Source organism: Manihot esculenta, chromosome 1, assembly GCF_001659605.2.
Source record: "Manihot esculenta cultivar AM560-2 chromosome 1, M.esculenta_v8, whole genome shotgun sequence".
NCBI lineage: Eukaryota > Viridiplantae > Streptophyta > Magnoliopsida > Malpighiales > Euphorbiaceae > Manihot > Manihot esculenta.
In genome coordinates this window covers 6,370,861-6,442,949 of record NC_035161.2, presented here as the reverse complement: position 1 = coordinate 6,442,949, position 72,089 = coordinate 6,370,861, and the positions used below count along the sequence as shown (strand labels likewise).

General features: G+C 41.2%; 1 protein-coding gene across 10 annotated transcripts; it reads right to left on the bottom strand.

The window, feature by feature from the left end:
- Positions 1-40,270: 40,270 nt before the first annotated feature.
- Positions 40,271-49,044, bottom strand: LOC110625243 (ARF guanine-nucleotide exchange factor GNOM). Of its 10 annotated transcripts, none has more exons than XR_006350083.1 (7): positions 48,935-49,044; positions 47,242-48,085; positions 43,090-46,931; positions 42,428-42,541; positions 42,274-42,329; positions 42,131-42,186; positions 40,271-40,844 (listed from the first exon to the last, which is right to left on the bottom strand). XR_006350083.1 is itself a non-coding variant. In XM_021770869.2 (3 exons), exons 2-3 carry the CDS (start codon positions 47,974-47,976, stop codon positions 43,257-43,259), a joined length of 4,410 nt encoding a protein of 1,469 aa, XP_021626561.1. In that variant the 5' UTR covers positions 47,977-48,085; positions 48,935-49,044; the 3' UTR covers positions 42,857-43,256. The 10 variants fall into 10 exon arrangements, 1 of the variants encoding a protein (XP_021626561.1); XR_002489555.2 differs by having other exon boundaries at positions 42,274-42,326; XR_002489557.2 differs by having other exon boundaries at positions 42,428-42,538.
- Between the last annotated feature and the right edge of the window lie 23,045 nt (positions 49,045-72,089).

The window sequence follows — 72,089 nt, the reverse complement described above, 5'->3', positions numbered from 1 at the left end:
TTAATAAAATATACAATTTAGTCCTTATGGTTAATTACAAGTTACTCTCTACTTATAACATCACGGTTAAGTATCTGTTAAATTTATTTATATTTTTAATATGCAATAATCAAATCTTTAAAATTTAATAAAATTTACAGTTTAATATTTAAATTTAAGTTTTATATTTTATTTGAAACAATAAATTTTATATTATTTTTGCTTCTCATTCAATATAAGTTTTTATAAATTTAATAGTTAAAATTTCATTTTTTTTTAGAAAATAGCTTGAATTTAAAAAATATTTTTTGTGAAAAATATTTTTTGTAAATAAAATAATATATTTTTATTATTTAATTTTAATTTAAAAAATAAAATTTGTTAATAAATTTTTATATAAAGTCTTAATAAAGATGTTTTTTTCTTTTCAACCGATAAAATGGTTTTTTTTTTAAATGATCTATTTTTTTATTAAAAAATATTTTTTATTACCTAAATTTTTGAATTTTTAAATAATAAAAATATGAAAAATATTTTTTTAAAAAATATATTTTATAAAATAATTTAAAATAATTATTAAACAACCATCTATAACTTTATAATTGTATTTAAATGTTATATTTAATTTGAGATTTTTATAATTATCCATCAATATTATAATCATTTAAGAATATATCCCTAAAATTTAGGGATTGTTTCCTAAAGTTCTCGACAAATATTATAATTAAATTTTTTATAATAAATTTGTAAATTGTTATATTTTTATAAATTAATCATTAAATATTAAGATTATTCAAAAGTAAGATTTTATATATTTAAAAATTGATCTTTAAATTTATAATTGTATATTGATATCTGAGATCTAAAAAGAGATGTGGTTTTTATGTGTACGAAAAAACTCCGTCTGAATGGTTCATACTTTTCTCTTTTATTCTTTTTTCTTTATTCTTTAATGACGCATAACCGCCACCTTACTACAGTGCACTTGTCACTATCTCATAGAGCCGTACGTACGAACGTACCTATCTTCTCACCACTGTCAGACAACCATTTAATTTCCTTCCGGCGCTCACACTGCTAGGGTCGTGACATAGCTGGGCCTGTTTTCCTACTCGCCTATCGCGTTAGAAAAGCTGGGTCCCCTTTTGAGTAGCCTTAGGTCCCGGTCAGCCCAGCCTGCTTAATTGGAGACGGAGTTGCGTGCTAATGGATCATATTACATAGTGGGCTTTAATGGGTGTTGGGCCTGGCTCTCATACAAGGGTTCGACTACGGCCCGGATGCTAGTGGCCCGGCGGTCATCAAGTGCCCCTTTATCTACTCATTAGTTATTCCATAATTAATGAGGGGGTAAATCCTGAAACCTCAATTATGACCGCACGGCCTTAGGGAGGATCCTATCAAAACGTCTTTTCTTTGCCTTTACCCATTTCAAATTCGTCTTCTCGACTTTGCTCTCGACTCTTCTTATTGCTTTGCTTTCGACATTTCGTTCTCTCTTGCGTTCGCAATCTCTGCTCCGAGATACGTCTCACTCTTCCCATGGCTTCCATTAGGATTCCCGAAGTTATGGATTTGATATCCTCCATTACTCCCTCTTCCCTTCTCAATTTCTTCTCCAGCGAGTATCTCGATACCTCCATCTATAGGGTTAGGGCTCCTCTTTGTAACGTGAGGGTTGTTCTTCCAAACCCATATCCGGTGGGCTTGATAGACCCTCAGTAAGGCCGTAGCTTGATTTTCTTTGTTAAATAACGAGATTTTGGACTGACTTTCTCTTTTACCCTATTTTTTATTGAAGCCTTTACCCATTTCGGGGTGACACCCCACATGCTATCCTCAAACTCCATTCTTTTTATGTGTTCTTTCAAATCCGTCTGCCTGTGCTGGGATTTTGCCCCCTCTATTGCTCTGTTTTGTACTTTTTTTTTTGCCTTGTTCAGGCTAATCATGGGTTCTATTACTTTATTCCCCGGGGAGGGTTGTCTATCTTTGCCGAGTACAAAGATTCAATAAAAGGTTGGGCTGAAGCCTTTGTGGTGGTCGAGTTAAAGGAGAGCTCAAGGATCAGTTGGGATGTCGATCTCTCTTGGAGAGAAGTCCCACAAGGCTGCAATGACCTTCCTCGGCTATCCCTGGTGGACCAGATCTACCTTCTTCGACTGACCTTCGTACGGAAGAAGTATGACGTCGAGAAGTTCATGTTCATGTCCAACCTCTGGGACTGTCGGGAAGCTAGTATTGTCAATGATTGCTTTCTTACTCTTTCCTTTTTAATTGTGTTTTTCTCTATTACTCTGAGTTCTGACTTGTTTTGTTTTTCTCTTTTCAGCTTCTTCTTCACCCATGGACAGCCTTAAGCTACCGAAGAATTTCAACTTGTCCAGGAAGAATATGAAGGCTACGCTGGAAGCCTTCAAAGCCAGCAAATCTGTGGCAGACGTGACCCGGGAGTTCTTTCATGCTGTCGCCCCTGCTTTTGTGAGCCAGACTCTTACCCCTACTTCTGCCCAAGCCCTGACGCTTGCTACTGGGGGTTATCGTTCTGCTGCCTCAAAGGCTTTCGCTCTCGGTAAGACGCCGACCTTGGCCAAGTCTTCGGCAACCCCCGAGTGGACCTCTTAAGAGCCCATTATCATCAGCGAGTCTGTCGAGGGCGGTCCCTAGGGAGATACTGAGATTGCTCCTCTGGACATCCAACCCCTTCAAATTGTGGCCACCGTCGTGATTGGAGGGGCCACCGGTAAGCAAGCACGGACCTCCGAGCCATCTTCCGAAGTCAGAGTGCTCGGGTCCTGTTAAGATCGTGCTGTTGGAAAATCCCGAGATTATTGCAACCCAAATTGCGCAGCGAAAAAATAAAATCTCGGATTTTCTTTTCCAGAATCCGAGTGCTTCGTTTATTTCATAAGAAGGATATGAGACTAACGTGTTAATCTCGTCCAAAAGATACAATGGCGAACTGATGGTGCTGCTTTTTCAAACGAACACCCTCTATGGTATCCACATGAACGACTTCTATCCTTCTAGAGTGTTAGCTCTCTCAAAGATGGATAGATTATGTGCTCCACAATCTGCAATAGTTAGACTGAATTTTTTTTTCAAAAATTAACATCATCTCTATAATTCGTAGAAGGGGTATTTATATGTTTCAGTCTTTTGTTTTCCCACAACTCTTTTCTCAAAAGAGTTGTGTTCATAACTCACTATCACAATCTCACAGATACTCAAATATCTTATGTGATAGAGTCCTTTATCTGTAACAGTTACAGATAGACTGTAGATCTTTTAAATATTATTATTAATTGTATTAATGATTAATAATAATAACACTTTATTATTATTAATTATATAAATGATTAATAAAAATAATACTTTATTATTATTAATTATATTAATGGGCTTTGGGCTTTTAGCCCATTAATATGTCATAGCACATCAACAACGTCCTTTTGTGTGTGACCCAATAGGCTCACATTAATTGGCAATAGGTCCAGTCCCACAAGGCCCATAAGTCATAAGTGGCCTCTAGCAAGACATTATGACTACCCAACTAATATGAGGATCAATAGTCTGATAAATCCTAATAAATAGAACATGTATTAATCCCTTTGTCACACGATATCTAGTTTGAACATAAGTTATGGTCAATGTCAAACTTATAATGTTCAAACTTATGATTTCTTGATCTCTAAGTAGACTGATAAATTCAAATGATATTGATCATACTATCAATTCATTTGAGCACGGCCATACATTTCTCATTCTCACTTATCGAGGGGCCCAGAAGATATCTCTCTCAAAGAGAGGGACAAATCCTATCTTGATTGTTCAATATCCTCTACATAATTTCTATTATGCTCAATCATAACCTTTATAATTATCCGATTAAAGACAACGTTTGGTTATGTCAAAACATAACAGTCATTATGTTGGAAACTATGACAATTTCAAGTCAAAGGATTAAGACATAACTATTTTGAGATTCACTTATGACAATAACCCATGTAGTGATCTCAGTGCGGGTCCATCCAATACTTTGTTCTCTAACAAGTATCTATGATTATTGAGTTATATTAACATATACATAATCATCTCATGATTATCAATCAATAATCATACTAGCTATGTTTTATTATTATCAACATAATAATAAGTAACCAGGGATGATAATCATTATTATGTAACATGCAAACAAATAATAATGATAAATACCTCTTTTATTAATAACCAAAACGACATACAAAAAGGCCCAAGATAATGGCCTAGGGCATATACACTAATAATCTCCCACTTGCACTAGGCCTAATCATACAAGTATCTAATACCCATAGACCTAGTGTGCTGACCATGCTTGACCTGTGAAAGAGGATTGGTCAGTGGATCTGCAATGTTGTCATTTGTATCTACTTTGCATATTTTGATATCTCCTCTATCAATGATCTCTCGAATAAGGTGATATCGCCTGAGTATGTATTTAGATCTCTGATGAGATCTGGGCTCCTTTGCCTGTGCTATGGCACCATTGTTATCACAATAAAGGTCCATAGGATTTGCAATGCTGGGAACCACTCCCAACTCTAAGATGAATTTCTTCAACCAGATTGCCTCTTTAGCTGCATCTGATGCTGCTATATACTCAGTTTCTGTTGTAGAATTTGCTACAGTGCTCTGCTTGGAACTTTTCCAGCTAACAGCTCCACCATTTAAAGTGAATACAAATCTTGACTGCGATCTGAAGTCATCTATGTCGGTTTGGAAACTAGCATCTGTATAACCATTTACAACTAGCTCGTCTTCCAAACCTCCATAAACTAGGAATGCATTCTTAGTCCTTCTAAGGTATTTTAGGATATTCTTAACAGTTGTCCAGTGACTTTCACCGGGATCTGCCTGATATCTGCTTGTTGTGCTCAAGGCATATGAGACGTCTGGTCTAGTACATAACATGGCATACATGATAGATTCAATAGCAGAAGCATAAGGAATCTTATTTATCCGTTCTCGCTCATCAAATGTCATAGGATATTGATTCTTGCTAAGATGAATACCATGATACATGGGCAAGAATCCTCTTTTGGAATCTTGCATGCTGAACCTTTTCAGCACCTTGTCAATATAAGTACTTTGACTCAGACCGATTATCCTCTTGGATCTATCCCTATAGATCTTAACACCAAGGATATAAGCAGCCTCACCTAAGTCCTTCATTGAAAAAGAATTCCCTAACCAAGTCTTAACCTTTTGCAAGGTAGGGATGTCATTTCCAATGAATAATATGTCATCCACATATAGGACTAGAAACACAACTGCATTCCCACTAACCATCTTGTAAACACAAGGTTCATCTTCATTCTTGATGAATCCAAAGTTCCTGACTGTTTCATCAAAATGAAGATTCCAGCTCTGAGAAGCTTGCTTCAATCCATAAATGGATCTTTGAAGCTTGTAAATCTTTCCAGAATTCTCATGGATTACAAAACCCTCAGGTTGTGTCATGTACACATCCTCGAGCAAGTTTCCATTAAGGAAAGCTATTTTGACGTCCATTTGCCATATCTCGTAATCATAGTACACAGCAATGGCAATGAGAATTCTAACCGACTTAAGCATTGCAACTGGTGAAAAGGTCTCATCATAGTCTATACCATGAGTTTGCTTGAAACCTTTTGCGATAAGCCTTGCTTTGTAGGTATGCACATTTTCATCCATGTCGGTTTTCTTCTTGAAAACCCATTTGAAACCAATGGTCTTAACACCCTCAGGGGGATCAATTAATGACCAAACTCAATTGTCATACATGGATTGCATTTCAGATTTCATGGCAGAAAGCCATTTCTTGGAATCTGGACCTGACACAGCCTCTTGATAGGTAGTAGGCTCATCTTGATCAATGAGCAAAAGTTCACGACTATCAGTCATGAGAAATCCATATCTCTCAGGCTGATGACGTGTCCTATCAGATCTGCGTGGGACTTGTGTCACCCTTTCAGTTTCTACAACTGTTTGTGGTTCTGAAAGTGATTCTATCGGCGGTTCAATGCTCTCTTGTGGTGCTTGAGTTTTCTCAAGTTGCACTGTACTCCCACTGAATCTCTGAGAGATAAATTCCTTTTCTAAAAAGGTACCATTTCGAGCAACAAACACTTTGTTCTCGGAGGGAATATAGAAATAGTATCCTTTGATTTCCTTAGGATACCCCACAAAATTGCACTTGATAGATTTTGGAGCTAGCTTATCTGAAATTGGGCGTTTCACATAAGCCTCACAACCCCAAATCTTAAGTATAAGGCCTCTGCGGAGATGAAGAAAACTATACATAAGGAGGCCTTCCAAATGTTCGCCTCCGGCTACAATCATGGCTTGAAGTTGGCTAAGGATGCTCCCTCCACTCCGTTGGTGAACCTACGAGCTCCAGAAGTTGATTCTGATGGCGAGGAGGTGCGTTATGGAGAGAATGACAACCCTTTACCCAAAAGTGCTCCTCATTTGCCTCCTGGACCTGAGGGGGGGACACAGTAAGATAAACCCCTCAACGACTTAGTTAATTCTGGTTTCCCCTCTCCTGTAGCTTTTGTAACACATTTTAATAATCAATAAAGTTGTTTTCTTTTGTGCACTTTGTCTCTGTTTCTATTTATTGTGTTTTCTCTCTTGTTTTCTAACTTGGAACTTTGTGTATGACGACCTGTGGATATTTAATAGCTTCACATATTCTATCTCAATGTATTTTCACTTGTATACTTAAACTATTTTTGAATATGTGACTTTCTTTACTCTTCCGAGTTGTTTAGTCCTTTTGCGACTTGGTTTGACCACGCTTATGTATGGAACTGCTATCGTATTCGGGCTTACCAGCTTGTTTTAGTTTATCTTGGCATGAAGTGCTTTGGGCTTTATGTTCAGCTTTTAAACTTAACTTGCTTGGCTCACTTATTCTATATTAACGAATTTAAGCTGTCCTTAGTGCAATCTACCAAATGGATGTATCCAGGCTGTCAGCTCAGTTATGTATTGAAATTTCTATTATGTATTCGACTTGTAAGTCTTTCTTCATTTTTTGCGGGAGTACTTAGGGTGTTTTTCTGTGACCTCTTTTGGGCCACGAGCTCGGCTATATCATATTTGGTTTATTTTCATATATTTGCCTCGTGAGCTCGTCCATGCTTACGGGAATGGTTGTCTTATATTTAAGCTTTTTTCGCGTGTTGTGGACCCTTGATCCCATCCGTGCTGTGAGCTTGGCTATTTTATACTTAGGATTTGTCTGCGCGTTTATGGCCAGTGAGCCCGTCAGTATTGCGAGCTCAGTCATTTTATGCTTATCCTTATTTTATCATGTGTTTGTAGGCTGCGAGCTCGTCCGAACTGTGAGCTCAGTCGTTTTGTATTTAGCCTATTTTTTTATTATGTATTTAGAGGCCGTGAGTTCATCCGAATTGCGAGCTTGGTTATTTTTATGCTTAGACTATTTTCGCGTGCTTATAGCCTGTGAGCCCTCCGTGCTGCGAGCTCGGGGATTTGGATCTTTGCTTCCCGTACGTTGGTACCTCGAGTTCTTTTGTGAGGTCAGGCTTAATTTTTTATTTACTCGCTGAGTCTTATGTGGGCTATATTTTAGGTCGGCAGTTTATTTGCTTAACTTAGCTTTTCTTTTGAGAGGTGGCTCAAGGCCTTTATTTTTTTTTTCTTCGTTGATCTTCTCCCTCTCTGTAATATCCGGCTAGACTCCGGTATCGGAATTCCTACCGTCCGGTGGAATCTCGGATGTCGGAAGCCTCTAGTAGGGTAAAACCATGTTTTTATGAAATGTTTTAATGTGTTTTATGTTTTAAACATGAAAGAAAATGAGTTTTTGCATGAAAATAGCATTGGAGGAAAACTCAGGTTCGGCCGCCGAACCTCAAGTTCGGCCGCCGAACATGCATGCGTTTCGGGTGTGCTTTAGGCCCCCGAAAGTATAAGTGAGGGAAGTCCAGGTTCGGCCGCCGAACCTCAAGTTCGGCCGCCGAACATAGCATGCATGCGGAGGCACATTCGGCCCCCGAACGTGGTCTGGTCAGCCACTATAAAAGGGTCCCTTAGCCGAAAACGGGCGAGCTTTTTCCCCATTTTCGGCCAAGGTGAGCTATCCGCCGTCCCTCACCAATCTTTGATGTTTTTCCTCTAGATCTTTCAAGATTTTCATTGTTTTAACCTTGTTTTGAAGATTTGAGCTTTTGAGCAAAGTTTTGGAGCTTGGAGGTTCAAGAACCCAATCTCTCCCACCTCCGAGTTTTTGGTCGTCTCTCTCGATCTTCAAGAGGTAAGAGTCGATCTTAAGCTCATTGCATGTTTTAAGTAAGTTTTAAGTAGATCTATGGGATAGAATGCATGTTTAGGTTATGGTTATGTTTTTGGAGTTTATGGGTATAAATGTATGTTCATGAACAATGTGAGTTTCTTGATGTGTTGTAGATGGGGTTTATGTTGGTTTGAGACCCCTAAGAACATGTATGCTTGTGTTTGTGTGTTGTAGAATAGGTTTAATGCATATTTGGAAGGTTTGGAGGCGAAAATGCACAAAGGAGCCAAGTTTCTGCCCTTTGGCAGAAACCAGGTTCGGCAGCCGAAGGCACTTTCGGCCGCCGAACATGGCTGGGGAGGCAGGCCTTTCGGCTGCCGAAGTTGCCCCTGAAAAGAGACTTTCGTCTCTGTCTGGGACTTTCGGCCGCCGAAGGTGCCGCCGAACCTACCTGAGTTTCGTCTCTGTCCAGGACTTTCGGCCGCCGAAGGTGCCGCCGAAAGTGCCCTGTTCAGCCACTTCATGCATATCTCTATGTGATAATTTCAGGATGTTTTAGGGGGTTTTTGGGGAATATATTAGAGTTATGTTTATGTATGTTTGGTCCCTCATTGGAGTCCACCTGTGTAGGTTCGGACCCGAGGAACCAAGGACCCCAGCAGTGAGCCAGCTGCTACAGAGTTTGTCAGAGTCAGCCAGAGGTGAGTGGAACTAAGCTTAACCTTTTAAATTAAGAAATGAAATGCTTTTATCATGCTTCATGCATCATGATCATATTATAGGTTGTTTGCATTAGAATTCACGACTATGCCGCATTGTATTGTTGTGATAGATGATAGTGGATGGACATTAGGATGATTCATTAGCCTTCTATATACGAAGTCCTGTGGTGCCCATAATAGGGCCGGGCAATACGAAGACCTGTGGTGCCCATAACAGGGCCGGGCAATAACTCCGAGTACGAAGTCCTGTGGTGCCCATAATAGGGCCGGGCAATACGAAGTCCTGTGGTGCCCATAATAGGGCCGGGCATGGAGTTGAGGGATTTTTGAATCAGTCCATCCGTGGTGTGATTTATTTGTGCAGTGACGCATCTCATGATAGCATGTTTTAAATATTCTTTTTATAGTTCTACTCACTGGGCATCTAGCTCACCCCTCTCCCCTAACCCCCAGGTTTGCAGGTACGGGATAGATAGAGAAGGCAAGACGAGAAAAAGCCATATGTATGTTATAGTTAGTGTGTGGACATGACAATTGTATTATGATGAAATGTAAAAATATTCAGGATGTTATGTAATGAGGTCATTGAGGATAGAGTTGTGCTTGACCATAATGTATTGTTAATCCCTTTTGTATATACATGATCTTATGTTATGATGTTTATGTAAACTAACTCAATACAGGTTGTTTTGCCTTTAAGGCTTGATGAGATCCCACAGAGGGACTATGTTATGTATATGATCAGAGTATGCACAGGTTGAGTTAGTTGATGACAGTATGTATGAAGAAAAGTTTTAATTTTTATGCATGTTGTTGATCATGTATGGGATTATACAGGTTTACAGGTTATATGTCAGGCTTGCTACGGGTCCCGGCGGCCTTAAGTCGACCCGGATCCTAGCGCCGGTAGCGGTCCGGATTTCCGGGGCGTTACACTCTCAGCTGCTTTTGTAGTGTTGATGGTCATTCTCCGAGACTGATCACCTACCTCACTGAGGGCTTCTTCCTCTCTGCTGGTTTTATGGTGCCAGCGGTCATTTTCCGAGATCGATCACCTACCTCAATGAGGTTTTCTTCCTCTCAGCCGGTTTTGTAGTGTCGGAGGTCATGAGTAGTTCTTCCTCTCAACCGGTTTTATGGTGCCGGCAATTATTTTTCGGCGCCAAGTGGATGACTCACCATGAGAAGCATCTCTCTTAGTCTATCACCCAGGTCCTCCCGAGACCGCGAGCGGAAGGCCACCTGCTATTTGGTGGAGTAGGCCAGATGGCTGACAAGAGAAAGGAAACGGGGATCAAAAACGTCGGAGACCCTCCCCCCTGAACATCTTCTTGCGCAACATCTGAACCACAGAAGCCGTTGGGGACTTGGGAGTCACCTCGGCAGTGTTGAGGGACTCATTATCAGGGGCAGAGGATAGCAGCTCTGCAACCCCTTTTCTTTTATCAACAGGGGGGAGACACGGTCTTAGCAGGACTCGCTACTCAAGTCCTTTTGGCTACTCTAACTTCGGAAGATGGCTCGGAGATCCGCGCCCGCTTACCAGTGGTCTCTCCAATCACGACGATGACCGTGGTCTGAAGGGGCTGTAGGGCTAGAGAATGAGAACTGCTGACCTTCATGAGCAGAATTCAGGTCGTTTGGAGTATTGGTGGTATGGTTTTCGTTATGGTTAGCCATGTAGATCTTAGTGGATGTTATGAGAATGGAAACTCTGGTGATGGAAAGATCTCCTTCGTTTCCCACAGACGACACCAATTGATGATCTGAGATCCAGAAAGAGATGAGATTTTTGTGTGTATGAGAAAACTTGGCCTGAATAGTTCACACCTTCCTCTTTTATTCCTTTTTTCCTTGTCCTCTAATGACGTATAATCGCCACCCTGCTACAATGCCACTTGTCACTGTCACACAGAGCCGTACATACGGACATACCTGCCTTCTCACTACTGTTAGGCGGCCATTTAATTCTCTTCCGGCGGCCATTTAATTCTCTTCCAGCATTCACGCTGCTAGGGCCGTGGCATAGCTGGGCCTGTTCCCTTACTCCCCTATCGCGTCAGAGGAGTTGGATCCCCTTTTAAGAAGGCCTGGACCTAGGTTAGCCCGGCCTACTCGATTGGGGACGGAGTTGCGTACTAATGAATCATCTTACATAATGGGCTTTAATGGGTTTTGGACCTGGTTCTCATATAAGGACTCAATTACGGTTCGAGTGCAAGTGGCCCAACGGTCATCATATATAATTAATTTCTATATTTATAAATAATTCCTAAATATTATAATTACTTATGAATAACCACTTATATTTTTAAATAATTATTTATGAATAAATATTTATATTTCTACATATTGATGTTTAAATTTATAATTAGTTAGGGTCAACGTTTGATCGGTTCAATTTAAAATCGAACCAAATCAAATAAACTGAAAATTAAAATTTTGATATTTATAAAAATCAAACCGAACTGATTTTGATTAGAAATCAAATCGATCTAATTTGATTCAATTCAATTTAATTTGATCAGTTTGAATTTTTACTAAACTTTTTATTTTTTACACTTATAATAAATATTTTAAAATTTAATTGAAATATTTTACATTAATTGTGATGTAATCTCTTTATATTATTAAAAATAATATATGATTATCACTAATTGGTTCGATTCAATTTTTATTATTTTTTTGACCAAATCAAACTGAACCAAAATAACTGAAATTTTTGAAATTAAAAATCGAACCAAATTGAAATGAATAAAAAATCAAACTGAATTTTCAAATTAATTTGATTCTTTTTTCAGTTTAAACCAAATACTGCTTAGTTCTAATTTAACTATGATACCTATATTTATAAACTAATTTCTAAATTTATTTATAAATAAGTCTTATATTTTATAAATTAATTTTTCAGTATTATGATTATTTATAAATAAAGCTTTATATTAATTCTTAAATATTATAATTATGAAAAAAATTATTAATTAGTATTTACGAAAAAATTCACTATTTTGGTTTTTTAATTTTAAAAAATATTTTAAAAAATCTACTAATTAATTTTTCAATTAATTTTATCCATTAAATATTTTATTATTTAATCTTCATAATATTAAAAAATTTATTATTTCATCTCTTATATTTTTAAAAAATCTACTAATTAGTCTCTTCATATCAAAAGTATTTTAGATCTTTTTGCAATATTTAACCGTTAAAATTAAAAAATAAACTAACTAGTAAATTTTTTAAAATATTAAAATATTTTAATGTATTATGTCAGAATATTTTAATGTATTTTTTTAAAATTGAAAAATCAACTAGTAAATTTCATTATAGAGATTAAATAATAATTTATTCTATAATTATTTATAATTATGCTTCTATAATTTATCGTAATATATGCATCCCTAAATATTATGATTATTTGGGATCAATTTATTGACAAATGATTATAATATTTAAAAATCAGTTAATAAAAATGTAATTGCTTAGTTTATAAATAAATATAATATTTATTAATAAAATACAAAGATTTAATTGTAAACGTGTTGTAATACTTAAAAATCAATCTATTGAAATATAAAGCTTATTTGTAAATATTTATAATAGTTAATGAGTTTTTAGCTCAAATAAGATCATAACCCTTCATTAATGGTCAAATAAATCCAACTTATGCCATAAATGGGGAAGTGAGAGAAGTAATTAATAGGAAAAAAAATTGAAAAATATAGTAATGAAAAAAAAGTAATATTACATAAATTTATTTAATGGAAATTGCGAAGGAAAGTTTGGATTTTTTTTTTTTTTTTTTTGAATTGCCAGAATAGAAATCCCTACAAAGATGGCAGGGTTTGAAAAGATATGGAAGAAGAATAGCTACTTCAATTTTCAAGGTGGAAATCTCCACAGCCTGTCAAAGCAAAATCATTCAATGAAGGGATTCAATAGTAAATTTTAAGAATAAGTACTTGCTCTGGACATCGCTTTCACTTAATGAATTCGATATAACACATCGGTGTACGCAGCATCAATCCATGCTCCTCTCCACCAAGCTCCACTCAACTACGCACATAGCCACTCTATTAGGTCTCACACCAGGAAAGACAACTCCTCTCCTCCTCTATTCTTCCAGGATCGTCAGGTAGGATGACAGTGCGTGCCATCTGGAAGCCCACCTTCGCTCTGATATCATGTGTCATAGACACTCTTAAGCATTGCACCTATACTGCACTTGGACAAGCCCCAATAAAATTACAGCCTACTCAGGCAATCATAAAAACAATTAGAGATACGGCTCAGGAAGGCCACCATGCCAAGTCCTACTCGTGCCCGGTTGATAGGATTGCAAGTTTACCTTCTCCATGTTTGTGTGCTTATTTCCATGCCAAGCTGTCATTATATAAATACAACCAAATACATTATTAGGGACGTCACATGAGATATGTTTTATATTTTTTATATGTAATATATATCTATATATTCGTATATATATACGAATAAGATGAAATGTAACGACTTTTCGTGATTATTTAATGTATCTGATAATGAACATTTTTTTTTAATTTAAATATTTTATTACCCGCAGCAATGTGTGGGTTGTCAGCTACCCACTTATACAACAACCTGCTAATTCTAGCGTTCACTTTTGTTATTTCATAACTTAATTAACAAATATACTAACTGGCCAATTTAGAAATTGTGGAAGCTGTCAAAGGACATGACAATTGATAATAGACATAATAGAAACCAACGGAACTCAAGATATGGAAACAAGAAGATTAAGTGGGAAAAAAAATGAACGTCAACTGGACGACAACACCACCATAAATCCCCTAACATAGGGCGAGAAACTTCTAAAAGAAGAAATAGCCCTAAAAGTGGCAAAGCAAATAAAACTATAGTATACTACAAATGTGGCAAGGTATGACACTACGCTAATAAGTGTAGAATGAAGCAACAAATTCAGGCTTTAACTGTGGAAGAAGATCTGAAAAATTACGCTAGCAAAACTATTTTTAAATAACACTGATTCAGAGCAAGAAGATCTAGAGCTCAATGTTATAGACTACACCTCTAAAGAAGGAATTTCAGATGAAGGAGAAAAGCATGAAGAAAATTCAGATTGTGATGAAAACTGCGATTATTACAAATCGCTATGCGCCTTAAATAGTTTGCTAGTCCTCACAAAAGAAAGAAAACTTAATCTTTGATTTAATCGATAATATCGATGACCCAGAAAAGAAGAGAGAAAAACTGGAAACCTATATTAAAATATATAGGGAGAAAACAGAAGCATCCAGTTCTAAGAACCTCTTAGAAAGAAAAATAGAAGATAAACAAACTCCTTACGATCTGAAGGAGATATTAGATAGGGTTAAAAACTCAAAAAAGATGAGAGAACTCACTCTAAAAGAGTTGAGGTCAAAATTAAATTCAGTAAAAACTGAAGTACAAGAGTTAAGAGAAAGAGTAACCATTCTAGAGCTACTAAATGAAGAACAAAATCAACCTGACCTAAAAGGGTTAGAAGAAGAAGATTGAAGCTAAAAGCATCAATAATTTTCACTATGTTAATTTGGTTGACCGGTTAATAACCCACAAATGGCATACCAAAATAACTATAGTTGTCCATAAAGAGTATGTGTTTCAGACAATCGCCTTAATTAACTCAGGCGCAGATCTGAACTGTATAAACGAAGGACTAGTTCCTTCGAGATACTTCTCCAAAACCATGGAAGGATTAAACACTGCAGATGGAAGCAAGATGGCGGTAAGATACAAGCTAAACAACACAGCCATCTGCAACAAAAGTATCTGTTTCGATATCCCATTCTTAATGGTAAAAGGATTATCTCATCCTGTCATATTAGGTAATTAATTCTTACACATGATCTATCCGATTAAAAGGGTATCGGAAGAAGGGATCAGCACCAAGATAGAAGGAAAGGTAATTACTTTTCACTTCGTGTCCCAACCAAAAATAAAAGCAAAAGATGTGCTTAAAAGCCACATCAAAAGCAAAATCAAGTTTATTAATTCTTTAAAACAGAAAGTCTCTTTCAAATGATAGAAGAAAGAATAAATGATCCAAAGGTTCAGCAAATGATTAAAATAATCCAAGACGAAATGCTTTTCCTTTCCCAAAAGGCATTAGGACTCTCAGCACAAATGCTATTAAGCATTTGCGCTGAGAGTGCTAATGCCTTTTGGGAAAGGAAAAGGCATGTGGTAAATTTACCATATGAGCCTGAATTCAATGAAAAATTAATTCCCACAAAAGGTAGATCCATAGCAATGGGCCCAAGGCATTTAGAGATATGTAAAAAGGAAGTTGCTGAACTAGAGAAAAAAAAAGCTTATTAGAAAAAGCAAAAGCCTATGGAGCTGCCCCGCATTTTATGTAGAAAATGCAGTTGAACTGGAACGGAGAGTTCCCAGATTAGTAATAAATTACAAGCCTTTAAATAAGGCTTTGAGATGGATAAGATATCCCTTGCCTAATAAAAGAGGTCTGTTAAACAGACTCTATGAGGCAACTTTCTTCTCTAAATTTGACATGAAATCTGGATACTGGCAGATCCAGATAGCTGAAGAAGACAAGTATAAAACGGCATTCACAGTTCCATTCAGAAAATATGAATAGAATGTTATGCCGTTTGGGCTTAAAAATGCCTTGTCAGAATTCCAAAAAATAATGAATGACATTTTTAATGCTTATTCAGTATTCTCTATAGTCTACATAGACGATGTCCTAATATTTTCCAGGACCATAGACCAACACTTCGAACATTTAAATATGTTTGTTAAAATTGTAAGGAGTAATGGACTTGTGGTCTCGGCTAGGAAGATAAAACTCTTCCAAACCAAAGTAAGATTTTTGGGGCATAATATAGAAAAGGGAACAATTATCCCCATAGATCGAGCAATTGAGTTTGCCGATAAGTTTCCTGACGAAATTAAAGACAAAACCCAGCTACGAAGGTTCTTAGAAAGCCTAAATTATGTATCAGACTTCTATAAAGACCTAGCTCAGGATGCAAAACCTTTGTTTCAAAGGTTAAAGAAGAATGCGCCAGAATAGTTAAACGATCACATGCTGGTAGTAAGAAAAATTAAAGGAAGAGTAAAATCTCTCCATTGCCTGGCCTTATCACACCCCGAGTCTTTTAAAATTAGAGAAACAGATGCATCAAAAAAGGGATATGGAGGAATCCTCAAACAAATTATCGATGAAAAAGAGTCTTTAGTAAAAATTCACGAGTGGAATCTGAGTCAGACCGAGAGTTAATTACTCTACGGTAAAAAAGAAAATACTTTCAATAATATTGTTGAGATTATTTCTGTATATTGAGATTATTTCTGTAAATAGCCTAGATTTGTAGTGATAATTTGGGATATGATTGTGTGATATGATTGGGATATGATTAGGCTATAATTAGGGAATTAATTTATTTTCTTGCCTAGTATGTACTCTTGTAAGTAGTATATATACCCCAATTGGCTTGATGGGAATTATCAAGCATTTTCTCTCAAATCTTCTACTCTCTTTTTCTTCTTTTCATCAAAGTTTCATGGTATCAGAGCCAAGAAATTTGGTTCACCTTTGAGTGGCTGACTTGCCATCTTACTTTGGTGACTTTCTGGAAATCAGTTAGTCTCACCACCTAGCCCATTCCCCACGCCGGCCTCCGATCTATTTTCCAGCGAAGCACCGCCTCCGGACGCGCCACCCTGCACAGATTGCTTCCGGCCATGCGCTGGCGCGTGCACCACTTTCCGGCGACCGTTTCATGCCGGCAATCCTTCTCCCAGCTTCACCCGGCTCCGGCGACCACAGCCCAGTAGGTCCGGTTGTCAGATCAGCCCGCCTTTACACGTCCGTCATCCACGCGCGGACGCGTGCACATCCTCTGGCGACCGTTTCACGCCGGTGACTCTTCCTCCAGCCTCGCCCGATGCCGGCAACCCCAGCCCAGTAAGTCCGGTCGTCAGATTTACTGTTCACAGGCGCTCTTTTTGGCAGATTCGGCTCCTTTTTGCAGATTCGGGTCTCTACTTGGTCCCTTGTTGTTTCAGAATCTCTCGACATGTCTGAGAAGCAAAACACCCTTAATACAGGTTATGAGTCTCTTAAACCTGTCTTTTCAATTGCTACGGTTAAGTTGCAAGGGAATAATAATTATGTGTCTTGGGCTGCATCCGTAGAATTATGGTTTGTGGGACAGGGATATAATGATCATTTAACAAAAAATGCCACTGATATCACTGTCACTGATAGACCCAACTAGGTTAAGATTGATGCTCAACTATGTAGTCTTTTGTGGCATTCATTGGATGTAGTCTTTTGTGGCATTCGTTGGATCCAAAATTGCTTGCTTTGTTTCAATCTTGTAAAACTTATTGTAAGATTTGGACTAAGGCCAAAACATTGTATACTAATGATATACAACGCATCTATAAGCTTGTGTCAGATTTGGTTCACTTACAACAAAATCATCAGGATATGGGTAGTTACTTGGGTTAAGTAGACACTCTGAAAGATGAATTTAATTCTCTTATGCCCCTTACTAATGATGTTGATGCGCAAGAAGGATAACGTGATAAAATTTTTATGGTTTTGGCATTAATTGGATTGCAATCTGACCTTTGTTCTGTAAAAGATCAAATTTTGACTGGTTCAGTTATTCCAACTGTAGAAGATGTGTCAGCTAGGCTCTTACGTATTTCTCTGAGTAAGAGTGATGCTACAGATATGGAATCCTCAGTTTTGGCTGTACAAGGAAATCAAGGACAATGAGGCAATCGCAAAGGTAAAGGAAAGAAATTTCATTGCACTTATTGTGATAAAAAAGGTCACACACGGGATGCATGTTGGGCACTACATGGCCGACCACCACGGTCCAATCAATCTGATAATACTGGCAAGCCGGCAGCCCATCTTGCCCAATCTAATGAAGAAGGTATGCTTCCACAACCTACCAATAAATCTCAGGACCTAGATTCATTTACTTTAATTGGAGAATACTATAAAGAATACTTGCAGTTCCAAGCAGCTAAGCAACATCCTCCATCTACCAGCATTGCTCACTCCGGTAATTCCTTTGCTTGTCTAACTAAATCTTCACCTGTTGGTCCATGGATCCTAGACTCTGGTGCTTCTGATCACATCTCTGGTAACCACAATCTTTTCTCTACTCTTGTTTCACCTTCTACACCATCTAAAGTCACCTTAACTAATGGTTCACAAACTCAAGTTAAAAGAATAGGAGATGTACAACTTCTTCCTTCTATTTCCTTAACTACCGTCTTGTTCACTCCTGAATGTCCATATAATTTAATCTCCATTAGCAAATTGACCAAAAATCTTAATTGTCCAGTAACCTTTACTGCTGATTCTGTTGTTGTGCAGGACCGGAGTACTGGAAAAATGATTGGAACAGGATCTGAGTCATAAGGATTGTACCATCTTTACACCTCTTCAATTGCTTTTGTTTCTACTACGTCCGCTGAGCTTATTCATAACCATTTGGGACATCCTAGTCTTCTCAAATTGCAGAAAATCGTCCCCAGTCTTTCTTCTTTATCTTCTTTATCATGTGAGTCATGTCAACTTGGAAAACAAACTCGGACTTCATTTCCCAAGCGAGTCAATAACAGGGCCACTTCGATGTTTGATATTGCTCATTCAAATATTTGGGGTCCAAGTCGTGTCAGTACAACTTTGGGATTTCAGTATTTTGTTACTTTTATTGATGATTATTCTCGTTGCACTTGGTTGTTTTTAATGAAGAATCGATCTGAGTTATTCTCCATTTTTCAAAAATTTTGTACTGAGATATATAATCAATTTGGTGTTCGCATTAAGGTTTTGCGTAGTGATAATGCACGAGAATATCTTTCCTCCTCTTTTTCTCATTTCTTGTCTACTCAAGATATTACTCACCAGACTTCTTGTGCCCATACTCCTCAACAAAATGGTGTTGCCGAACGCAAAAATCGGCATTTGATTGAAATCGCCCGCACCTTATTTATACATCATAATGTTCCGCTGCGTTTTTGGGGCGAGGCGGTCCTTACTGCCTGCTATTTGATCAACCGTATGCCTTTCTCTGTTTTGCAGCATCAGAGTCCTCATTCGGTTCTCTTTCCTAACCAGACCTCCAACCAGTTGTCACCGCGAGTTTTTGGATGTATATGTTTTGTTCATGATCATACCCCTGGTAAAGACAAACTCCAGCCCAAATCAGTTAAATGCGTCTTTCTTGGCTATTTTCAGCTTCAAAAAGGTTACAAATGCTATGATCCCACTACTAACAGATATTGTCTCTGCAGATGTCACCTTTTTTGAAACCTCCCCTTACTTTTCTTTTAGTCCAACGCATAAAACCTTTGTTCCTAGCGCTTTGCCTGTACCTACACCTCTTATATCTCCTTGGCCTCATGTCAGTCCACCCCTTCAGGTCTACACCTGTCGGCCCCACCCATCTGCTACTAACACTGATACTTCTCTCCCTGATGCAGGTACTTCTAGTGACTCACCTCTAGTTCCATCTTCACCTCCTTCGGTCATGCCTTCAGTAGCAACAGCTACTCCTCTTGCTCTCCGAAAAGGTATTCGCTCTTCTCGCAATCCTCATCCCATTTATAATTTTGTGAGTTATCATCGTTTGTCTCCTTCTTATTATACTTTTGTTTCCACCATGTCTGCTGTTTCTATACCCAAGACAGTTAGAGAAGCATTGGATCATCCTAGTTGGTGTAATGCAATGGTTGAGGAGATGACTGCTATTCATAATAATGGAATTTGGGAACTGGTCTCTTTACCACCTGACAAGTCTACTGTTGGTTGTCGATGGGTTTACACAGTTAAGGTGAGACCTGATGGCAAAATTGATCGCCTTAAAGCTCGCCTTGTAGCTAAAGGTTACACTCAGATTTATGGGCTTGATTACAGTGATACTTTCTCTCCAGTAGCCAAAATAGCTTCTGTTCGTCTCCTTATCTCACTGGCTGCAATTAATCACTAAGTCCTTCATCAACTGAACATTAAAAATGTCTTTCTTTATGGAGAACTTGCTGAAGAAGTCTATATGGAGCAACCTCCAGGGTTTGTTGCTCAAGGGGAGTCAGGCTTAGTATGTCGTCTTCGACGCTCATTGTATGGTCTAAAACAGTCTCCAAGAGCATGGCTCGGGCGATTCAGCAATGTAGTTTAACAGTTTGGAATGTCTCGAAGTGATTCTGATCATTTCGTATTTTTTCGACATAATGGCAATAGATGCATCTACTTGGTGGTCTATGTTGATGATATTATCATTACAGAAAATGATCATGATGGAATCTCTCAGCTTAAGCAACATTTGTTCAGTCATTTCCAAACTAAAGACCTTGGAAAATTGAAGTACTTCTTAGGGATTGAAGTGGTACAGTCTAAAACAGGTATCGCAATTTCTCAACGAAAATATGCTTTGGACATATTGGAAGAAACAGTCATATTAGACTGTAGACATGTGGATACTCCCATAGATCCAAATGTCAAACTGGTTCCTAAACAGGGGGAACCACTTAAAGACCCTTCTAGATACAGAAAATTGGTCGGCAAGCTCAATTATCTCACTATTACTCGACCAGATATTTCCTTTGCTGTAAGTGTAGTTAGTCAATTTCTTCAAAATCCATACAGTAGTCACTGAGACGCAGTCATTCGCATTCTCAGATATATCAAAGGAGCTCCAGGACAAGGACTACTCTATGAGGACAAAGGTCACTCACAAATTGTTGGCTATTCTGATGCAGACTGGGCAGGTTCTTCTTCAGATAGACGATCTACTTCAGAATATTGTATTATGATTGGAGGGAATCTTATATCCTGGAAAAATAAAAAACAGAGTGTGGTAGCAAGATCAAGTGCAGAAGCAGAATATCGAGCTATGGCTTTAGCGACATGTGAACTCATTTGGTTGAAGCAACTCCTTCAGGAATTGAAATATAGCGATACTGGTCAAATGAAGTTGATATGTGATAATCAAGCTGCCCTCCATATTGCATCAAATCCAGTTTTTCATGAGAGGACGAAGCATATAAAAGTGGATTGCCACTTTATTAGGCAAAACATTGAGTCCGGATGCATTTCTACTAGCTTTGTCAACTCAAATGATCAACTAGCTGATGTGTTCACAAAATCACTTCGACGATCACGAATAGAGTATATTTGTAACAAGCTTGGAGCATATGATATGTACGCTCCAGCTTGAGGGGGAGTGTTGAGATTATTTCTATATATTGATATTATTTCTGTAAATAGCCTAGATTTGTAGTGATAATTAGGGATATGATTGTGTGATATGATTGGGATATGATTAGGCTATAATTAGGGAATTAATTTATTTTCTTACCTAGTATGTACTCTTGTAAGTAGTATATATACCCCAATTGGCTTGATGGGAATTATCAAGCATTTTCTCTCAAATCTTCTACTCTCTTTTTCTTCTTTTCATCAAAGTTTCAAATATTATGTGTTTAAAAATTTGAATCGGATTTATTAAATAAAAAATTCCTAATAAGGATAGACTGTAAAAGTGCAAAAGAAATATTCTTAACAGATGTTAAAAATATCGCTTCTAAATAGATTTTCGCCAAGTGGCAAGCCATTTTGTCTGTATTTGATTTTGATATTGAATTCATCAAAGGAGAAACTAATTCATTGCCTGACTTTTTAACTCGAGAGTTTCTTATAGAAAATGAGTTCAAGGACTCCAGCAAAACAGCCGCATGATGAATCGCCACCTCCACTTAAAAGTCTGAATCGGGTAAGAGACGATACTTATAAAATAAGCATCAAACCTTTTAATGACAAGGAGGTAAATTACCCCTATGTGTCAATCAGTTTTTTCTTCTTAAACCCTATCGAGAAGAAATATGAGGGCTTAAAGCCGTATGAGGTTGCTAAATTTTATACTGAGCACCATTCATCAACTCCTTATCTACCCAAGGTATTTGATTACTACTAGGCTATTTTAGCTGAAACTGGATCTGTAGAATTCACTCCCACAGAAATAACAGGACATGAATGGGCCTTCAGCAAATTTATAATTAAAAGGGTGGTGACCAGTAAAGAATGGGGGGACTCTCTCTTTAAACAAAGAGAATTAAGCTATGGTAAGTCCAAATATTCCAGTTATTTCGACTATATTCATGCCTGGACAGGAGCACTGCTATATGAAAACCGACAAAGAAAATTTAGTTGGTTTATTCAATTTCAACTGGAAAAGGAAAGCTGGGATTTTCTTCCCTAGTTCCATGATTGGTTCTTTAATTGGGGAATATTTCTTATTATCTTGCCTAATAAGGTAAGAATTATTTATGAGCAGTTTGTTGAGGCTAACCAGGCCATAAGCAACCCACGATTGTTATTTACAATCCTTTGCAAACTACCCTGGATAGTCAGATGGGACTACATAATCGCCACCAAAAAACCTAAAAAGTTCAATGAATTCTCCATTGAAAAAATACAATGGCTAACAAAGAGAATTATGATTAAATGGTGGGATAAATTTGAATTCTCCATCTTCTAACATGTTAGAATTCTTTAAAGACTTATTCCAGTCTGTATCAAAAGAAGATTTGAAGAGACAATTGTTTCTGGCATTAGGAGAATTGGATGATTCTGCCACCTCAAAAGGAAAAGAAAAAGCCTTCAGTTCAAAAGCAAGAGGCGAATGCTCCAGATCTAGATTTAATAGAATGAGGGAAAGTGACTCAGACAATGACGATGACATATCAGAACAATTATTCATAGACAGCCAGAACTCTGGTGAATTATAAAGAATTCACTCAGCACTACCACTGACAAGTCGCTAAAAGGTAATAAAAGAAAAAGATTCCCTGAAGCACTACCACTGACAAATCGCTAAAAGGTGACAAAAGAAAAGATTTCCTGAAGCACTACCACTGACAGGTCACTAAAAGGTGACAGCAAGAAAAATCCTCTGAAGCACTAAAAGAAGTGACAAAAGGAATTATGAACGCAGTGACGACAAGAGATTCCATCAATGACTATAAAATAGCTGCTTGTTGTAAATAAGGAACAAGTTCAATTTTCTGCAAGTTTTCTTTTACAAGATTTTCTGCAACTCGTTTCCTTCCTTGTAAGCTTTTGAGTGATTTTAGCTTTGTAATTTCAAAAGAGTGTATCCACTATTATTATGAATGAAAAATTCTGAGTTCATGAAAAATCATTTCTCTAAATTTGAAACTAGTCTGAATCAGTGGACAAAAGAAGTCGACCAACTTATAGAAGATACTGTGAAAATTGCTAGAAGAGAAAATCTTCCTGTAAACGAATTAATCGGAAAGAAAGATTTGCTAAGGGAACCCTCTGGAAAGTACGATTACTGGGTTTGGTACACTAGACCAGCATCTGCCGAAATTCTATTCTCCGAGAGTAAACCAAACGGCTAGGGAGACGAAGACACTGTAAGTATTCCTTTTTATGTCTAATCTAATTCAGTCAATTGTGCAAAAATTACTTTTGATAGATTTAACAAATAAACAAGAAGTAGTGGTTTTCAAGCAAGAGCTAGTAAATGAAGTGTCTGAGTTGTTTGAAAGTCATTTAGTAAATCATAATCAATATTGTGATTGTAGAGAATAACTAAGAACCTTAGCACTGTTTAATCATCCAATTCAGTCAATTGTGCAAAAATTACTTTTGATAGATTTAACAAATAAACAAGAAGTAGTGGTTTTCAAACAAGAGCTAGTAAGTGAAGGGTCTGAGTTGTTTGAAAGTCATTTAGTAAATCATAATCAATATTGTGATTGTAGAGAATACCTAAGAACCTTAGCACTGTTTAATCATATAATAGAGTTTTTAGATAATTTAATCAAAGATAATAACTTCTAGTCTAGTGCACTAGCTTCCCGTATTGGTATCAGAGCCTGGTTAGAGAAGGTCGATCCATTTAAGTATAGTGAAACCCAAGTCGCGTATTCGTAGTCATGTTATCAAATTGAAGGCGTGAGAAGTAAATAATTGTAACAGCCCGGAAACCGAACTGCCACCGGCACTAGGATCCAGATCGACTTAAGGTCGCCGGGACCCGTAGTAAGCCTGCTATCCTGTCTGTATACCTGTGAAATCCCATACATGATCATACATTTGCTGTAAAAACATAAAACTTTTCTTCATTCCAAGGCTTAACCTGTGCATGCACTCTTCCTGTTCTCTACTAATCCCTACTAGAGCTCCTCATGGCTCTAGGCGGATCAATCTCATAATGTGAAGCCTGGTTTTTCTCATAAACATACAACAATAAAAAAACATACATAAACTGATCATGTGACTCCACAAAGGGATTACAATTCTTATAGTCAAGCACCATGCTATACACTATACATAAACCTTATCTCTTTACATTTACATGTCCACACTAGCTATTACACCACTCTGTACTCTTCCTGTACCCTGCTGAGTTCTCTCTGATCTCTGAACCTGCACAACTGAAGTTAGGGGAGAGGGATGAGCTACGATAGCCCAGTGAGTAGAATAGGCAAATACAGGTGATAAAACATGCTCTCATGGAATGCAACACATAAGCACATCACCTCGGCCGGACGGATCAAAACTCCCTCTATATCATCTGGGGTACCTGAGTACCATGTGCCTGGTCCCCGTAGGGCTGTTCCAGGTCTTTGTGTGCCTGGTCCCCGTAGGGCTGTTCCAGGTCTTTCCTCTGAGGGCTAATGAATCCTCACGAAGTCCGTGCCGCCTCACATAAGCAATGTACAAGGAGCAGTGCCAAGTACAAGGATAAATGCAATGCATCATCTTTGTGTACACTAATGCACTCACCCTAAAGCATATTCATGATGCATGAAGCATGATAAAATATCAGTTCTCATATTAAAACATTAAGTTAATTTCCACTCACCTGGTTATCTCTGAACTGACTCTGCAGGTTCTGACACTAGACTCACTGCTGACTTCCCTGATTCCTCTGGTCCGTTCCTACACAGGTGGACTCAAATGAGGGACTAAACTCACTCAAGAACATCTCTACGAAACTCCCCAAAACCCCTCTAAACAAACCTCAAATCATCACATAAAACATGCAAAAGAAAGCTGGACAGGGCACTTTCGGCGGCAGGTTCGGCGGCCGAAACCCCACTCCAGAGACGAAACTCATGCATGTTCGGCGGCACCTTCGGCGGCCGAAGGTCTCGTCCAGAGACGAAACTCACACACTTTCGGCGGCCGAACGCCCTCTTTCGGCGGCCGAAAGTCCCTTTCTAAACCGAAAGCCTAGCTTTCGGGGGCAACCTTTGGCAGCCGAACTGCCTCCACAAAGGGTTCGGCGGCCGAACCTTCCTTCGGCGGCCGAACCTGGTTTTGCCCGAAGGGCAGAACCCTGCTCTGTTTCATGCAAACTTTGCCCAAAAACCTACCAACATGCATAGCAACTACTCCCAACTAGCATATACACATATATATGCACAAAGGGGTCTAAAACTATCCTAAAACCCCAAACAAACATAGCACATAACACTTAATCATGCTAGAACACCACAAATCACCAAAACCTCACCTAAACCTAAACATGCATACTACCCATACAAACTTCATAAAACCTTTCAAAATCATCAAAGAAGCTCAGGATCTTCACTTACCTCTTACACAACTTGAGGATGAAGGATCCTAACGTGGAGATATGAAGAAAAGCTCTTCCAAAGCTCCAAGCTTCAAAACTTGGTTCTTTTGCTCAAAACCTTCATAAATCACCAAAACTCTTAAAACTCTTGAAAGATTTGATGAAAATCATGGAAAACAGGAAAGTCAACGTAGGAGAGGCTGGAACTCACCTCTGGCTGCAAGTGGAGGAGAAATAACCTCCTTCCACCGACCCTTGGCCCTTTTATAGGTGGCTGGCCAGACCACCTTCGGCAGCCGAACGTGAAGCCGCAACCATGCAATGTTCGGCGGCCGAAAGTGCCCTTCGGCGGCCGAACCTTTGCATTTCTCCCTTGTTGCTTTTCTTTCAAAACTCAAGTCTTTTAACCCTTCAAACCATGAAAACAAATGAAAAGACTTTAGAAAACATATGCATTACCCTTCTCGAGGGTTCCGACACCCGAGATTCCACCGGACTACAGGAATTCCGATGCCGGACTCGAGCCGGGTATTACATTCTCCCCCCCTTAAGAACATTCGTCCCCGAATGTCCCTAACACAACATAAACACATAGAAAAAGGGAAAACTAACCTCAAAACAGATATGGGTATTGCTGGAGCATGGACTCCCGAGTCTCCCACGTGCACTCTTCTAGGTTGTGGTGGTTCCACAAAACTTTCACCATTGGTATCTCCTTGTTTCTCAACTTTCTGATCTGGGTGTCAAGGATCCGCACTGGCTGCTCTACATAAGTGAGATCACTTAAGATTTCCGCCTCAGGTTCACTCAGAACCTTCTCTGGATCTGACACAAATTTTCTCAACATAGAAACATGGAATACCGGGTGAATTCGTTCCATAGAAGCCGGTAAATCTAGCTTATACGATACAGGCCCGATCTTCTGCAAGATCTCAAAGGGACCAATGTACCGTGGGGCCAGTTTACCCTTCTTTCCAAACCGAACCACTCCCTTCATTGGAGACACCTTAAGCAATACCATATCCCCCTCCTGGAACTCTATCTGCTTCCTACGGATGTCTGCATAGCTTTTCTGTCTGCTTACAGCTGTTCTGATCCGCTCTCTGATGATAGGCACTAACTTGCTGGTTATCTCAACTAACTCTGGCCCTGCAAGAGTTTTCTCTCCTACTTCTTCCCAGCAAACAGGTGTTCGGCACTTCCTCCCATACAAAGCTTCATAAGGGGCCATCCCTATGCTAGCATGATGGCTGTTGTTGTAGGCAAACTCCACCAAAGGTAGATGCTGCCTCCAAGAACCGCCAAAGTCTAACACACACATTCTCAACATATCTTCAATGGTCTGGATGGTTCTCTCAGACTGACCGTCTGTCTGTGGATGGAAAGCAGTGCTGAAATCCAACCTTGTGCCCATTTCATTTTGCAGACTCCGCCAAAACCTGGAGGTGAACTGAGGTCCTCGATCTGATACTATCGACACTGGAACTCCATGCAACCTTACTATCTCGTCTACATACACCTGCGCCAACTTGTCCACAGAGTAGTTACTCCTGACTGGAATGAAGTGAGCAGATTTAGTGAGTCTATCCACAATCACCCATATGGAGTCTAGTCTGTTAGACGTCGCCGGTAACCCCACTACAAAATCCATAGCTATGTTCTCCCATTTCCATTCTGGGATCGGCAGTGGGTTAAGCATTCCAGCCGGCTTCTGGTGCTCTAGCTTCACCCTTTGACATGTCTCGCAGGCTGACACGAACTGTGCCACTTCTCTCTTCATTGCTGGCCACCAATACACCTTTCTCAGATCTTGATACATCTTGGTGGCTCCCGGGTGAATGCTATACCGCGCATTATGAGCTTCCCTCATAATGTCTGCCTTCAAACTGCTATCATCTGGTACACATAACCTCTTACCGTGCCGAAGAATCCCCTCACTATCAAATCTGAACTCTGTACTGTTGCCCGACTGAACAGTCCTGGCAATCTTCACTAACTCGGGGTCTTCGTGCTGTTTCAGAGCCACTTGCTCTAGAAACACTGGTGTCACTCTCATCTGTGCGATCAAAGCACCCGTACCAGATAACTGCAATTGTAACCCTTCTTCTACGAGCTTGTAGAAATCCTTCACCACCGGTCTTCTCTCTACTGCAATGTGGGATAAACTGCCAAGTGACTTTCGACTTAAGGCATCAGCTACAACATTAGCCTTACCCGGATGATACTGGATCTTACAATCATAATCACTGAGCAATTCTACCCACCGTCTCTGCCTCAAGTTTAACTCTCTCTGACTTAAGATGTGCTGCAGGCTCTTATGATCCGTATAGATCTCACACTTTACCCCATAGAGGTAATGCCTCCACATCTTAAGTGCAAAGATAACAGCTGCCATCTCCAGATCGTGTGTCGGGTAATTCAGCTCGTGCTTCTTCAGCTGTCTAGAAGCATAAGCTATCACTCTATCATTCTGCATCAACACACAACCTAATCCCACTCGGGATGCATCACAGAACACTGTGAAATCTTCATCACTGATCGGCAGCGCTAACACCGGTGCTGAAGTTAACCGTCTCTTCACCTCTGCAAAACTTTCCTCACATTCCTCTGACCACACAAACTTCTGATTCTTTCTGGTCAGTCTGGTCATAGGAGCAGCTATCTTCGAAAAGTCCTGAACGAACCTCCGATAGTAGCCTGCCAAACCCAGAAAACTCTTGATCTCGGTCACCGTAGTGGGTGTAGGCCAGTTGGCTACTGCCTCTACCTTTTTGGGATCTACGGATATACCGTCCTCTGATACAACATGTCCCAAAAAGGAAATGCTCCTTAACCAGAACTCACACTTGGAGAACTTGGCATACAAGCCATGCTCTCTCAAGGTTTGCAGCACTATCCTCAGATGCTGGGCATGGTCCTCTGCATTCCTGGAGTACACCAAGATATCATCAATAAAGACGATCACAAAACGATCCAAGTACTCCCTGAAAACCCTGTTCATGAGATCCATGAATGCTGCAGGGGCGTTAGTCAACCCGAACGGCATCACAAGGAACTCATAATGCCCATATCTGGTTCGGAAAGCAGTCTTGGATACATCTCCTTCCCTGATCTTCAACTGGTGGTATCCGGATCTCAGATCTATTTTAGAAAAACAACCTGCTCCTGCCAGCTGGTCGAATAGATCATCGATCCTGGGTAAAGGATACTTGTTTTTGATAGTGACTTTGTTCAACTGTCTGTAGTCGACACAAAGTCTCAGAGGTCCATCCTTCTTTCTGACAAATCATACTGGAGCACCCCAGGGTGAGGTACTCGGGCGGATGAAACCCTTAGCTACCAAATCCTGTAACTGCTCTTTCAACTCTCGCAACTCTGCTGGTGCCATCCTGTAGGGAGGAATAGAGATCGGTCTAGCATTGGGCATCAACTCAATCTCGAACTCTATTTCCCTATCCGGTGGTAGTCCTGGAAGCTCTTCAGGAAACAAATCTGGGAAGTCGCTAACAACTGGTACTGAGGATGGTTCCCTAATCTGACTGTCTAGCTCTCTCACATAAGCTAGGAACCCCTGACACCCCTTCCTTAACATTCTACGAGCCTGGAGGGCTGATATCAAACCCCTAGGTGTCCCTCTCCTGTCTCCTCTGAAGACACACTCTGACCCATCCTGGTCTCTGACACTGACTACCTTGTCTCTACAGTTCAGGGTAGCATCATACGTAGATAACCAGTCCATCCCTAGAATGACATCAAAATCTGTCAACTCTAGAACCACCAGGTCAGCTGGAAGGTATCTACTCTCTATGCACACTGGACTGAACCGACAGACTGACTCTGCCAAAGATGGATCACATTTGGGTCCACTGACCCATAGAGGACACTCTAACTCAGACACCATCAGACCCAACCTCTCTGCAGCTCTAGAAGAAATGAAAGAGTGAGAAGCACCGGGGTCCATTAAAGCATACACCTCTGAACACCCAATGATGAGATTACCTGACACCACCGTGTTCGACGTGTCTGCCTCCTGCTGAGTCAGGGTGAAAATCCGTGCTGGGGCTGACGGATCTGCACCTCGGGAACCCATCCCTGATGAAGAGGCTGCCCCTCTTCCTCTTCCTCTGCCACTGCTTGGTGGTATGGCTGAAGCTACTGGCTGTACCACACTGCCCGTACTCATCTGCTGGGATGGTGCAACTAAAGTCGCCTGAGGACATTCCCGTGCATAATGTCCCTCCTGCCCACATCTATAGCAGGCTGTGGATCCCAACTGACAAGCTCCTCTATGCTGTTTACCACACCTCTTGCACACTGGAAAATCTGCGCCAGAACTGGAGCCACTACTCATTCCTAGACCCGACTTAAGCCTGTTCCAGAACTTGCCTCTCTTTCCTCTGAATTTCTCCCATCTTCTCTTACTTGCACTTACTGTACCCTGTGAGGAGGAACCTGGTTTACCACCAGAAGACTGTGCCTTGACTACACCTTGACTTATGGCACTGGCCTCCATCTTTCTAGCAGCATCCACAATAGAGTGGAAACTTTCCTTCTCCGCATGAAGAATCAAAGAGAAATACCTGGGATGAAGCCTTGTGGCATATCTCTTTGCCTTCTTCTGATCTGTATCATATGCCTGACCAACATATGGCAACAATTCCAGGAACTTATCTGTATATTCATCAACGCTCATCTCCTCCGTCTGTCTCAACTGCTCAAACTCCACAACCTTGAGTTCCCTGGAACTGTCAGGAAAAGCCCATCCTGCAAATTCGTTGGCGAACTCTTCCCATGGCATACTCTCAAGTCTCGGGTCCACATAGTTCTTGAACCATTCTCTAGCTTTCTTGCACTTTAACGTGAACCCTGCCATCTCAATGGCTCTACCATCATCTGCTCCCAACTCACTTGTTATCATTCTGACTGCACTGAGATACTCAAAGGGATCATCTCCTGTATTGAATTTCGGAGCATCCAACTTTAAGTACTCGGTCATCTTCACCTTACTTCCCCCTGAAGAACTGGGTTGCTGTGCTTCCACAACAGGGGCTACTGGTTCAGGAGGTGGTGGTGGAGGAACTGGTTCCCTTACTTCAGGTTGTACTGGACTTGGATGAACAGGTGGGGGTGGATACATGTGATAGGGTGGATATGGGGCAAAACTGGAGTAATCCGACGTGCCTCCCATCGGATACTCTGGGCCCTGTGGAAAGGGTGGATAGCCAAATCCCGAGGCCTGCATGCCTCCCTGGGACTCCCCCATACCTTCTTCTGACCTTCCTATACCCATGCTTGCATCTCTACTCTGATCCTCTTCCCTCACACCTCTTTCTTCTACTGACCTTCCCCCTCTACTTACTCCTCTCCTGCTCTCGTCAGAAGACCTTCTAGGGTCTCGTGACGTTCCTTCCCTGCTTGACCTGTGAGATCTTGCCCTTGGCAAGGCAGGTGGACGAGCAGCTGTACCCTCACTTACGGGTGGGACTCCTGTCAATCTCGCGGATCGACGAGTTCCTCGCATCTTCACTCTCTGGAACACAACATCACATAACACATCAGCAACACATCAAAAACATGCACATGCATAACTCAGGGCATTGCACATCAGCATATAGACAGGACTGACATCCTATCCTAGTGGACATGTTTTCCTATGGTGCTTGCCTACTAAACTTCTCTATGAGCCCAACTCTCTCTATAGGTCCGACCATGTGAACCTAGGGCTCTGATACCAATCTGTAACAGCCCGGAAACCGAACTGCCACCGGCACTAGGATCCAGATCGACTTAAGGTCGCCGGGACCCGTAGTAAGCCTGCTATCCTGTCTGTATACCTGTGAAATCCCATACATGATCATACATTTGCTGTAAAAACATAAAACTTTTCTTCATTCCAAGGCTTAACCTGTGCATGCACTCTTCCTGTTCTCTACTAATCCCTACTAGAGCTCCTCATGGCTCTAGGCGGATCAATCTCATAATGTGAAGCCTGGTTTTTCTCATAAACATACAACAATAAAAAAACATACATAAACTGATCATGTGACTCCACAAAGGGATTACAATTCTTATAGTCAAGCACCATGCTATACACTATACATAAACCTTATCTCTTTACATTTACATGTCCACACTAGCTATTACACCACTCTGTACTCTTCCTGTACCCTGCTGAGTTCTCTCTGATCTCTGAACCTGCACAACTGAAGTTAGGGGAGAGGGATGAGCTACGATAGCCCAGTGAGTAGAATAGGCAAATACAGGTGATAAAACATGCTCTCATGGAATGCAACACATAAGCACATCACCTCGGCCGGACGGATCAAAACTCCCTCTATATCATCTGGGGTACCTGAGTACCATGTGCCTGGTCCCCGTAGGGCTGTTCCAGGTCTTTGTGTGCCTGGTCCCCGTAGGGCTGTTCCAGGTCTTTCCTCTGAGGGCTAATGAATCCTCACGAAGTCCGTGCCGCCTCACATAAGCAATGTACAAGGAGCAGTGCCAAGTACAAGGATAAATGCAATGCATCATCTTTGTGTACACTAATGCACTCACCCTAAAGCATATTCATGATGCATGAAGCATGATAAAATATCAGTTCTCATATTAAAACATTAAGTTAATTTCCACTCACCTGGTTATCTCTGAACTGACTCTGCAGGTTCTGACACTAGACTCACTGCTGACTTCCCTGATTCCTCTGGTCCGTTCCTACACAGGTGGACTCAAATGAGGGACTAAACTCACTCAAGAACATCTCTACGAAACTCCCCAAAACCCCTCTAAACAAACCTCAAATCATCACATAAAACATGCAAAAGAAAGCTGGACAGGGCACTTTCGGCGGCAGGTTCGGCGGCCGAAACCCCACTCCAGAGACGAAACTCATGCATGTTCGGCGGCACCTTCGGCGGCCGAAGGTCTCGTCCAGAGACGAAACTCACACACTTTCGGCGGCCGAACGCCCTCTTTCGGCGGCCGAAAGTCCCTTTCTAAACCGAAAGCCTAGCTTTCGGGGGCAACCTTTGGCAGCCGAACTGCCTCCACAAAGGGTTCGGCGGCCGAACCTTCCTTCGGCGGCCGAACCTGGTTTTGCCCGAAGGGCAGAACCCTGCTCTGTTTCATGCAAACTTTGCCCAAAAACCTACCAACATGCATAGCAACTACTCCCAACTAGCATATACACATATATATGCACAAAGGGGTCTAAAACTATCCTAAAACCCCAAACAAACATAGCACATAACACTTAATCATGCTAGAACACCACAAATCACCAAAACCTCACCTAAACCTAAACATGCATACTACCCATACAAACTTCATAAAACCTTTCAAAATCATCAAAGAAGCTCAGGATCTTCACTTACCTCTTACACAACTTGAGGATGAAGGATCCTAACGTGGAGATATGAAGAAAAGCTCTTCCAAAGCTCCAAGCTTCAAAACTTGGTTCTTTTGCTCAAAACCTTCATAAATCACCAAAACTCTTAAAACTCTTGAAAGATTTGATGAAAATCATGGAAAACAGGAAAGTCAACGTAGGAGAGGCTGGAACTCACCTCTGGCTGCAAGTGGAGGAGAAATAACCTCCTTCCACCGACCCTTGGCCCTTTTATAGGTGGCTGGCCAGACCACCTTCGGCAGCCGAACGTGAAGCCGCAACCATGCAATGTTCGGCGGCCGAAAGTGCCCTTCGGCGGCCGAACCTTTGCATTTCTCCCTTGTTGCTTTTCTTTCAAAACTCAAGTCTTTTAACCCTTCAAACCATGAAAACAAATGAAAAGACTTTAGAAAACATATGCATTACCCTTCTCGAGGGTTCCGACACCCGAGATTCCACCGGACTACAGGAATTCCGATGCCGGACTCGAGCCGGGTATTACAATAATTGACAGTGATCTAGATCAATGGATAGATTGTTTGAAAACCTTTCTGGTCTCTCTAGGAGTTCTAGTTCTAGAAGTAATGAAAAAAAAAAAAGAACAAAAAATAAAGAAATTTTATTAGCTTAAGATATAAATAGTAATTTGAACAACTGGAAGTTAACCACCTGTCTCATCTAATCTCATATATAAGTCAAATTCGAACTTTGTCTTGAGATCTGATTATGTGCTGAAAACTGTGGGACAAGCAACTCTTGTGCATGAAGGGTTACAGTCATTAAGTTTATTCTCTGAAGAGCTCATTCAAGAACACCAAGAAAAATACATGTTCCTTCACATAGAAATGGTACAGATTGCAGTAAAACCTGCAATAAGGCTAGGTTTAAATACCTCAGGTATCCTTTGTGTCAGAGATAAGAGACACAATAGATTTAATGACTCCTTATTAGGAGTAGTAGAATCCTCACTGTGTGATGGGCCGATTTATTTCTCATGCTACCCAAATCTCACTTTATCTCTAACAGATCCTCATATGATGAAAACTTTGATATTGGATATCAAAACCTCTGGTTATGATATGATGCCAGGATCTGAGAACTTAATCCTAATTTACAGGATTCATTACAAGGCCATGAACACAGTAGTCCCTAATTTAAGGGAAGAAGCTACCAAACTAATTTCTCCTAAAGGAACCACTACCCTATTTGTGTAATGACCCGAAATCGGACCGCTACCGACGCTAGAATCCAGATCGACTTAAGGTCGCCGGGACCCGTAACAAGCCTAACATACAACCTGCTATACCTGATAAATCTCATACATGATCATACATTTACATAAAAATTTTAAACTTTTTCATTCACCAAGCTTGATCTGTGCATGCATCATAATCAAAACATAAACTCCACACAAGAGCCCTCATCAAATGCTCTAGTGGGACATCATATCATACATCAAGCTTGGTCTAGCATTTCTTAACATTAAAACATTTTATAACGATCATGTACAAAAGGGGATTAACCACAAACTCTAGAGTCAAGCACAATACTAATCCTCGATATAAATTTATACAATATCTTACAATACATTACATTACATTACATTATCTTTCATGTCCACCACTAACTATTACATACACAATACTTTTACTCTTGATGACTTCCTTGCCTATCCCGGACCTGCAAACCTAGGGGTTAAGGGAAAGGGATGAGCTACTAGAGCCCAGTGAGCATAATAGTAAAACAGTATATTAAATCATATGCTTTCATGGAATGCATCACATCACAAACAATTCACATCAAGGATGAACTTGTCATCAATAGTCCTCTACACATTCCAATGGTGCCAGGGGCGTAGAGTGAGCCTCACTGGTCTTTCTCTTAACATAACATCACATAACATTCCAATATGCCAGGGACGTAGAATGGGTCTCACTGGTCTTTCTCTTACTCTGTGCCAGGGGCGTAGAATAGGCCTCACTGAACTTTTATACCGTATCATCATCATACCATATCGAGGACTAATAGGTCATCTAACATCCATCCACATCAACATCAAAATATGCAATGCAACATATTCGTGAATTCTAATGCAAACAACCTAGTATATATCATAGCATTTGTGATGCATGAACATGCTTGAAATTTATTTGCTTTGAAACATAAAGATCCATTCTACTCACCTCAGGCTGACTCTGACAAACTCTGAAGTACCTACCTCACTGCTGGGGTCCTCGGGTCCGAACCTACACAGGTGGACTCAAATGAGGGACCAAATATACGCAACCATGACTCTAAACATCTCCCCAAAAACCCTCTAAAACACCACAAAATATTCATAGGAAGCATGCAAGGGAAGGCTGGACAGGGCACTTTCGGCGGCAGGTTCGGCAGCCAAAAGTCCCTCCAGAGCCGAAACTCAGCCACTTTCGGCGGCAGGTTCGGCGGCCGAAAGTGGTTCCAGAGCCGAAACTCACCAACCTTCGGGGGCAGGTTCGACGGCCGAAACTCCCTTCTAGAGCCGAAAGTCCAAACTTTTGGGGGCAGGGTTCGGCAGCCAGAACTGCCTCCCCAGGCAGGTTCGGCGGCCGAACATGGTTTCGGCTACTGAACCTGAGTTCTTCCAGAATGGCAGAACTCAGCTTCTCATGCACAAACAGCTTCCCAAATCCTCCAAACTCAAACCAAACCATACAAAAACATGCAAAAACACATCCTCAAGCATTTAGGGGTCTAAAACTAACCTATACCCCAACAACATTACATTATAACAAACAATAAACATACATTACATCATTTAACTCACAAAAACCCTAATATTCACAACTAACCTAATCATGCATTAAAACTCTTTAAAACCCCTCAAAACTTACTTAAAGCATCAAAAAATGGTAGGATCTACTCTTACCTCTTGAAAATCGAGAAGAGAGGCGATCCAAACTTGGAGATGGAAGAAATCAAGCTCCGGGGTCTCCAAGCTTCCAACTTCGATCTTTAGCTCAAGAATCTTCAAAACCAAGTTAAAACTCATTAAAACTTGAAGAATTTGAGGAGAAAACACAAGATCGACAAAAAGGGTGGCGGAGACTTACCTTGCCCGAAAATAGAGAGAAGAACTCGCCCATTTTCGGACAGGGGGCCTTTTATAGGTGGCTGGCCAGACCACCTTCGGAAGCCAAAAGTGCCTCCGCAACTCCACCATGTTTGGCGGCCGAACCTGGGTTTCTCCTCCAAAACATTTTCTTTCAAAACTCAATTTCTTCTTCATTAAAACCATAAAAACATGTTAAAACATTTTAGAAAAACATTTTAGAAAAACATATTTTACCCTTCTAGAGGTTTTCGACATCCGAGATTCCGCCGAAAAGCAGGAATTTCGATGCCGGAGTCTAGCCGGATATTACAATTTGTGATCAATCTGTCCAAAGGAAATCTGATGGTTCCAAGATCCATACAATGGGATCAGGTTAATTTACCTGATAGTTGGGTCTTAGAAGAGGCAATACCTCCTAAAAAGGAGGGCTCTACCTCATTACAATCCATAGTGGAAACAAAAGGAGGAACAGTAGCAATCTCGTTTTCTAGAAGCAGAAGATCATTCTCAAGAACGAGAATAGCATCTGAATCATTACCACCTAGACCCTCAATGTCATATGTTGAGCCCCTAATTAGGAGTAACTCAATAAGTGGAGTCCAAAGGACCGAAGAAAAGATTGCTCAACCAGTATATGAAAAGAGTCCAGATAGCGCTTATATGAGGATCTGTTAGAGACAAAGTGAGATTTGGGTAGCATGAGAAATAAATCGGCCCATCACACAGTGAGGATTCTACTACTCCTAATGAGTCATTAAATCTGTTGTGTCTCTTATCTCTGACACAAAGGATAGCTGAGGTATTTAAACCTAGCCTTGTTGCAGGTTTTACCCTGACTGTCTATGAATAATTGTTCTGATATGTCATCATCATTGTCTGAGTCACTTTCCCTCATTCTATCAAATCTAAATCTGGAGCATTCGCCTCTTGCTTTTGAACTGGAGGCTTCTTCTTTTCCTTTTGAGGTGGCAGAATCATCCAGTTCTCCTAATGTCAGAAACAGTTGTCTCTTCAATTTTTCTTTTGGTACAGTCTGAAATAAGTCTTTAAAGAATTCTGACATGTTAGAAAATGGAGTATTTTGGGAGGTATTTGGCATTTTAACCAAACAAATTAACCCTTTATTATTATAAACCGATAAGGTTCCAAAGAATTCAAATTTATCCCATCATTTGATCATAATTCTCCTTGTCAACCATTATATTTTTTCAATGGATAATTCATTAAACTTTTTAGGTTTTTTGGTGGCGTTTATGTAGTCCCGTCTGATTATTCAGGGTAGTTTGTAAAGGATTGTAAATAACAATCGGGGGTTGCTTATGGCCTGGTTAGTTTCAGCAAACTGCTCATAAATGGTTCTTACCTTATTAGGTAAGATAATGGGAAATATTCCCCCATTAAAGAACCAATCATGGTTCCCCAACTTTCCTCTTCCGGTTGAAATTGAATAAACCAACTAAACTTTTTTTGTCGGTTTTCATATAGCAGTACTCCTGTCCAGGCATGAATATAGTCGAAATAACTGTAATATATGGGCTTATCATAGCTTAATTCTTTTTGTTTAGAGAGAGAGTCCCCCATTCTTCACTGGTAACCACCCTTTTAATTATAAATTTGCTGAAAGTCCATTCATGTCCTGTTCTTTCCGTGGGAGTGAATTCTACAGATCCAGTTTCAGCTAAAATAGCCTAGTAGTAATCAAATGCCTTGGGTAGATAAGGAGCTGATGAATGGTGCTTAGTATAAAATTTAACAACCTCATACGGCTTTAAGCCCTCATGTTTCTTCTCGATAGGGTTTAAGAAAAAATAACTAATTAGCACATAGGGGTAATTTACCTCCTTGTCATTAACAGGTTTGATGCTTATTTTATAAGCATCGTCTCTCACCCGATCCACGCTTTTAAGTGGAGATGGCGATTCATCATGCGACCGTTTTGCTAGAGTCCTTGAACTCATTTCCTGTAAAAAAACTCTCGAGTTAAAAAGTCAGGCAATGAATTAGTTTCTCCTTTGATGAATTCAATATCAAAATCAAATACAGACAAAATGGCTTGCCACCTGGCAAAAATCTGTTTAGAAGCGATGTTTTTAACATCTTTTAAGAGTATTTCTTTTGCACTCTTACAGTCTATCCTTATTAAGAATTTTTTATTTAATAAATCCGATTCAAATTTTTGAACACATAATACTATTGAAAGTATTTCCTTTTTTACCGTAGAGTAATTAACTCTCAGTCCGACCCAGATTCCACTCGTGAATCTTACTAAAGACTCTTTTTCATCAATCCTTTGTTTGAGGATTCCTCCATACCCCTTCTCTGACTCATTTGTTTCTATAATTTTAAAAGACTCAAGGTGTGGTATGGCCAGACAAGGGAGAGATTTTACTCTACCTTTAATTTTTCTTACTGCTAGGGTGTGATCGTTTGATCATTCTGGCGGATTCTTCTTTAACCTTTGAAATAAAGGTTTTGCATTCTGAGTTAGGTCTTTATAGAAGTTTGACACATAATTTAGGCTTCCTAAAAACCTTTGTAGCTGGGTGTTGTCTTTAATTTCATTAGGAAACTTATCGATAAACTCAATTGCTCGATCTATGGGGATAATTGTTCCCTTTTCTATATTATGCCCCAAAAATCTTACTTTGGTTTTGAAGAGTTTTATCTTCCTAGCCGAGACCACAAGTCCATTACTCCTGACAATTTTAACAAACATATTTAAATGTTTGAAGTGTTGGTCTATGGTCTTGGAAAATATTAGGACATCGTCTATGTAAACTATAGAGAATGTTGAATAAGTATTAAAAATGTCATTCATTATTTTTTAGAATTCTGACAGGGTATTTTTAAGGCCAAACGGCATAACATTCCATTCATAGTGTCCGAATGAAACTGTGAATGTCGTTTTGTACTTGTCTTCTTCAGCTAATCTGGATCTGCCAGTATCCAGATTTCATGTCAAATTTAGAGAAAACAGTTGCCTCATAGAGTCTATTTAACAGATCTCTTTTATTAGGCAAGGGATATCTTATCCATCTCAAAACTTTATTTAAATGCTTGTAATTTATTACTAATCTGGGAACTTCCCATTCCAGCTCAGCTGTATTTTCTACATAAAATGCAGGGCAGCTCCATGGGCCTTTGCTTTTTCTAATAAGCCATTTTTTCTCTAGTTCAGCAACTTCCTTTTTACATATCTCTAAATGCCTTGGGCCCATTGCTATGGGTCTAGCTTTTGTGCGAATTAATTTTTCATTGAAATCAGGCTCATATGATAAATTTACCACATGTTTTTTCCTTTCCCAAAAGGCATTAGGACTCTCAGCACAAATGCTATTAAGCATTTTGTCTTGGATTATTTTAATCTTTTGCTGAACCTTTGGATCATTTATCATTTCTTCTATCATTTTGAAAGAGACTTCATATTTTAAGGAATTAATAAACTTGTTTTTGCTTTTGATGTGGTTTTTAAGCACATCTATTGCTTTTATTCTTGGTTGGGACACAAAGTGAAAGGTAATTACCTTTCCTTCTATCTCGGTGTTGATCCCTTCTTCTGATACCCTTTTAATCGGATAGATCATGTGTAAGAATTGATTACCTAATATGACAGGATGAGATAATCCTTTTACCATTAAGAATGGAATCTCAAAACAGATACTTTTGTTGCAGATGGCTGTGTTGTTTAGCTTGTATCTTACAGCCATCTTGCTTCCATTTGTAGTGTTTAATCCTTCCATGGTTTTGGAGAAGTATCTCGAAGGAACTAGTCCTTCGTTTATAGAGTTCAGATCTGCACCTGAGTCAATTAAGTCAATTAAGGCGATTGTCTGAAACACATACTCTTTATGGACAACTATAATTATTTTGGTATGCCATTTGTGGATTATTACCCGGTCAACCAAATTAACATAGTGAAGATTATTGATGCTTTTAGCTTCATTTTCTTCTTCTTCTTCTAACCCTTTTAGGTCAGGTTGATTTTGTTCTTCATTTAGTAGCTCTAGAATGGCTACTCTTTCTCTTAACTCTTGTACTTCAGTTTTTACTGAATTTAATTCTGAACTCAACTCTTTTAGAGTGAGTCCTCTCATCTTTTTGAGTTTTTAACCCTATCTAAAATCTCCTTTAAATCGTAAGGAGTTTGTTTATCTTTTATTTTTCTTTTTAAGGGATTCCTAGAACTGGATGCTTCTATTTTCTCCCTATATATTTTAATATAGGTTTCCGGTTTTTCTCTCTTCTTTTTTGGGTCATCGATATTATCGATTAAATCCAAGATTAAGTTTTCTTCTTTTGTGAGGACTAGCAAACCACTTAAGGCGCATAGCGATTTGTAATAATCGCAGTTTCCATCACAATCTGAATTTTCTTCAGGCTTTTCTAGAGAGAGAGAGAGTTGAAGCACCAAGTTCTTCCATTTCAGAGAGATACCTTATTTCAAGAGTTGAAGCACCAAGTTCTTACATTTCAGAGAGATACCTTATTTCAAGAGTTGAAGCACCAAGTTCTTACATTTCAGAGAGATACCTTATTTCAAGAGTTGAAGCACCAAGTTCTTCTATTTCAGAGAGAGACCTTATTTCAAGAGTTGAAGCACCAAGTTCTTCCATTTCAGAGAGATACCTTATTTCAAGAGTTGAAGCACCAAGTTCTTCCATTTCTAGCATCATTCTTCTACTCTCCTTATCTAATCTTTCTATTGACAAAAACAATCTCTCTCTCTGATCTGCAGAACCTGCACCATCATTGACCAATTAATAGAAGTCCAACAAATAAACAAGAAATCTCACTTGTAAATTATTCAAAACACCAAGGCTCAAACATGCCCTGCAACCATCACGAGTGAAACCAAATGATTTAGAGATCAACTAATATTGCGTCTACTCCACAAGAAAGTCATTCAGTCAATTCAATAAAGATAAATAAAAGGAAGTCTGGCAACTAAATCTTTTTTCTTTTCTTTTCATAATCGCAACCCAAAAAACAAAAAAAAAAATAGTGAGTAGGAAGCTAGTCCCGTTAAAAATATCCCTTGTGGATGACTATTAAGACAAACAAACCAATAAGGCCTAGAAATAGCAGCAAAAGGAACAAGTGATAGATTATCCACTCTAGAAAACATAAAAAATATAAACCCCCATCCCCCCCCCCCCCCAAAAAAAAAAAAAAAGAAAAAAGAAAAGAAAAAGAAATTCATAAGAAAGCAATACACTGCTAACTACAACTAATGACATGTTGATTAGGACGCAATTAGAGACGACAAGCTACATAGAAGGTACCCCAACTTAGGGATATATAACAGTAAGAAACCTCATCTTTAACTTTTAATATAAAATCTCCTGATCTATATTTAAATACCACAAAAATCCCCTCTGATCTTCAATAGTCGGTTTCTGAGTTATTTTTAAGACAAAAATAATAGATGGTATCGGAACTTATGAGTATAGAGAAGTAAGGTACCTTTAGTTTGTAACAAAAAGTTCCCTCATCTTTAATTTAATTACCTAACGGTCATTTAAACTTTAACAACCAATTTTTAGATTTCATTGATGACGTGACTCTTCTATATTGTAATAAACCTTGTGGAAAATTTTTCATCTCCCCCACGTAGCATTCATGGAAAAAAGAAACTCTTCCTCTCAAACCTATTCTCTTTCACTTACTATGTGAGACAAAGGAAGGATACATAAGGAGAGAGAAAAAAGCTTTGGGAGAGAATATATATATATATATATGAGATATAAAATCTATTGCAACATGAAAGAGTCATGTCAGTAATAAACCAGAAAATAGGCTGTTATATATTAAAGTAGGTTTACGTTGATTACACAAAAGTTTAGGAAGTTTCGTATTACAAATTAAAGCTAAGGTACCTTACTGTTTCTACTCACAAGTTCATATACCATTATGAAATTTACTCCAAAATAATTTAGAAACAGGGTAATGAAGTTTACAGGAGGGTTTTGTGTTACTTAAATTAAATATTAGCGGGTTTCATATTACAAATTAAAGATAAGTTACCTTATTATTACATACAACTAAATGGGGCTCCTCGCCTCAAGGTCCATTTTCTGAATCTAATCAAAAATAAAAATAAACATCAAACCTAAAAATCCAACATAAATTGAAAAGCAAAAACAGAAACACAATCTTCAAAAGCTCACCAATACATCACAATCATCCAATCCAGATTTTATCTCAGAGATCTCCTTCTTCTCTGCTAGAAAATTTTTCCACAAGATTAACGAGAATTAACAATCAATACAGTCGTCTATAAAAGGAAATGGAAAAATCAATGGTTATGAATAGGAAGCATACCTCGACTGGGTAGAATAAAAGTGGAGTTGCATTTATGGGAGACATTTGCAGAAGGCATGCAGTAGTGGCAGTCTGGCACAGCTGCATATCCTTCGAAGATATCAACCATGACTGCTGAGCAAGAAGATAACAGAAGAGAAAAATGCACTATTACAGGAGTGAAGGCAAGTGAGTAGGCAGAGAAAAGAAGGGATTTCAAATAACAACTGATGGAATTGCGGATTCTTGGAAATAGATGACTGCATTCTCCTATTTGACTTCAGGATGAGACAGCCTCTTATTTCTTGACAAGATAAACAGTGAAATTTTGTCCTTGTAATTTGAATTAAAACATTAGGTCCATAATTATTTGTTTTTGTCAATTTCTTCAATGGGGTTTGCAATATTAAGTGGACCATGCAAATTGCAAAATGATATTGAAGCTAAGAATGCACACAAGTCTACAGCATAAGATAAAAAAATTTTCTTACAAAAAAGAATTATAGAATTCATATATGGAACTGCATGATGATCCTACACAATCATATAAGAACATCAGGAAATCAACATTTTGGTAATGACAACAAACTCTGGCCAGAGAAAAATGAAGCACAGATAAGAAGCACCAACAGGAGAAGAGGGATATAGGTCACAAATTCATATCTCTATACAAAGACATTTACCATGTGACTACTCGCTTCTGCGCAAATTGGCCTCAATAGCATGAGATGATACCAAAACTTTCCTCAATCTCTACAGCTATCGTTGTTAATTCCAGGAATAGGACATGAAATCTCAGCAATATGCACCAATAAAACATAACATAGGATGAAGAAACACTCTGTAAACATTAACCTCCAGCGCCAAAATCTTCAGAAGCCACTGGTCCATTTAAAGTAAGAGAACCTGATTCAGTGGCCACCAGACTTTCACCTGTTTCACCATGCTCATGCTGTGTGCGCTCCCAATCTCGATCAGGGAACACCTCAGATTGTAAAGATGGAGCAATGTTATTGACATGTAGCCATGTAAGCTCCCACAAACTGTCCCCACCTAAGGCACTCCTCTGTACCAGTACTCCCTTGGCCTTCATTACTAGCAAGGTGTTCTTAAGAAGCTCAGGCACTACTTCCTGAAGCTTCTCACACTTCTTCCCTCTTACTTTGACTTTCAGATATTTTTCCATTCGGCTGAGCACCCCCAGCCATAATTTACAGAAAGTAGTCAACTGTGCTAGGTCTGGGAGTAACTGTAAAAACACTTTTGAAAGGACCTTTACAGCAATAATTAGAGAGCCATCCATATTTCTGTAATCCTTTTGGGAGTGTCCCTGAGCAATTTCAAGCAAGTCATCAAGCATTGTAAAAATTACCAGATCAAAACACCGTAACCAAAAACCATGTGGCAGATTGATCCCATCCACTCCTCTCAAGCACTTTTGCAATGATAAAAGTGCATGGTTTCTAACATCTTCTCGATGATCCAAACAAACTTTTCTTAATCCCTGCACAAGCCTCAGCCACATCTCCCCAATATCCTGCAACAGCTTTGCAGCTTCCTCCTCTTCCATTGCTTCCTTAGCCTCATGAGACCACCGCGTTAAAAAGTCAATGGAACCTGCCATTAGATCTAGTGAACGCATAGATCTTTCTGCCTGTGCTACGCGAGACTCTGCAAATTGCCTGGCTGCCTCAATGCAGAGGACGTAATTGGCAGCTACCAAGTGAGCTCCATCACTCATAATGAACAACAATGCATCAAATCCAGCTTCAGAAGCTTCAGGGTGCCGAGCTGTGATGGAAAGTAGTGATGTAATTGTACGCCACCCCATTAGAGATCTGATGTGGGTAGCATTCACTTTCACAAGGCGACTGACTTCCTGCGTAATTTGTTCACAATAAGCATCAGCAACACGGGCGTCAAGTTTCAAAACAAGTTGCAATGACCTCAAAAGTTCATCAGCGAGGTTCTCTTTGTAAGGCAGCAGCCGCTGGCAAATTCGGAGGAGTCCAAACACAGCCTTCTCTGCTAAGGCACAAGGCATTACAGTTGATTGAACAATATTGGCTATGTGCTCGTAAACACCCTGCCATAATAATGCTATCCTGTCCCGATTGTTCAGAGTAATTGCAATCAGCAACTCCAGGCAGAAAACTGCAGTATCTTCATCCTCTGGAGTGTTGTTCCCCTTCTGGGGATGCCCTGCTGCCCAGATGAGTGCTCGAGCAAGCTGTAACAAAGATTCAGCTTGTAAGAACTTACTCTCAGTAAATATGCTGTCAACATGGCACTTCTGGATAGTCTGAAGCATATGTTGATGAGCAGCAAGTTGTTGTTCAGTGGGTTGTGATCTTGGCTCCTCAGTATCAAGGGATAAGAGCTGACTAAACCTACCCATCAATCCAGAAGATCTTCTTGGAATTCCAAAGGATTGCGTATGAGCTGAAGACAAAGAATTTGTGATAGGTTTCCCATGCCCAGGGTCAGAAGAAACCTCAGATTCATCAGCAGCATCACTGGCTACACGTGCAGGTAGAAGCCCAAGTTTATGCAACCGTAGAATGCAATCCAGAATATTTCTCCAACCTGCGCGAATATAATCACCATACCTATTCGCAATGGTAAAGACGGTCACAGTTGCCATCCTGGCTTTTGGGTCATCACCAAAGGCTAACACAGGTTCTTCAGCAGATGATGGATTCAATAGAGTTGTGAACTTACATAAAGAGACAACCAAATCATCAAATACATCTTCAAGTTGATGACAGGCTGATATCTTTGCAACAGCTAAGAATCCATCAATGCATGTTTGGTAAACATCCACAGTTTCTGCATGATCAAAAACAACAGAGATAGCAGCAATTGTGGGACCAGACATTATAGCAAACATATCATGGTCAAGGTAGGCTTTTGAATCAGATACAATAAATGGTGCAGTTTTCTTGGATTTGAGCATTAGATCAATCCAACGACTTGGGATCATTTCAGGGAAACCAGTTCCTTGTTCTGGAGTTGTGCATATCTCATTCTTGCAAATGGAGTGGTACAATTCAGACAGGAATTCTCGAGGTAAGTCATTGCCTCCATTGATATGTCTATTATTCCGTATAAAATCCTCTTCTGTCATCTTTTTCTTAACCTGCACATTATGCTGATCTGTGTTGAGCATTATGAGAGAATAAGATAACAAAAGAGCAGCATCCTTGTTAGCCAGGATCTGTGGTGATTGCTCATAGTATCTTTCAGAAAATGCCTCAAGCACCCTTTGTATTTTTTGAGATTCACCAGGCAACCTAAAAGTTTCCAAGAACAACCGCAGAGCAGTGTCCAAATTCATGCCTTGGAAATCAAATGTCCCAGCAAATTCATGAAGAACCTGGACACAGAACTCATCATGATTTCCAAGGAAATCCCCCACAAGATTCTTATCTAACCCAGCAGTATACCTGAAAAAGCAGGCCACGCTTTGAGGATCAAGTTTGTCAGGTAAGAGATGTGTTCCTTGGAGAAATTCTAGGCCTTTTTTTGGATCACGGTTAAAGTGATCAGCTCCAATCATCAATCTTCTCTTAATGTACTTTCTCCGGCGGACAAAGGTAACCCAATGATCAGGATCACTATAGTTGTCACACTTCACCATCCAGAAGGGTGTATACTCCTCAAGGTTCACTGGAGGCTCATCTGAATTAAATGATCCATTGCCTAACCTTTCAGCCATCCCCTGAATAATGGCAATGAGACCATCCAAAGCAAGAACGTGCATTGTAGACAATGGGCAGTTCACAGGAAAAGCACTCTTTGACAACAAATTAGCTAGGTCTTCAAACACATTACTGCATGTTATGTCACAATCCAAATTAGCATACATCTCGACCATAAATGTTTTCTGCCTGCAGAAGTCTACAAGAGCCTCCATTGCAACCTCTTGCTGTTGGTATAAAGCACCATATTTACTCTGGGCAAGTCTCAGAATGACACAAGAGAAAAAAGCCTCGAGCTGCAATTTGAGTTCAGTACGCAGATGGTGATACAGGTTTAGAACAATACTACAAACCATTGAGAGAATAAGTGGGCTGATTGACAAGCCAAATTGCATTAAATTACGAAATAGTTCATCCTGAATCAAACTCAGCAACCTGGGGTGACGATGAAAAGAAGGCCCACCCAATTCTATTGCTGAATTAATTAATCCCAAAGCAAAAAGGGGTAGATCTTCATCAACAGCTACCGTATTAGATCTGGGACCCATTCCCATATGTTCAACAACATTTAATAAAGAACACAAGAAGTGAAATATCTCCACCATGCAAGCGACACCATATGGCTCTGTCATGAGCTGCAAATCATATGGAAGAGCACCTTTTCCACTACTACCACCAATTGTACTTTCTTCCATTACAGTTGCCACCAGTCCCGTAGAAGCACTCAAAACATAGCTAACAGAGGATGTTTGCCCTTCCAACTCAGAACTGCCATTCTCTATTTGTTTGCTCCCAAATGTGTAATCATTATCTAGACCAGCAATCTGTAAAAGACAGAAGGTTCTACAGATTTTGAGTTATTAGACAAAAAGTAAAACCATGACATAGACAGACAGAAGTACAAAAAAAAACATATGATTATTCACTGCTTGACAAAAATATTACAGTTTTAAAGGAGGAGGAGGAGGATACTAACAGATCAGCTCTAAACTATGACCCATGTAATAAGTCAGATTATATCAAGACATTATATTTACTTTTCGAATTTATACCCAATTGTCTAAGCACTAGAGTTAAAGATAATTAGGAGAAAGGTTTTGCAAGTGAGAACAAGAATAAAATATGCAATTGTACCTCCTGTTTGGCAGGACTAACTCCATTAACCAGCGCATGCTCTGTGTTTTCAATATCTGGAAGGTGAGAAAAAATGCACCTAACGAGTTCATGCATTGTGTGTCGAGCTATTCGCTGTAACAACTCGCCTTTAGTTCCTACTTGATGAACTATACGGAAACAAGTGTTCACTATGGTACAGACATGCTGATTACTAAGTGTGACTGATGCTTTGCCTTTCATACAAGCTAGAAGAACCTGAAGTATCTTCATTAGAACCACCTCTTCTGATGCTGGATCAGTCACCTCAAATCGGCAACTTGTCACTGCATCAACTACCAAGTGCATAGCATCTTCAACATTTACAGTGTTTTGATCAATCACATCAAGAGTTAAAATCTTGTAAACAGATGACAAAGCAACCCCAGTGATTGGAGCACCAGTTTCATCTGATCGAATAACATCCAAAAATGGTTGGAGATACACAGAAGGATTGATGGTATGCCAAGGATGCTGCCAAGAGAAGATCTGTTTCCTCAGTGCCTTCAAAGACTGAATCAAAGAGTGCTCTAGCTGATCATCACCTGACATACAACGACCACCCCATCTTACATTTCTTCTCATGACTGCCAATACTGCACCTACTTCTGCATTAATCATGCATGCTAGAGTAGCCTTGTTAGAATAGGAAGAGTCACAGTCTTCAGGTTCTTCCTCAATTGCCTTAATTCCTGATTGCTGCTTTATGCGACCCATATTTGTACAAGATTCTTTGTACGCAAACCAATTTCTATCAGTGTCTACCAGTTTGCTAAATTTAGGAGGCAAAATAACTTGCCTGAAGCATACTCTTCATATTACATAGCTGAAAAAAAAAAAACAATCAATACTTGTTCATTAGCCATAAACAAGTCAAAAGCAGCCCAAGAAGAATAAATCTGCCCGGATGCTGCTCTATGATATAATGTAAGCACGCATATCAACATGAAGCTCATGCACTCTAAATTATTAAAAGAGCACCAATCAACGTAATCATTTCTCATGTACTTAAAAATTTCTTTTAGGAGAAAGGGAAACATTATATAATGATTATTTCAAAAATAATAGTTGGAAGGAGCATTCTCCACGCCTTCCTCTTCAAAAATTTGATTGACACACAGAATTAAATCATCACTGAGTAGCTATAAAACCCTCATTGAATAATCTAACTCAAAATCAGGCATAACATAAAAGAAATTCCAATCAGAATTCACAGAAATAAAGCATTAGTTGCATGCATTCATGCACATAAGAGGGGACTATAACATCCCGTTGACTGTATATGATAATGGAGAGAGAAGAAAACAACAGATCACTGCACACTCGACTAAGAGACTGACTACACAAGATCTAGTAAAGTGGTATAAAGAAACCAAATAAAAACCCAGAAAGAAACAAAAATTAACAAGAACAGATAATCCAGATTTCAATTAACCGAAAATGATTGACAAAATGGAGAGAGTTGCATGTATCATAAGATTCAGAAACATTTACTTAGTCGAAAATTTCTGGTGAACCAAACAAAGGGTTCAATGCCAAGAACTAAAAAGCCAAAAGAATTAAAGATAATAAAGAAATAAATAAGAAAACGAATGAGAAAATAGCCATTAAGGAAGATTTTAGTTAGAGGGACAGTTGAAGTGAAGCATTGGGTTGATGAACAGCAATGGGTTACCTGTGCGTGGATCCAGAGAGTGAGATCCGCAAGTGAACTCTCTTTCTCTGTGCGACACAGAGGGAAAGAGAGACACAGCGAGGAAAGCAGAGGAAGACTTGGTTGTGACACTGCAGAGGAGAAAAGAAAAATAGCTTAATTATAATTTAGTACCTATAATTTAATAAAATGTACAATTTAGTCCTTATGGTTAATTACAAATTACTCTCTACTGATAAAATCACAGTTTTTTTTTAATATGAAATAATCAAATCTTTAAAATTTAATTAAATTTACGGTTTAATATTTAAATAAAATTTAAATTTTATATTTTTTTACTACTCATTCAATATAATTTTTCACAAATTAGAGTTTAGATATTATAAGTATTTATAAACAACCATCTATAACTTTACAATCATCTTTAAATATTTATTTAATTTGAGATTTTTATAATTATCCATTAATATTATAATTGTTTAAGAATAAATTCTTAAAATCGTTCCTAATATTGTCAATAAATATTATTATTATTATTATTATTTATAATTAAATTCTTTACATTTACAAATAAATCGTGTATCATTATATTTTTATAAATTAGTTATTATAATATTATAATTATTTTGAAATAAAATTATCTTTAAATTTATAACTGTATATGATTAATCCTATATTTATAAATCAATCTTAAATATTAGCAACTAATGAATAATTTTTGACAAAAAAACTAATGATAATCACTTATTTTTTAAAAAATTATTCTCCGAATATTACTAATTATTTATAATAAATTTTAAAATTTTTGCACATCGATCTCTAATTTATAATTACGTTTAAAAAAACTCTATATTTATAAATTATTTTTAAAATATTATAATTATTTATAAATAATCACTTATATTTTTAAGAATTAATAACGATAATTATTGGTATTGGATATCTGGTCACAGCTAAACCCATAGAAAGACCAGACCGTACCCTTATTAAAATACATTATGCGGGTCCATCCACTAACGCATGATCCTGATTTCGGGCAAATAGATCGAACAGAGTAGAACTTGGACCCATCGGAAGGAGATACAGCTCAAACTGACTTGATGGATCAGTGGGGTAATTGTAACGACCCGAAAATCGGACCACTACTGGCGTTAGGATCCAGATCGGCTTAAGGCCGTCGGAACCCGTAGCAAGCCTGACATGTAACCTGTAAACCTGTTTAATCCCATACATGATCAACAACATACATAAAAATTAAAACTTTTCCTTCAAACATTCTATCATACACCAAACTCAACCTGTGCATGCACTGAACATAATCATAAATCATAAACATTGGCCCCTCAGTGGGACCTCATCAATGCCCCCAATGGGTGGCATAACATGTGTTGAGTTGGTTAAACATAAACATCCATAAGCCTTAAGATCATGTATCAATAAGGGATTACAATAAACTATGGTCAAGCACACTTCTAAACCTCAATATCATTATACATAACATAACTATTCCTAACTTTTACATTTTATCATGCCCACATTCTATCTATTACATACAATGACTTCAATACTCTTGCTGACCTCCTGGTCTACCCTGTACCTGCAAACTTGGGAAATTTGGGAGAGGGGTGAGCTACTAAAGCCCAGTGAGCAGAATCATAAAGCATTTAAAACACATGCTATCATGGAATGCATCACATCACAACTAATCATATCAAGGATGAACTTGTCACCATTTAGTCCTCTACATATTCCAATCATGCCAGGGGCGTAGTGCAGACCACACCTGGTCTTTCTCTTATACATAACATAACATACATAATCCATGGTGCCGGGGGCGTAGTGCAGGCCACGTCCGGTCTTTCTCTTACATAGTGTCAGGGGCGTAGTGCAGGCCACATCTGGACTTCCATATCATATCATCATGTCATAACATATGAGGGCTAATGGATCATTCAACATTCATCCACATCAACAACATATTATGCAATGCAACATATTCGTGATTTCTAATGCAAACAACCTAAAATATCACATTGCATCCGTGATGCATGAACATGCTCAAAATTGATTTATTTATTTAAAAGCATAAGAGTTATTCCACTCACCTCTGGCTAGCTCTGACACTGACTGAAGCAGCTGACTCACTGCTGAGGTCCTCGGTTCCTCGGGTCCGAACCTACACAGGTGGACTCAAATGAGGGACCAACATACGATAACATGACTCTGAAAACATCCCCCAAAAACCCTCTAAAACACCTCAAAACATCCATGCAAAAACATGCAAAGAAAGGCTGGACAGGGCACTTTCGGCGGCAGGTTCGGCGGCCGAAAGTCCCTCCAGAGCAGAAAGTCAGGCTGGTTCGGCGGCACCTTCGGCGGCCGAAACTCCCAGACAGAGACGAAACTCATGCATGTTCGGCGGCACTTTCGGCGGCCGAAATTGCCAAACAGAGACGAAAGTCTCCTTTCGGGGGCAGGCTTCGGCAGCCGAAAGGCTTGCCTCCCCAGCCATGTTCGGCAGCCGAAAGTCCTTCGGCTGCCGAACCTGGTTTCTACCAAAGGGCAGAAACTTGGCTCCTTTTGCACATTTCGCCTCCAAACCTTCCAAACATGCATCAAACCTATTCTACAACACACAAACACAAGCATACATGTTCCTAGGGGCCACAAACTACCTTAAACCCCAACTACAACACATCAAACATACATTTACACGCCATATTGCCCAACAACACAACAAAAACCCATAAACTCGACATAAGCTTACTCATGCATTTTCTACCCCATGAACTTGCATAAAACTTGATTAAAACATAATGTAAGCTAGAGATCGACTCTTACCTCTTGAAGATCGAGAGTAGAGGCGATCTAACTTGGAGTTGGGAGAGATTTAGCTCCTTGGGTCTCCAAGCTCAAAACTTGCTCAAAACTTGAAAATCTTCAAAACAAAGCAAAAACTTGTGAAAATCTTGAAAGATCCGAAGGAAGAACTCGAAGATTGGTGAGGAACAGCGGAGAGCTCACCTTGGCCGACAATGGGGAGAAAAACTCGCCCGTTTTCGGCTAAGGGACCCTTTTATAGTGGCTGGCCAGGCCACGTTCGGGGGCCGAACGTGCCTCCGCATACATGCCATGTTCGGCGGCCGAACTTGAGGTTCGGCGGCCGAACCTGGACTTCCCTCACTTATGCATTCGGGGGCCTAAAGCACACCCGCAACGCATGCATGTTCGGCGGCCGAACTTGAGGTTCGGCGGCTGAACCTAGGTTTTCCTCCAAAGTTGTTTTCATGCAAAAACTCATTTCCTTTTCACTTAAAACCATGAAAAACATTAAAACATTTTTAAGAAAACATGTTTCTACCCTACTAGAGGTTTCCGACATCCGAGATTCCACCGGACGGTAGGAATTCCGATACCGGAGTCTAGCCGGGTATTACAGTAATAGACTCCTATAGATCCGAGATCGTGTTCACATGACGCCGGAGGGAATTAAATAGTTGTCTGACGATGAAAAAAAACACAGTATATCCGTACGTACGACTAATGTGGCTGTGGCAGAAAAATACAGACATAGGACGGCAGTTATGCGTCACTGACGGAACTTACCAAAATATACCTTGAGCCTACATATTTTTAGATCTGAGGATATCAATTGGCGCCGTCTATGGAAACGAAGTAGATCTTTTTGTTACCAGAGTTCTCATCCTTACCATACTCATTAAGATCCGCATGGCCAATCAACGTGAAAACCATACTGGAAACAACCCAAACAATTTGAGCTCTACTCAGGAAAGACCACAGCTCTCATTTTCCAGCCCTACCACCCCACTGAATCAACCACCTGTGTTGTTTAACCCTTTACCGAGCTTAGTAGGGACCATTCCTCGAACCACTCTATCTGACCATGAGCTACAAAACATGGCTCTCCAACTCCAAAATATTGCTCATTGGCTAGGGCAGATGTTGCAACAAAGGTGACTCAGTACCCCGTTGAGCATACCACTTGTAACCGAAGGGTTTAACGTTAATGAGTTCCAACCCACAATAAACTACCAAGCCCCTCAGCAAAGCAGCAGGAAGACGGGTGATGGAGACGGAGAAGCTAGCAGAACGAACGAGCATGTAGCCAGAGTGAGAGGCCGAGTAGTAAGGGAGCTTATTGAGAATGATGGGGCTAAAAGCTATTCTTCTAAGTCAGCAGAAAGGTCAAAAAGTGAAAAGTTTGAGAGAAACTACCGCCTGGAGAAAAGGACAGGGAGAGAAGAGGTAGATGTAGATCAAAAGCTAAAGAGGTTGAAGGAGCAACTACTAGCAGAGCTGGGGGCACGAGACAATAGTAGCACCCCTGCTACCAGTCTCATCCCCATTCGTGGGATGGGTATAATATAATAGGAAATCATCCCCAAAAAATTCATGATTCCGACAATGGACGCGTATGATGGCACGAGAAACCCTAAGAACACGTTCTAAACTATAAGATGTTCATGGAGCTACAGACGCCCTGATATGCAAAGTTTTTTCTACCACCCTTACCAGATTGGCCCAAGCTTGGTTCAACAGTTTGAAAGCAGAAAGTATTAAGAGCTTCATGGACCGGCCAGCGTGTTCATCAGCAGGCTTATTGTTGGAGTCTCGGCTGAAAAGAAAATAAGCTATTTAGAGATGGTCCGACAGAGGAGAAACGAGTCCATAAGAGAGTATGTGGCTAGGTTCAATTCGGAGGCTTTGCAAATATCAGAGATCGATGAGGTAAGAGCCGTGGAAGCCATGCAGAAGGATACCACCTCCCTAGAGTTCTTTGAATCGCTGTGCAGAAAGTCGCCTACTACCTTGGCAGAGCTAATGAAAAGAGCCAAAAAGTATATAAGGTAGGACAACGCCTTAACCACTAGCAGATTTGCCAAGGAAGCAGGAGATAGGGGGAAGGCTGGGGAGGACAAGCAACTAGACAGATAGGAAAGGAGGCAGGATTGGTTGCTTGAAGCATTGAACAGACACCAATGGGAGAGGAAGGAGTAGAGACTCTATCAACCCTGGATTCCAAAGGTGATCACTCCCCTGAATGTGTTCATATCCGAAGTGCTCATGATAGTCTAAGACAAGGACTTCATACAGTGGCCCAAGTCAATGAAGGCAGAAGCAAACAAGAGGGACCCGGATAAGTATTGCCAGTACCATCTGACTCATGGCCATGATACAAATGATTGTTACCAATTAATAAATTAGATAGAGAGGCTCATTAAGAGGGGATACCTTAGGAACTTCGTGAAAAAATCTAAAGTCAGATACCACAGCAAAATGCAGCAGGGGAAAGGCTCCAGAGACAGACAGGGGACCAGTGAATGATGGCTCTAGTGGGACAATCAACATGATCGTAGGAGGGACTAGAGGCTGTATGAGCAGAAAAGGGAAGAAGAGAAGTAGGAACGGGGAGGGAAACAGCGCCGAAGTAATGCAAATTGTGGAGCATTCCCCAGTGACCATCTCTTTTTCTCCTGAGGATGCCCAGCGAGTGCAGATGCCTCATGATGATGCTTTGGTCATAGAGGCCATCATCTATAACTTTCGGGTTCGAAAGGTTTTAGTGGATGATGGCAGCAAGGTGAACCTATTACCCTACCAGGTCTTCCAAAGATGAACATACCCGAAGAACAGGAGGTGACGGACCAAACTCCAGTAAAGGGGATAGGGGGAACCCTAGTGGCAGTAGAAGGGAAGTAAAAGTGGCCCTCACCTTAGGAGAATCACCTCTATCCTGAACACACTACATAGTATTCCTTGTGGTAAAGCTATCCCTGAGCTATAATGCCATCTTAGGTAGGCTGGTGCTGTATGAATTTGAAGCAGTAACCAGCATCCGACACCTGACCATGAAGTTTCCAATGGAGGAAGGGGTGGGAGTAGTCCGGGGAAGACAGGAGGAGGCCAAAGCTGTATACCTAGCCACGGTGGAGGAACTGAGTGCCCAGCTAGAAGAGATAAGCCCTGAGGTTATGGAGGTCTGGAATGAAAAGAGAGAGGCCAGGACTGAACCTGTGGATAAGTTGGAGACCTTCCTATTGTTCGAAGAAGAAAGCGACAAGGTTGTAATGACCCGGAAATCGGACCGCTACCGGCGCTAAGATTCAGATCGACTTAAGGTCGCCGGAACCCGTAGCAAGGCTAACGTACATCCTATATATCTGATAAAATCCCATACATGATCATACATTTTCATAAAAACTTTAAACTTTTCATATACCAAGTGTAATACCTGGGTAGACTCCGGTATCGGAATTCCTACCGTCCGGTGGAATCTCGGATGTCGAAAACCTCTAGAAGGGTAAAATCATGTTTTTATAAAATGTTTTAATGTATTTTATGATTTTATGTAAGAAAGAAGTTGAGTTTTGAATGAAAAAAACCATGGAGGCATTTCCAGGTTCGGCCGCCGAATATTGGATAGTTTAGGGGGCAAGTTAGGCTTCCGAAAGTGGCTCAAGTTCGGCCGCCGAATCCCATGTTCGGCCACCGAACTTGCATGAGTTTTGGAGGCACTTTAGACTTCCGAAGGTGGTCTGGCCAGCCCCTATAAAAGGGCTCCATGGCCGAAACAGGCGAATTTTCTCCCCATTTTCGGCCAACGATGAGTCCATGCTCTCTCATGGTTGTTTTTTATGATTTTTCCTCCAATCTTTCAAGTTTTAACAAGTGTTTTCTTGGCTTTTGAAGATTTGTGAACTTTGAGCAAGTTTTGGAGCTTGGAGACCCAAGGAGCTAGATCTCCCCCATCTCCGAGTTGGATCGCCTCTCCTCTCGATCTTCAAGAGGTAAGGGTAGATCCTTAGCTCATTTCATGTTTTAAACAAGTTTTATGAAAGTTTATGGGGTAAAAATGCATGTTTAGGTTAATATTGAGTTTTTGGGTTAATGTTGAGTTTTTGAGCAATGTATGTTTGATGTGTTTTGGTTGGGGTTTAGCCTAGTTTGAACCCCTTTTTGCTTATGGAAGTATGTATGCATGTTTTGGAAGTGTTGGTTTTGAGTTGGAATGGTTTGGGAGGCAAATGTGCATTGTGGAGGCTGAGTTCTGCCCTTTGGAGGAACTCAGGTTCGGCAGCCGAAGGGACTTTTGGCCGCCGAACCTGCCTGTGGAGGCCAGCCTTTGGCTGCCGAACCCTGCCCCCGAAAGTGGACTTTCGGCTCTAGAAGGGAGTTTCGGCCGTCGAAGGTGCCGCCGAACAAGCATGAGTTTCGTCTCTGGAAGGAACCTTCGGCCGCCGAAAGTGCCGCCGAAGGTGCATGACTTTCGGCTCTGGAGGGACTTTCGGCCGCCGAACCTGCCGCCGAAAGTGCCCTGTTCAGCCTTCCTTTGCATATTTTTTATGATTGTTTTAAGGTGTTTTAAAGGGTTTTTGGAGAGTATTTTAGAGTCATGTTCTTGTATGTTTGGTCCCTCATTTGAGTCCACCTATATAGGTTCGGACCCGAGGAACCGAGTACCCCAGTAGTGAGTTAGCTGCTTTAGTGTCTTTCAGAGCTAGCCTGAGGTGAGTAGAATAACTCTTTATGTTTAAAGTAAATAAATCAGTTTTGAGCATGTTCATGCATCACGAATGCCATGAGATATATTAGGTTGTTTGCATTAGAATTTACGAATATGTTGCATTGCATAATATGATGTTGATGCGGATAAACATTGAATGATCCATTAGCCCTCGTATATCATGATATGATATGATGATGTTATGGTATGGAAGTCCAGGTGTGGCCTGCACTACGCCCCTGGCACAATGTAAGAGAAAGTCCGGGTGTGGCCTGCACTACACCCTCGGCACGAATGGATATGTATGTTATGTTATGTGTAAGAGAAAGATCAGGTGTGGCCTGCACTACGCCCCTGGCATGATTGGATTGTGTAGAGGGCTATTGGTGACAAGTTCATCCTTAAGGTGATTTGTTTGTGATGTGATGCATTTCATGAAAGCATGAACTTTAAATATAATGTTTTATTATTCTGCTCACTAGGCTCTAGTAGCTCACCCCATTCCCTTAATCCCCCAGGTTGCAGGTACGGGATAGAATCAGGAGGTCAGCAAGAATAAGAAGTCATGTTTTATGTAATAGTTAGCTGTGGACATGAGAATGATGTAATGTATAGTACAGTAATGTAATGTAGTGATGAGTATTGAGGTTTAGAGTGGTGCTTGATCCTAGTATGTTGTTAATCCCATTTTGGTTACATGATCTTTTAATGAGATGTTTTATGATATTTATGTAAACCAAACTTAAAATATATTATGTTACCCCATTGGAGCATTGATGAGGACTCCAATGTGGGGTTGATGGTTATGCTTATGAGTTGCGCATGCACAGGTTAAGTTTGGTAAATGAATGAGAAAGTTCAAAATTTTTATGTATATGTTGATCATGTATGGGATTAAACAGGTATACAGGATGTATGTTAGGCTTGCTACGGGTCCCGGCGGCCTTAAGCCGATCTGGATCCTAGCGCCGGTAGCGGTCCGATTTTCGGATCGTTACAGATTGGTATCAAAGCCCTAGGTTCATATGGTCGGACCTAGAGAGTGTCGGGCTCATAGAGGTTATAGAAGGTCAAGCACAATAAGAAAATCATGTCCACTAGGATAGGATGAAGAGTCCTGTCTTGAATAATGATGTGAAATGCCATGATTTTATGCATGTGCATTAATGATATGTTATGTATGTGATGCGGGTTCATGTGTTTCCACATGAACCATTTGATGCTAATGTTTTATGTGATGTGTGCTGTTTTTCAGTAAGCAAGATGAGAGGAACTCGTCGATCTGCACGATTGACTGGAGTACCACCCTAGGACGAGGGCACGGATGCCCGTCCTTGTAACGACCCGGAATCCGGACCACTACCGGCATTTAAGATATCATCGATGAAGACAATAACAAAGTGATCCAGATACTCGCTGAAAACTCTGTTCATGAGATCCATGAATGCTGCAGGGGCGTTAGTTAACCCGAACGGCATTACCAAGAACTCATAATGCCCATATCTGGTCCTGAAAGCTGTCTTTGGCACATCTGCCTCTCTGACTCTCAACTGATGATACCCGGACCGCAGATCTATTTTAGAAAAATAACCTGCTCCAGGTAGTTGGTCAAATAGATCATCGATCCTAGGCAGGGGATACTTATTCTTGGTAGTGACCTTGTTCAAATGCCTGTAGTCGATACAAAGTCTGAGGGATCCATCCTTCTTTCTGACAAAAAGCACTGGAGCATCCCAAGGTGAGGTACTAGGGCGGATGAAACCCTTATCTACCAAGTCCTACAACTGCTCTTTCAGCTCTTTTAACTCTGCTGGCGCCATCCTATAGGGAGGAATAGAGATAGGTCTGGTACCAGGCAGCAATTCTAGTTCAAACTCCATCTCCCTATCAGGTGGTAGTCCTGGAAGCTCGTCTGGGAAGACATCTAGAAATTCTCGGACTACTGGTACTGAGGCTGGTTCCCTTACCTGACTATCTAGCTCTCTCATATGAGCTAGAAACCCCTGACAACCCCTCCTAAGCAACCTACGAGCCTGAAGGGCTGAGATCAAACCACTAGGAGTACCTCTCCTGTCTCCTCTAAAGACACACTCTGACCCATCCTGGTCTCTGAGACTAATGACCTTGTCTCTGCAGTCCAAGGTAGCTCCATATGTAGATAGCCAATCCATCCCTAGAATAACATCAAAATCCGTCAAATCTAGAACCACAAGGTCAGCTGGAAGGCATCTACCCTCTATGAACACTGGACTGAAACGACAGACTGACTCTGCCACTGATGGGTCACATTTGGGTCCACTGACCCAGAGAGGACACTCTAACTCAGAGATCATCAGACCCAATCTCTCTACGGCTCCAGAAGCAATAAAAGAGTGAGAAGCACCGGGGTCCATCAAAGCATACACATCAGAACACCCAATGATGAGATTACCTGACACCACTGTGTTCGACGTGTTTGCCTCCTCCTGAGTCACAGTGAAGATCCGTGCTGGGGCTACAGGACGTCTACCTCGGGAACCTGCTGCTGGAGAAGAGGCTGACCCTCTCCCTCTACCTCTGCCACTACTCTGAGGCCTGGCTGAAACTGCTGGCTGAGCCACACTGCCAGAAGTCATCTGCTGGGATAGTGCCATGAAGGTCGCCTTAGGATATTCTCGTGCAAAATGTCCCTCCTACCCACAATTAAAGCAGGCTGTAGATCCCAACTGACAAACTCCTTTATGCGGTCTCCCACATCTCCCACATACTGGACTGCTTGCGCCAAAGCTGGAGCCACTACCCATTCCCAGACCAGACTTGATCTTGCTCCAGAACTTATTCTTTGTACCTTTTGCCTTTCCCCATTTCTTGCTGCCTAAAACTGCTGCACTGGGGGTCTTAGAACCCGAAGGCTGTGCCACTTGCTGTTTTACTGCCCCCTGAATGATGGCACTTGCCTCCATCTTCCTGGCTGCATCCACAATAGAGTGGAAACTCTCTTTCTCTACTGGAAGAATCAAGGAGGAATACCTGGGATGCAGTCTCATGGTATATCTCCTTGCCTTTTTCTGGTCAGTGTCATACGCCTGACCCACATACTGAAGCAGATCCAGGAACTTGTCTGTGTATTCATCTACACTCATCTCTTCAGTCTGCCTCAGTTGCTCAAATTCTATCACTTTCAGCTCCCTGGAACTATCAGGAAAAGCCCACCTTGCAAACTCATTGGCGAACTCTCCCCAAGACATGCTGTCCAACCTGGGGTCCACATAATTCTTGAACCACTCTCAAGCTTTCTTACATTTGAGTGTGAACCCTGCCATCTCAATGGCTCTGCTATCATCAGCTCCTAACTCATCGGTTATCATCTTAACCGTTCTGAGGTACTCAAATGGATCATCTCCCGTGTTGAATTTGGGAGCATCCAACTTCAAATACTCTGTCATTTTCACTTTACTTCCCTCAGCTGAGCTAGGTTGAGGTACTTGGACAACAGGGGCTACTGGTTCTAGTTCTGGTGGTGGAGGAGGTACTGAACTTGGATCTGGGTATGCTGAACTGGGATGGAATGGTGTGGGTGGATACATGGGATATGGTGGGTAAAAAGGAGGATAAGGCATATAAGGCATGTAGGTAGGATATGGGGTAAAACCAGAGTAATCCGACGTACACCCCATCGGATACCCCGGGCCCTGTGGAAAGGGTGGATATTGGGGTGGATAACCAAACCCCGAAGCCTGAGCGCCTCCCTGAGACTCTCCCATACCCTCTTCAGATCTATCCATACCCATGCTTTCCTCTCTGCCCTGATCCACATCCATAGCTTCCCTCACTTCCTCTAACCTTCCTCCTCTATCTGTTCCTCTTCTGCTCTCGTCAACAGACCTTCTGGGGTCCCTTGACGTACCCTCCCTGCTTGATCTCTGAGATCTCGCCCTTGGCAACGCAGGAGGACGAGCAGCTGCACCCTCACTTTCTGGTGGGACTCTAGTCAATCGTGTAGATCGACGAGTTCCTCTCATCTTAACTTACTGGAAAACAACACATATCAGCAAACATCAACATATAACATCACATAACAATAATGCACATGCATCAATCATGGCATTGCACATCATCATAAAGACAGGACTCTCCATCCTATCCTTATGGACATGATTTCCTATTGTGCTTGACTTACACTCTATGAGCCTGACACTCTCTCTATAGGTCCGACCATAAGAACCTAGGGCTCTGATACCAATCTGTAATGACCCGGAATTCGGACCGCTACCGGCGCTAGGATCCCGATCGACTTAAGGTCGCCGGGACTCGTAGCAAGCCTGCTATACTGTCTGTGTATCTGTAAAATCCCATACATGATCATACATTTTCTGTAAACGTATAAACCTCTAATCTGAACCACGGCTCTACCTGTGCATGCACTATCTCTGTACTACAGAACCCCTTTACTAGAGCTTGCTCCAGACGGGTTAAACTCATACTCTTGGTAAGCCTGGTTTACATTCTCATAAAAACATTTACATACAATAAACAGATCATGTATACAAAAAGGATTCACAACACATCTAGGTCAAGCACTATTCTCAACTCTATACAATACCAATACATCTCTTACACATATTACATGTCCACACTATGCTATTACAAAACTCTTTACTCTTGTTGTACTCTTCTGACTTCCCCTAAACTCTGATCCTGCAAGACTGGGGTTAAGGGAGTGGGATGAGCTACTGTAGCCCAGTGAGTAGAACAGATATAAAAACATGGTATAATACATGCTCTCATGAAATGCATCACAACACAGACAATACACATCATCTCAGGTGATTATGTCCCTAAATAGTTCCGACATCCTAAACTCGTGCCAGGCCGTAGAATGGGGTCCTGGTCTTCCTGTACACATCATAATAACTTACCATATACCGTGCCAGGCCGTAGAATGGGGTCCTGGACTTCCTTATCTACCGTGCCAGGCCGTAGAATGGGGTCCTGGTCTTTCTCAGGGACTATCAGATCATCCACTCTCACCAGCACCAACAATATAAAATGCAATGCAACATATTCGTGAATGCTAATGCAATCAACCTATTGCATAATCATGGTGCATGAAACATGCTGAAAACCTTTAGTTTCTCATATTAAAAGATTAGGTTTAGTTCCACTCACCTCTGGCTAACTCTGAACTGACTCTGGAAACTCTGAAGCAGTGCTCACTGCTGATCTCTTTGGTTCCTCTGGTCCGTTCCTACACAGGTGGACTCAAATGAGGGACCAAACTAACTCAAGAACATTTCTAAAATACTCCCCAAAAACCTCCTACAATATCCTAAAACAAGCAAGGAAAACATGCAAAGGAAGGCTGGATAGGGCACTTTCGGCGGCAGGTTCGGCGGCCGAAAGTCCCTTCCAGAGCCAAAACTCAAGCACTTTCGGCGGCACTTCGGCTGCCGAAAGTCCTCTCCAGAGACGAAAGTCCCTAACCTTCGGCGGCACCTTCGGTGGCCGAAACCCCCCTCCAGAGCCGAAAGTCCAAACTTTCAGGGGCAAGCTTGGGCAAGCTTAGGCAGCCGAAACCACCTTCTTAGCATGTTCATCGGCCGAACCCTCTTTTGGCGGCCAAAACTGGGTTCCCCAGTAAGGCAGAACCCTGCTCAACCTCATGCAATCTTCCTCCAACTTCTCAAACATGCAAACCTCAACTCTACAACACACAAATACTCAAACATATGCACAAAGGGGTCCAAAACTACCTCAAAACCCCAACAAATACCACAACCAAACACATATGCAAGCTTTGACCACAAATCAACCAAAAACTCAACTTACCCTAATCATGCATCTCTACCCAAAAACCTTCATAAAACCTTCATAAAACATCAAAGAAGCTAAGGATCTACACTTACCTCTTGAAGATCTAGAGGATATGTGATCCTAACGTGGAGATATGGAGCAATTCTCTCTCAAAGTCTCCAAGCTTCAAAATCTTGGTTTTTAGCTCAAAACCTTCAAAACAACATACAAACTCATCAAAACTTTGAAAGATTTGTACAAGTCATGAAGATCACCCAAGGAAGAGCATGGTCTCACCTAGGTCTGTGAAAATGGAAGAAACTTATCCATTTCACCGACCTAAGGCCTTTTATAGGTGGCTGGCCAGACCACCTTCGGCGGCCTAACGTGAATCCAAACTCATGCATGTTCGGCGGCCGAACTTTCACCTTCGGCGGCCGAACCTTGCATTTCTTCCTTGGCTCTTTTCTTTCAAAAACAACTTATTTCCTTTATACTTAAAACATAAAAACATACTAAAATGCTTTAGAAAAACATAAATCTTACCCTTCTAGAGGATTCCGACATCCTGGATTTCACCGAAAAGTAGAATTCTGATGTCGGACTCTAGCCGAGTATTACATTCCTTCTGCATTGCCTAGGGCAATGTCCTGCAGGTCTAGCAGGGAGAGAACATCAAGGGACCCTAGAAGGTCTTTTGATGTGAGCAGAAGGGGAACAGTGTAAGGTGGAATGTCGGAAGATGTGGGGGATGATATGGATGTGGATCAGAGGAGGGATGGCAGTCTTGGAGTGAGCATGTCTGAAGAGCACATGGGAGAGTCTCAAGGAGGCACTCAGGCCTCGGGATTTATTCAGCCACCCCAATACCCACCCTTTTCACAGAATCCCGAGTATTCGATGGGAGGTACATCGGATTACCCCAGTTTTAACCCTTATCCTCCTCACATGCCATACCCACCTTTCTACCCACCATACCCACAGTACCCTATGTACCCACCCTCATCTTTCTACCCAGGTATAGCAAACCCTAACCCAGGGGATGCTGCACCTCCTCTACCACCAGCAGAACCAGAAACCCAAGTACCTAAGCCTAGCTCACCTGGAGGGAGCAAGGTCAAGATGACCGATTACATGAAGCTGGGTGCTCCTCAGTATGAAACAGGTGATGACCTGTTTGAGTATCTTGGGAGGGTCAAGATGATTACAGATGAGATAGGAGCTGATGATAGTAGAGCCATTCAGATGGCTGGGTTCACACTGAAGTGCAAGAAGGCCCGAGAGTGGTTTAAAAACTATGTGAACCCGAGGGTGGATAGCCTATCATGGGAGGAGTTTGCTAATGAGTTTGCAGGATGGGCTTTCCCTGATAGCTCAAGGGAGCTGAAAATGATCGAGTTTGAGCAGTTAAGGCAGACAGAGGAGATGAGTGTAGATGAGTACACAGACAGGTTTTTGGAGCTGTTGCCGTTTGCTAGGCAAAATCTTGACACAAACCAGAAGAAGTCAAGGAGGTATATCATGAGGCTTCATTCCAGGTATTCCTCCTTGATCCAGTCAGCAGAGAGGGAGAGTTTCCATGCCATAGTGGATATGGCCCGGAGGATGGAGGCTAGTGCCATAATTGAGGGAAGAGTTAAGTAGTCAGTGGCACAGTCTTCTGGTTCCAAGACCCCAGGTGGGGGAAAGTTGGACCCTTCTTCCTTGAGTTCAGCAGCTTCAGGTAGTAAGAAGTGGGACAGAGGCCACAGGAAGTCCAAGAAGAACAAGTTCTGGAACAAGATCAAGTCAGGTCTGGGATTAGGGAGTGGCTTGAGCTCAGATGCAGATAATGCAGTATGCATGAAGTGTGGGAAGCCGCACAAGGGAGTATGTCGGTTTGGGACGACAGCCTGCTTCAGATGTGGGCAGGAGGGACACATGGCACGGGAGTGTCCTAGAGCAGCTTTTGTGGCACAGTCTCAGTAGACAGCTTCTGGTAGTGTGGCTCAGCCAGCAGCTCCAACCGCGACTCAAGCCAGTGGCAGAGGCAGAGGGAGAGGGGCAGCCTCTTCTTCAGCGAGTTTCAAGGGTGAAGGTCCATCAGCTCCAGCACGGATCTTCACCATGACACAGCAGGAGGCAAATGCATCAAACACCGTGGTGTCAGGTAATCTCATCATTGGTTGTTCAGATGTTTATGCCTTAATGGACCCTGGTGCATCTCATTCTTTTATTGCTCCGAGGGCCGTCGAGAGGTTGGGTTTGATGGTCTCTGGGTTAGAGTGTCCCCTATGGGTCAGTGGACCCAAGTGTGTCCCGTCAGTGGCAGAGTCAGTCTGCCGGTTATGTCCAGTGTTTGTGGAGAGTAGATGCCTTCCAGCCGACCTTGTGGTTCTAGATTTGACAGATTTTGATGTCATTCTAGGGATGGATTGGCTATCTACCCATGGTGCTACCTTGGATTGCAGAGACAAGGTAGTCAGGTTCAGATGCCAGGATGGGTCAGAGGTTGTCTTCAGAGGAGACAGGAGGGGTATGCCTAGAGGTTTGATATCAGCCCTACAGGCTCGTAGGTTGCTCAGGATGGGTTGTCAGGGTTTTCTAGCTCATGTGAGAGAGCTGGATAGTCATGTCAGAGAGCCCGCCTCAGTGCCCGTGGTCAGTGAGTTTTTAGATGTCTTCCCAGACGAGTTGCCAGGTTTACCACCTGCTAGGGAGATAGAGTTTGAAATTGAATTGATGCCTGGAACCAGACCGATCTCTATTCCTCCCTACAGGATGGCACCAACAGAGTTGAAGGAGCTTAAGGAGCAGTTGCAAGAGCTGGTAGATAAGGGCTTCATCCGACCGAGTACCTCGCCTTGGGGTGCTCCAGTGCTGTTTGTGAAAAAGAAGGATGGATCCCTCAGACTTTGTATCGACTACAGGCAGTTAAACAAAGTCACTACCAAGAATAAGTACCCGTTGCCAAGGATCGACGATCTATTCGACCAGCTAGCAGGAGCAGGTTGTTTCTCCAAGATAGATTTGAGATCCGGGTGCCATCAGCTGAGGATAAGAGGAGAGGATGTGTCGAAGACGGCGTTTAGAACCAGATATGGGCACTATGAGTTCCTTGTGATGCCGTTCGGGTTAACCAATGCCCCTGCAGCATTCATGGATCTCATGAACAGAGTTTTCAGTCAGTATCTGGATCACTTTGTTATTGTCTTCATAGATGATATCTTAGTGTACCCTAGGAATGTAGAGGAGCATGCCCATCATCTGAGGTTAGTTCTGCAGACCTTGAGGGAACACGGCTTGTATGCCAAGTTCTCCAAGTGTGAGTTCTGGTTGAGGAGCATTTCATTCTTGGGGCATGTGGTGTCAGAAAATGGAATAGAAGTGGACCCCAAGAAGATAGAAGTTGTGGCTAATTGGCCTAGACCCACTACAGTGACAGAAATCAAGAGCTTTTTGGGTTTGGCAGGTTATTACAGGAGGTTCGTTCAGGACTTCTCTAAAATTGCAGCTCCTATGACCAGATTGACTAAGAAGAATCAGAGGTTCATATGGACCGACCAGTGTGAAGAGAGCTTTGAAGAGCTAAAGAAGAGGTTGACTTCAGCACCAGTGTTAGCTCTGCCAACTAGCAATGAAGACTTCACGGTTTTCTGTGATGCGTCCAGTGTGGGACTGGGTTGTGTGCTGATGCAGAATGAAAGGGTGATTGCTTATGCTTCTAGGCAGCTGAAGAAGCACGAGTTGAATTACCCTACACATGACCTAGAGATGACAGCAGTAATCTTTGCACTCAAGATGTGGAGGCATTACCTCTATGGGGTAAAATGTGAGATCTTCACAGATCATAAAAGCTTGCAGTATATCTTGAGTCAGAGAGAGTTTAATTTGAGGCAAAGGAGATGGGTAGAACTGCTTAGTGACTATGATTGCAAGATTCAATACCATCCGGGTAAGGCGAATGTTGTGGCAGACGCCTTAAGCCGGAAATCACTTGGCAGTCTATCCTATATCACGGCAGAGAGAAGACTAGTGGTGAGGGAGTTCTTCGAGTTCCTTAATGAAGGTTTGCAGTTGGAGTTGTCTGGTACAGGTGCTTTGATAGCCCAGATGAGAGTGACACCTGTGTTTCTGGAGCAGGTGGCTTAGAAATAGCATGAGGACCTAGAGTTAGTGAAGATTGTCAGGACTGTCCAGTCAGGCAAGAACGAAGAGTTCAGATTTGACAGCAAGGGGATCCTCCGCTATGGGAATAGATTGTGTATACCAGATGACGTAGGTTTAAAGGGAGACATTATGAGGGAAGCTCATAATGCCAGATACAGTGTTCACCCTGGAGCCACCAAAATGTACCAAGATCTGAAGAGAGTTTATTGGTGGCCAGCTATAAAGAGAGAAGTGGCACAGTTCGTGTCAGCCTGCGAAGTATGTCAGAGGGTGAAGCTGGAACATCAGGAGCCGGTTGGAATGCTTAACCCACTACCGATTCCAGAGTGGAAATGGGAGAATATAGCTATGGACTTCGTGGTGGGGTTACCGGCAACGTCCAACAGATTGGACTCCATATGGGTGATTGTGGACAGACTGACAAAATCTGCTCACTTCATCCCTGTCAGGAGTGGCTATTCTGTGGACAAGTTGGCGCAGGTGTATGTTGATGAGGTTGTCAGGTTGCATGAGGTTCTTGTTTCAATAGTGTCTGATAGAGGACCCCAGTTCACCTCCAGGTTTTGGCGGAGTCTGCAGAATGCCATGGGTACCAGGTTGGATTTCAGCACTGCTTTCCATCCTCATACGGACGGACAATCAGAGAGGACCATCCAGACAATAGAGGATATGCTCAGAATGTGTGTGCTAGATTATGGCGGTTCTTAGAAGCAACATCTACCTTTGGTGGAGTTTGCCTACAATAACAGCCATCATGCTAGCATAGGGATGGCTCCCTATGAGGCTTTGTATGGAAGGAAGTGCAGGTCACCTGTCTGCTGGGAGGAAGTTGGAGAAAGGGCCTTGGCAGGGCCTGAGCTAGTAGAGATCACCAGCAGAATGGTGCCCATAATCAGAGAAAGAATCAAAACTGCTGTGAGCAGGCAAAAGAGTTATGCAGATATCCGCAGAAGACAAGTAGAATTTCAGGAGGGGGATTTGGTATTGCTCAAGGTGTCTCCAATGAAACGGGTGATTCGGTTCGGGAAGAAAGGTAAACTAGCTCCACGGTACATCGGACCCTTTAAAATCTTGCAAAAGATTGGGAATGTATCGTATAAGTTGGACTTGCCTGCTTCTATGGAAAGAATCCATTCGGTTTTCCATGTTTCCACATTCAGAAAATTTGTGTCAGATCCGGGCAAGGTTCTTAGCGAACCTGATGTGGAGATCCAAGAAGATCTCACCTATGTTGAACAGCCAGTACGGATCCTAGACACCCAGATCAGAAAGTTGAGAAATAAGGAGATCCCAATGGTGAAAGTTCTTTGCAATCACCACAACGTCAAGGAGTGTACCTGGGAGACACGGGAGTCCATGCTCCAGCAATATCCTCATCTCTTCTAGGTTAGTATTATGTGTTTTTGTTGTATATTCATGTTTTATGCAATGCTTGTGCTAGTTGAGGAACATTCGGGGACGAATGTTCTTAAGGGGGGAGAATGTAATACCCAGCTAGACTCCGATATCGGAATTCCTACCGTCCAGTGGAATCTCAGATGTCGGAAACCTCTAGAAGGGTAAAATCATGTTTTTATAAAATGTTTTAATGTATTTTATGATTTTATGTAAGAAAGAAGTTGAGTTTTGAATGAAAAAGACCATGGAGGCATTTCCAGGTTCGGCCGCCGAACATTGGATAGTTTGGGGGGCAAGTTAGGCTTCCGAAAGTGGCTCAAGTTCGGCCGCCGAACTTGCATGAGTTTTGGAGGCACTTTAGGCTTCCGAAGGTGGTATGGCCAGCCCCTATATAAGGGCTCCATGGCCGAAACGGGCGAGTTTTCTCCCCATTTTCGGCCAACGGTGAGTCCATGCTCTCTCATGGTTGTTTTTTATGATTTTTCCTCCAATCTTTCAAGTTTTAACAAGTGTTTTCTTGGCTTTTGAAGATTTGTGAACTTTGAGCAAGTTTTGGAGCTTGGAGACCCAAAGAGCTAGATCTCCCCCATCTCCGAGTTGGATCGCCTCTCCTCTCGATCTTCAAGAGGTAAGGGTAGATCCTTAGCTCATTTCATGTTTTAAACAAGTTTTATGAAAGTTTATGGGGTAGAAATGCATGTTTAGGTTAATATTGAGTTTTTGGGTTAATGTTGAGTTTTTGAGCAATGTATATTGTATATGTATGTGTAATACCCGGCTAGACTCCGGTATCGGAATTCCTACCGTCCAGTGGAATCTCGAATGTCGGAAACCTCTAGAAGGGGTAAGACCATGTTTTTATGAAATGTTTTAATGTTTTTGATGATTTTAAGTAAAAAGGAAATGAGTTTTTGAATAAAAACAACCTTGGAGGAAAGCTCAGGTTCGGCCGTCGAAACTCCATGTTCGGCCGCCGAACATGCATGCGTTGCGGGTGTGCTTTAGGCCCCCGAAAGCATAAGTGAGGGAAGTCCAGGTTCGGCCGCCGAACCTCAAGTTCGGCCGCCGAACATGGCATGCATGCGGAGGCACATTCAGCCCCCGAACGTGGCCTGGACAGCCACTATAAAAGGGTCCCTTAGCCGAAAACGGGCGAGCTTTTCCCCATTTTTGGCCAAGGTGAGCTCTTCGCCATCCCTCACCAATCTTTGATGTTTTCCTCTAGATCTTTCAAGTTTTTCACTTGTTTTAACTTTGTTTTGAAGATTTGAGCTTTTGAGCAAAGTTTTGGAGTTTTGAGGTTCAAGAACTCAAATCCCTCCCAATCCCAAGTTTGGTCGCCTCTACTCTCGATCTTCAAGAGGTAAGAGTCGATCTCTAGCTTACATTATGTTTTAAGTAAGTTTTATGAAGTTCATGGGGGTAGAGTGCATGTTTAGGTTAAAGTTATGTTTATGGGTATAAATGTATGTTCATGAACAATGTGGCTTGCAAATGCTTGTGTATGTGTGTTGTAGTTGGGGTTTAAGGTAGTTTGAGACCCCTAGGAGCTTGTATGCATGTTTTGGTTGAGCTAAATGCATGATGGTTGGAGTTTGGAGGCATTTGTGCATGTTTGAACCAAATTTCTGCCCTTTGGGAGAAACCAGGTTCGGCAGCCGAAGGGACTTTCGGCCGCCGAACCCTCTTGTGGAGGCAGCCTTCGGCTGCCGAAACTTGCCCCCGAAAGGAGACTTTCATCTCTGTCTGGGAGTTTCGGCCGCCGAAAGTGCCGCCGAACATGCATGAGTTTCGCCTCTGTCTGGGAGTTTCGGCCGCCGAAGGTGCCACCGAACCTGCCTGACTTTCGGCTCTGGAGGGACTTTCGGCCGCCGAACCTGCCGCCGAAAGTGCCCTGTCCAGCCTTCCCTTGCACGTTTTGCATGAATTTTTTGTGATGTTTTAGGGGGTTTTTAGGGGATGTTTTTAGAGTTATGTTCTAGTTGTTTGGTCCCTCATTTGAGTCCACCTGTGTAGGTTCGAACCCGAGGAACCGAGGACCCCAGCAGTGAGTCAGCTGCTTCAGTCAGTGTCAGAGCTAGCCAGAGGTGAGTGGAATGACTCTTATGCTTTTAAATAAATAAATAAATCAGTTTTGAGCATGTTCATGCATCACGGATGCCATGTGATATTCTAGGATGCTTGCATTAGAAATCACGAATCTGTTGCATTGCATAATATGTTCTTGATGTGGATGAATATTGAATGATCCATTAGCCCTCATATGTTATGACATGATGATATGATATGGAAGTCCAGGTGTGGCCTGCACTACGCCCCCGGCATCATGGATTATGTATGTTATGTTATGTTATGTATAAGAGAAAGACCAGGTGTGGCCTGCACTACGCCCCTGGCATGATTGGATTATGTAGAGGGCTAAATGGTGACAAGTTCATCCTTGATATGATTAGTTGTGATGTGATGCATTCCATGTTATCATATGTTTTAAATGCTTTTCTATTCTGCTCACTGGGCTCTAGTAGCTCACCCCTCTCCCAATTTCCCCAGGTTTGCAGGTACGGGGTAGACAGAGAAGTCAAGAAGAGTAATGAAGTCTTATGCATGTAATAGTTAGAAAGTGGACATGACAGATTGTATAATGATGTATAGATATGTAATGTAATGATATTGAGGTTAGAAGTGTGCTTGACCATAGTTTAATGTAATCCCTTTTTGAAACATGATCTTAATGTTATTGATGCCCATGTTTAGCCAACTCAACACTTGTTATGCCACCCATTGGGGGCATTGATGAGATCCCACAGAGGGGTCAAGTTTATGATTATGTATATGTTCGGTGCATGCACAGGTTGAGTTTGGTGTATGATTTAATGTATGAAAGAAAAGTTTTAAATTTTTTATGTATGTTGTTGATCATGTTTGGGATTAAACAGGTTTACAGGTTGTATGTTAGACTTGCTACGGGTCCCGGCGGCCTTAAGTCGACCCGGATCCTAGCGCCGGTAGCGGTCTGATTTTCGGGTCGTTACAGAATGGTATCAGAGCCCTAGGTTCATATGGTCGGACCTAGAGTGTCGGGCTCATAGATGTTATAGAAGGTCAAGCACAGTAGGAAAGGTCATGTCCACTAGGATAGGATGTGGAGTCCTGTCTTGCATGATGATGTGAACTACTATGATATGAATGATGTGCTATGATGTGTGATGTGGGTTCATGTGTGCCCACATGAACCATATGATGCTAATGTTTATGTGATGTGTACTGTTTTTCAGAAAACAGGATGAGAGGAACTCGTCGATCAGCAAGATTGACTGGAGTACCACCTGAGGATGAGGGCACGAGCGCCCGTCCTCCAGCATTGCCTAGGGCAATGTCTAGTAGGTCTAGCAGAGAAAGAGCAGTAAGAGACCCTAGAAGGTCTTTGGATCTGGGTAGAAGCAGATCAGTCAGAGGAACAGTTCAGGGAGGAGCGTCAGAGGACATGGGGGATGATATGGATGTAGAGCAGAGGAGGGATGGCAGTCTGGGAGTCAGTATGTCAGAAGAAGGAATGGGAGAATCCCAAGGAGGCACTCAGGCCTCGGGATTTGTTCAGCCACCTTACTACCCACCCTTCTCACAAAACCCTGGGTATTCGATGGGAGGCACATCGGACTACCACAGCTTTAACCCTTATCCCACACAGATGCTATACCCACCCTACTACCCACCATATTCACAGTACCCAATGTATCCACCTCCACCTTACTATCCAAATCCAGCAAACCCTACCCCAGGGGATGCTGCACCTCCTCCCCCAGCAGAACCAACAGCCCCAGTTACCCAACCTCCTAGACCTAGCTCAGCCAGTGGGAGCAAGGTCAAGATGACCGACTACATAAAGTTGGGTGCTCCCCAGTATGAAAAAGGGGATGACCCGTTTGTGTATCTGGAGAGGGTTAAGGTGATCACAGATGAGATTGGGGCTGATGATAGTAGAGCCATTCAGATGGCTGGGTTCACACTTAAGTGCAAGAAGGCACGAGAGTGGTTCAAGAATTATGTGAACCCGAAAGTGGATAGCATGTCTTGGGAAGAGTTTGCAAACGAGTTTGCAGGATGGGCTTTCCCAGATAGTTCAAGGGAGCTGAAGATGATAGAGTTTGAGCAGTTGAGGCAGACTGATGAGATGGGTGTAGAGGAGTTCACAGACAGATTTTTAGAGCTGTTGCCTTTTGCAGGGCAAAGCCTTGACTCAGACCAGAAAAGGTCAAGGAGGTATATCATGAAACTCCACTTCAGATATTCCTCCTTGATCCAGTCAGCAGATAGGGAGAGCTTCCATGCCAT

Excerpts from the sequence above, each read along its gene's own strand:
- LOC110625243 (XM_021770869.2), bottom strand. The coding sequence starts at position 47,976 with ATGGGTCGCATAAAGCAGCAATCAGGAATTAAGGCAATTGAGGAAGAA. Across the intron at positions 46,932-47,241 it reads TTAGTCCTGCCAAACAGGAG|ATTGCTGGTCTAGATAATGA; the intron begins GTACAATTGCAT and ends TGTCTTTTACAG.